The sequence below is a fragment of the Schistocerca americana genome, chromosome 6 (genome assembly GCF_021461395.2).
Source record: "Schistocerca americana isolate TAMUIC-IGC-003095 chromosome 6, iqSchAmer2.1, whole genome shotgun sequence".
In the NCBI taxonomy this organism is placed as follows: Eukaryota; Metazoa; Arthropoda; class Insecta; order Orthoptera; family Acrididae; genus Schistocerca; species Schistocerca americana.
Window position 1 is genome coordinate 31,264,401 of NC_060124.1, and position 72,089 is coordinate 31,336,489.

Sequence of the window (72,089 nt, forward strand, 5' to 3'; positions counted from 1 at the left end):
TTAATTGACTCCCTCCGTTGTTCATCTCTGCTCTCATGAAGCGCTGGCTACAAAGAGAACATTTCGTCACAGACAACGAAAGGCAGGCCAGCGTAGAGAATTGGAGGAAAGCACAGGCTGCTGCTTTCTGTGACGAGGGTACTGGGAAGTTTGTGCAACGCCACGACGAATGTCTATGTCGGAGCGGCGACTATTTAGAGAGGTGCTGGAAAGTGTGGCTAACTGTTGCGAATAAAACATTTTTGATTGTCACTGTGGTTTTCATTTCGCGGCCAGTCGTACCTTACTTTACGAACAGCCCTCGTAGAATTTTATTTGTGCACCTGGTTGCTGATTATTCCAACATATGCTGGTGCTGACAGATGTGAAAATTACCGAACAATCAGTTTAAAAAGTCACGGATGCAAAATACTAACGCGAATTCTTTACAGACGAATGGAAAAACTGATAGAAGCCGACCTCGGGGAAGATCAGTTTGGATTCCGTAGAAATATAGGAACACGTGAGGTAATACTGACCCTACGACTTATCTTAGAAGCTAGATAAAGGAAAGGCAAACCTATGTTTCTAGCATTTGTAGACTTAGAGAAAGCTTTCGACAATGTTGTATGGAATACTCTCTTTCACATTCTGAAGGAGGAAGGGGTAAAATACAGGGAGCGAAAGGCTATTTTCAATTTGCACAGACACCAGGTGGCAGTTATAAGAGTCGAGGGGCATGAAAGGGAAGCAGTGGTTCGGAAGGGAGTGAGACAGGTTTGCAGCCTGTCTCCAATGTTATTCAGTCTGTACATTGAGCAAGCAGTAAAGGAAACAAAAGAAAAATTCGGAGTAGGAATTAAAATCCATGGAGAAGAAATAAAAACTTTGAGGTTCGCCGATGACATTGTAATTCTGTCAGAGACAGCAAAGGGCCTGGAAGAGCAGCTGAACGGAATGGACAGTGTCTTGAACGGAGGATATAAGATGAACATCAACAAAAGCAAAACGATGACAATGGAATGTAGTCGAATTAAATCGGGTGATGCTGCGTGAATTAGATTAGGAAATGAGACGCTTAAAGTAGTAAATGAGTTTTGCTATTTGGGGAGCAAAATAACTGATGATGGTCGAAGTAGAGAGGATTTAAATGTAAACTGGCAATGGAAAGGAAAAAGTTTCTGAAGAAAAGAAATTTGTTAACATCGAGTATGGATTTAAGTGTCAGGAAGTCGTTTTTGGAAGTATTTGTATGGAGTGTAGCCATGTATGGAAGTGAAACGTGGACGATAAACGGTTTAGACAAGAAGAGAATAGAAGCTTTCGAAATGTGGTGCTACAGCAGAATGCTGAAGATTAGATGGTTAGATCACATAACTAATGAGGAGGTACTGAATAGAATTGGAGAGAAGAGAAATTTGTGGCACAACTTGACTAGAAGAAGGGATCGGTTGGTAGGGCATCAAGGATCACCAGTTTAGTATTGGAGGGCAGCGTGGGCGGTAAAAATAATAGAGGGAGACCAAGAGGTTCAGAATGATGCAGATTGCAGTAGGTACTGGGAGATGAAAAAGCTTGCACAGGATAGAGTAGCATGGAGAGCTGCATCAAACCATTCTCTGGACTGAAGACCACAACAACAACAACATGCTATAAGTGTCGTTCTGCGACTTGTGTTCCTATGTTTCTTCCGAATCCAAACTGATCTTCCCCGAGGTCAATTTCCACCACACTTCCTAGTCTTCTGTAAATAATCTGTTTCAGTATTTTGCAACCACGACTCCTTGAATTGATGGTCCGCTTGAAAATAGCAATAAAAGCAAATCTGCAAAGTAAAAAATAAGCCTTTATTTCGCCTAAATGACCAACACAATTATGAATTAATCGTGTTTTTTGACGTTGCGATCATAAATTCTAGCAAGTCTCCCTTTTTTTCTGGACACCATCGAGGCTTGCCTACCCTCTTCGACAGCGACTGGTAAATTACACTGCCAATTCGTTCGGCGACGATGGCAAGGGAAAGGCTCGGAGGGGAGTGAGTGGCGACAGTTGACCTCGGTGAAGGCGTGCGCAACCCGCTAACGATCGGCCCGAAACTCAAAACATCGCGGAACATCCGTCATGCCTTGTCAGCTGCCATCACCGAACAGGTGTCGTCCGAACGAAAATCAACGGCTTCTGCCACCTGTCGCTTACTTTTCGCAGAGAGATCGATACAAACACGCGACACATTCGAAAAATTTGCCGTTTCGTTTTTCTAGTCTTTTACTGATTCGAAGGTAGGTACAGAGAAAATTAGTTTCAGTTGAAAACAGAAGAGTGAGCAGTACGAAATACTGACGTGTTCTATCTGCGAGTATAAAAATACTGTGAACGACCCCTACAGACTGAGCGTGTGGGCCACCCAATCTGGCACCATTTGCAAAGTGATAGCAAAAGCATGTTTTCCCTTCCTTGAAATGTGAAATGTAGCAACAAAATGTAAATCCGAGTTTGTAAATACTTCAAAAACAGACGAGAAATATTAAACATACGTTCTGGATGTTCCACGCTTTAGTAATAACGAAGTTGCCCAATGATGTTTCAGTTGGCTTAAGTAAATTGTATGATAACATAAAAACGGTTGTCCCCAGTTACGCGTCGCGCATCTCTTGCAATATTATCCGTATAAATACTTGTTTCTTGTTTGATTTTCATATTAATTTTGACATGAATGTGTGAACAGTGAACGATGCAGCACCAGAGTAAAATATACAAATTTCTCTCTCTCTCTCTCTCTCTCTCTCTCTCTCTCTCTCTGTGTGTGTGTGTGTGTGTGTGTGTGTGTGTGTGTGTGTGTGTTTTGCACTGAATGAATAGAGACAGTGTTTTATGAGCTACTAAAGACTAAGAAAACTCTTGCAGTATTAAGAATTCCGTTTGCTGGTTGCTGCTGCGTTTCACTAAATATACAGCTACATATTAAACGGCTGTGGACATTTCTCTTATGTATGTGTTATTATCTCGTGGGTGGTTTTAAGAGAGCTCTTCGTAGTCGTTCATACGTCTCGTTCATTATGAAGTGTGCCTCAGTTCTGAGATGTCGTCGCTGCGTGGCACAATCTGAAGTGTTTTTCTGGAAACAAAAATGATGCCTCCTGTTTTAGTAAATTGTGATCCTTCAACTCGCACTGAACGCTTGATGTGACTGAACCCTATCACATTGTGACAGAAATAATTAATAAACGTAACATGATTGCCGAAATACGAATTTTAAACTGTTGTAATATCGTGAACATAAAAAAATACACTTACATTTTATTTGAATATACTCTGGGCAAGTACTTTATTGCGCTTTACTGTATGTACGGTAAAAAAAATTCAATAAAGTTGCACAATGTATCTGGATTAATATTTTCTTCCAAAGTAGTATATTTAGCTCACAATGAATTACATAAAATCACAACCAACAAGGAGTAAGTAACTCGGTCTATCTGGATCAGTTGGACATCAGGGAGTAAATATACATTCGTGTTGCAAAATGGATTCATTTCGGCAAGTATATAATGCGTGCTGAGGTACATAATGAAATTAGAAATGCTAATAAAGTGTACGTTTTGAGGATGGACATGACTGTTATCAATACTCTGAAAGGCTTGAGTGAGGTTATATGAGATGGATGATTACCAGCACCAAACAACAATACAGAGGGGTCCAAAAAAATGTATCCACTCTTTAAAAGTCCATAACTGGCAAACTAATTGATGGAGTTGTCTCAACTTTGTTAGTGTAATAGTTTGTAGTTCAGGAACTCGCCACACAAGCATTGTATTGCGTTGTTTTGTTTTGTCAGTTGACAGTCGCGAGATAGTCAGTGTTTTGTTCTTAGTTGCACCTAGTTACTCGAGTAAACATGGCTGGCGCAAGGCTTACATTCGATGAAAGGAAGTCAGTTTTGAAGTGATATTTTAAGTACGAAAACATTAATGAGGTTCAACGGCAATGGCGAAATGAGTATCAAACAGAGCCACCGACACGTTTAACTATTCGTCGCATTCGAGACAAATTTGAAGCCGAAGGCTGTGTTAAACATGTACACAAACAACGATATAGACGAACTGTAACAGTAACAAGTCCAGCTAACTCCCGTCGCGTGTTACAACAATTCACTCGCTCACCACAGAAGTCTGTGAGACAGTGTGCCAGTGAAACTGGAGTGAGTCGCTCAAGTGTTCGGCGAATTTTGAAGACAGCAAAGTGGAAGTGCTACATCCCACGATTGCTACACGCAATGAACGAGGACGACCCAGATCGTATAATGGAGTATTGCGAGTGGTTTACTAACATGGTGCGCAACGATGAAGAGTTTGCAGAGATGATTGTGCGGTCTGATGAGGCACAGTTCAAACTCAATGGTACAGTAAATCGCCACAATTGCGTCTACTGGGCCGCCGAAAATCCGAACGTCCATGTAGACAAAGCCGTGAATTTGCCAGCAGTAAATGTGTGGTGTAGGTTGTCTTACCGGGGATTGATTGAGCCATTCTTCTTTGACGGCACAGTTACCGGTGAGGTGTACCTTCAGAAGCTTCAGACATCCATTTTACCTGCCATCCGAGATTTGTATGGAGACGGAAGAGTTTACTTTCAACAAGATGATGCCCCAGCCCACTACCAAAATCGTGTTAGGGAGTATCTCGACGAAAATCTACCAGGAAGATGGATAGGCCGTAGAGGTGCTGTGGAGTATCCACCACGTTCCCCAGACCTAACTCTGGACTTTTACTTGTGGAGAACACTAAAGAACGTCGTTTATCGACAAAAGCCACGCACGTTGGATGAACTTCGAGAATCCATCGCACATTCATGTGCAAATAACCAACTGAACACGTTTCAGTCAGTCGTTCGTGCTGCAGTTCGGCGGCATCGTTTGTGTGCGGATGTAAATGGTGACCATTTCGAACACCTACAGTGATATGTTTAAGTTGGACTTTAAGCTACACTTTCACCAAAAATGAGACCACTCCGGCAATTAGTTTGCAAGTTATGGACTTTTAAACAGTGGATACATTTTTTGGACTCCTCTATATAATATCCAGTGATGTTCTGTTCATTTTACCTACAACGCACTATGCTCAAGCACCATCCCGTTCGTGAGCAAGAAAATTAATGCAATTAACTAGATATGCTTAGAGTAGTCTAATAAAATACAAATATTAGTGACTGCAGGTGTCATCTCAGTTCGCTTTGGGAACATATAATACTTGGTACGTAATGACACTTCACAACCGAAGTCACAAATGCACTCCTTTGCAGTGACCACAGTCTCAGACGTCACCGGTTTAAACCCTAGTTGTGCAAGTTTTTTCCGTGCCAGTACTTGGGGCGGCGAAGGGAATGAAAGGTGGTGGAAACCAATTCCAAGTCACCGTGTTTTCCGCCATTGTCCTTGATTAGATTTCAAACCTCTCTGCATGTATAAGTGAGTGAAGGTACATGACACTACTGTTTGTGTTACGTCCGTCGGATGGTCCGTTTACTGGTGGTCCGTTTACTGGTATTCGACAAATGTAGGCTTACATCAAGCCATGAGCCTCAAAACATAAAAAGTAAAACAAGTGCCAATATAAGCTTCGGTAAAACTGCGATTATAGTGGCACTGGCCGAAAACGAAAAAAACGTGCAAAACTCTAAGTACTTGGAAATAAAAACTGTAGGTTTTCTTGATTTTATTTCTCTTTAATAGAGAGAGGGGTAACTGTCAGCTGCATGTATGCACGAATTTCTCGTGTCTTTTTTCGCAAGAACGCGGCAATGTCACTTCCAATACATTGTTTTACTACATATTCGAACTTCTATAACTCCTTCCATTTGAAGAGGTACATTAAGCGTGTTGAATTTTGAAAGTAATGAATTTTAAATTTTATTTTACATAAATATAAACGTGTCTCATAATGTATTAGCGTGTTAGCGACTGTAAATTTAGTGCGGGAGAAGATGGATATTGAGGTTACTTATTCTCAAACATTGTGAGCAGAAGGGACCCCATATGTAACATTCATGAACATTGCACATGAATGTCTCTTAAAGTGGTTATCAATTTCAGAATTCTCTTGCAGTTCGTTAAATATAACTAATATGTACAAGAAGCAGACTAGAAGTAGAAGATATAGTGACTGCAGCGAAGAGAAACTTCATTTGAGATTATAAATTGTGGAATTAGATTATATGTCGCAGAGGTAGTGTTCGTATGATTTGAAAATATGCCGACGTCCCAAAAAATAAAAAAATAAAAAGAGGTGTTTGCCAGAAAACCTGATCATGGAAATATTTTTATTGCGTCTGTGAGCGGAGGGATAAACTGTTCCTCTGGATTTAACAAATATGATGTAGGTTCATGGAAACTGACTTAGACGGTGATAATATCATTTCTAAAGAGCTTATTCGGGTCCTGCCTGTATAAAGTTTTTTCGAAAGACATTCTGAATTTGCCATGGAAAGGTTCACTCCTAGCAGAGACTTGGTATCATAAGCTTCTCATTTAGGCTTGCTGGACTGTAAAAGGTGGACTCGTATGCCGTTTGGGTAACTGGTATTGCTGTCAGAAATCGGTTCTGCACGAAAAACTTAAGACACATTTATGTTTCTGTTGACAGTGGCTGGAACTCCTGTTATGTATGTTATACCAGCAACGTTTTAGAAGTGCTGACCTCTGCAATGTTGTGCAAATTATCATTTTGTTCATGTGGGGCACCACCACCGTACATATGTTAAAGGATATTTTGAAGTATTCCTTTGTGGTGCGTTGTTAAATCATACAATTATAACACGATGACACCAATGGCGCTTGAAAATGGCCTGTAAGGTCGAAATTGGCCAATCATAAAAGGTATAAGAAATTGAATATTTGTGAAAAAGCAGCAGACTTGGAACACTTCAAAATGTCCTTGAGCTGTGCCACTGGTTTTGTAAAAACGTTGGTTGCCTGGATGTGACCAGTTGTAACATCAATTTTAATGCAGCTAACTTCCCTTGCTGTCTGTTGACCATTCTATACAGGAGCCTCCTAGATGTTGTTGTTGTTGTGGTCTTCAGTCCTGAGTCTGGTTTGATGCAGCTCTCCATGCTACTCTATCCTGTGCAACCTTCTTCATCTCCCAGTACTTACTGCAACCTACATCCTTCTGAATCTGTTTAGTGTATTCATCTCTTGGTCTCCCTCTACGATTTTTACCCTCCACGCTGCCCTCCAGTACCAATTTGGTGATCGCTTGACGCGTCAGAACATGTCTTACCAACGGGCCCCTTCTTCTAGTCACGTTCTGCCACAAGCTCCTCTTCTCCCCAATTCTATTCAATACCCCCTAATTAGTTATGTGATCTACCCATCTAATCTACAGCATTCGCCTGTAGCACCACATTTCGAAAGCTGCTATTCTCTTCTTGTCTAAACTATTTATCGTCCATGTTTCACTTCCATACATGGTTACACTCCATACAAATATTTTCAGAAACGACTTCCTGACACTTAAATCAAAACTCGATGTTAACAAATTTCTCTTCTTCGGAAACGCTTTCCTTGCCATTCCCAGGCTACATTTTATATCCTCTCTACTTCGACCATCATCAGTTATTTTGCTCCGCAAATAGCAAAACTCATTTACTACTTTAAGTGTCTCATTTCGTAATCCAATTCCCTCAGCATCACCCGATTTAATTCGACTACATTCCATTATCCTCGTTTTGCTTTTGTTGATGTTCATCTTATACCCTCCTTTCAAGACTCTGTCCATTCCGTTCAACTGCTCTTCCCAAGTCCTTTGCTGTCTCTGACAGAATTACAAATTTTTTATTTCTTCTCCATGGATTTTAATACCTACTCCGAATTTTTCTTTTGTTTCCTTTACTGCTTGCTCAATATACAGATTGAATAGCATCGGGGAGAGGCTACAACTCTGTCTCACTCCCTTCCCAACCACTGCTTCCCTTTCATGTCCCTCGACCCTGGCTTCTGTACAAATTGTAAATAGCCTTTCGCTCCCTGTATTTTACCCCTGCCACCTTCAGAATTTGAAAGAGAGTATTCCAGTCGACATTGTCAAAAGCTTTCTCTAAGTCTACAAATGCTAGAAACGTAGGTTTGCTTTTCCTTAATCTTTCTTCTAAGATAAGTCGTAGGGTCAGTATTGCCTCACGTGTTCCAACATTTCTACGGAATCCAAACTGATCTTCCCCGAGGTCGGCTTCTACCAGTTTTTCCATTCGTCTGTAAAGAATTCGCGTTAGTATTTTGCAGCTGTGACTTATTAAACTGATAGTTCGGCAATTTTCTCATCTGTCAACAACTGCTTTCTTTCGGATTGGAATTACTATATTCTTCTCTAAGTGTGGGGGAATTTCGCCTGTCTCATACATCTTGCTCTCCAGATGGTAGAGTTTTGCTAGACCTGGCTCTCCCAAGGCTGTCAGTAGTTCTAATGGAATGTTGTCTACTCCTGGGGCCTTGTTTCGACATAGGTCTTTCAGTGTTCTGTCAAACTCTTCACGCAGTATTGTATCTCCCATTTCATCTTCATCTACCTCCTCTTCCATTTCCATAATTTTGTCCTCCTAGATATAAGCACATATACTAAGAAAAGAAAGCTGACTAGTCACACAAACAAGTCGTAACACCAATTTTTGTGTGTGTTATTACTGTCATACACAGAAATGGTTTTTCACCATTTGTAGTATTGACGAATAGTTTTATGTGTAGTTTATGTATGAAAATATGTCAATCCTTTTACTGATTCGCCCTAGGGGATCGACGTGTAGAAATACACTTCTGGAAATTGAAATAAGAACACCGTGAATTCATTGTCCCAGGAAGGGGAAACTTTATTGACACATTCCTGCGGTCAGATACATCACATGATCACACTGACAGAACCACAGGCACATAGACACAGGCAACAGAGCACGCACAATGTCGGCACTAGTACAGTGTATATCCACCTTTCGCAGCAATGCAGGCTGCTATTCTCCCATGGAGACGATCGTAGAGATGCTGGATGTAGTCCTGTGGAACGGCTTGCCATGCCATTTCCACCTGGCGCCTCACTTGGACCAGCGTTCGTGCTGGACGTGCAGACCGCGTGAGACGACGCTTCATCCAGTCCCAAACATGCTCAATGTGGGACAGATCCGGAGATCTTGCTGGCCAGGGTAGTTGACGTACACCTTCTAGAGCACGTTGAGTGGCACGGGATACATGCGGACGTGCATTGTCCTGTTGGAACAGCAAGTTCCCTTGCCGGTCTAGGAATGGTAGAATGATGGATTCGATGACGTTTTGGATGTACCGTGCACTATTCAGTGTCCCCTCGACGATCACCAGTGGTGTACGGCCAGTGTAGGAGATCGCTCCCCACACCATGATGCCGGGTGTTGGCCCTGTGTGCCTCGGTCGTATGCAGTCCTGATTGTGGCGCTCACCTGCACGGCGCCAAACACGCATACGACCATCATTGGCACCAAGGCAGAAGCGACTCTCATCGCTGAAGACGACACGTCTCCATTCGTCCCTCCATTCGCGTCTGTCGCGACACCACTGGAGGCGGGCTGCACGATGTTGGGGCGTGAGCGGAAGACGGCGTAACGGTGTGCGGGACCGTAGCCCAGCTTCATGGAGACGGTTGCGAATGGTCCTCGCCGATACCCCAGGAGCAACAGTGTCCCTAATTTGCTGGGAAGTGGCGGTGCGGTCCCCTACGGCACTGCGTAGGATCCTACGGTCTTGGCGTGCATCCGTGCGTCGCTGCGGTCCGGTCCCAGGTCGACGGGCACGTGCACCTTCCGCCGACCACTGGCGACAACATCGATGTACTGTGGAGACCTCACGCCCCACGTGTTGAGCAATTCGGCGGTACGTCCACCCGGCCTCCCGCATGCCCACTATACGCCCTCGCTCAAAGTCCGTCAACTGCACATACGGTTCACGTCCACGCTGTCGCGGCATGCTACCAGTGTTAAAGACTGCGATGGAGCTCCGTATGCCACGGCAAACTGGCTGACACTGACGGCGGCGGTGCACAAATGCTGCGCAGCTAGCGCCATTCGACGGCCAACACCGCGGTTCCTGGTGTGTCCGCTGTGCCGTGCGTGTGATCATTGCTTGTACAGCCCTCTCGCAGTGTCCGGAGCAAGTATGGTGGGTCTGACACACCGGTGTCAATGTGTTCTTTTTTCCATTTCCAGGAGTGTATATTGTTAGGGAAATAAGACCTAGGGTAAATCTCTCTACATGTAAGGGGTGGTTAGCGCACCAAAGTAAAAGGCGCAAGAGCGCATAGAGACGAATGGCATTCAGTCAGTCGCTAGCTTTAGAGCGTCAACACCTAGGACTGGAAGCGAGGCTAAATTATCCGTAATTTTACTGGAAATAGAGCCCCGATGTATGCGTAACCAGCTTACCGCAGCTTGGAACGTTTGTGTAATGCACAATGGTGTTCGGATATGGAAGGAAGAATTATGTTAGAGCAATCTGAACCACGTTTGCACAAAAATAGTCAACGCCATAACAGCCGCAGTTCAACGTATCGTCACCTCCAATAATGTCCCTTTCAATTAGATTTGCTTAAGTGTTTGAATCTTTACCTACTTCACTGTAATTTCCGTGTGTTTCCTAGGGTCTATTATCGCTTGACGGCCCCCTACGCCCCTTTTTGCATCGTCACTTGCACTGGGTCGGTTTTCACTACTTATTGTGGTATGCACTGTATTCAGAACTTACACCTGGACATGTCCGGCACCCCTCTTTGCTTGGCACCCCAAGAGGCGCGTGTGTCGCTTGAGCCACGTATATTACAAAACACTTATTGCCCTTAGTCACGCAGTATGTGCTAGGAATCTATTCCTAATCCCAAAACTTAAGTGAGTGTCAATAATTTTGAATCTGATTATAATAAGACTGTTTGGTTTTCTTAGTAAAAATAACTGAAGCGCTAAAAAATATGAGTAAAGTCACTAGGAAAGATAGAGTACACTTCTTAGATTTCCTTCAATGAACAGGAATTTTGCTTATTGATGAATATAAGTTGCATTTTCCTCCATATCGATCTTAAACCATTCTTAAATAAGTAACTGACAGAAATATTGAACATTTTGTAATGCATTTATACTTTAAAAGTGTTCTAAACCTGGTCGTGTGGTAGCGTTCTCGCTTCCCGCGCCCGGGTTCCCGGGTTCTATTCCCGGCGGGGTCAGGGATTTTCTCTGCCTCGTGATGACTGAGTGTTGTGTGACGTCCTTAGGTTAGTTAGGTTTAAGTAGTTCTAAGTTCTAGGGGACTGATGACCATAGATGTTAAGTCCCATAGTGCTCAGAGCCATTTGAACCATTTTTTTTTTTTGTTCGAAACAAGAATTGCAAAGCCTTGTTGTGTTGAGAAGACACCCTTCTTAGAACATACAGTTTGAACCCAGCCACTGCTTACATTTTGAATAAAAATCAACAGTGGCGGCCGAAGACTTGTGGCGTAAGAAGTGACCCTCGCTCTTCGAACGCCTTTCAAAGAGGGCGGAGGAGCGGACAGAGATTCAGGGTGTTCTCTTCCCCGTGGGGTGGGAATCTTACTACACTGTGTATCTGCCCTATCTGTCTTCGGAATTGTGTTGACGGTGTTTCTCCGAAAGTCTGGTGTTACGTCGCCTATTTCAAAGATTTTAAATATCATCATTTAAAGTCGTGTGGTTGCAATTTACATCAATGGTTTCAGAAATACAGATATAAAGTTATCTATCCCTTCTGCCCTACTTGATCTCAAGCCTTCTACAGATCTTCTAAATTCTGATTCTACCATGCGATCCCCTACGTCTTCCATATCGTCACCAATTTTTCTTCTATCAAGTCGTGAGACAAGTCCGCCCCCTGATAGATATCGCTCTTTCCTCCCGTTTAAGAGTGGAAGTCCCATTGCACTTTTAATGTTACCGCCCTTGCTTTTAATTTCGCCGAAGATTGTTTTGACTTTTCGATATGCTGAGTCAATCCTCCTGATAATCGTATTTTTCCATTTCTTCACATCTTCCCTGCATCTATTTCTTCTTCGCTGTCCTGCACTTCTTATTACCTTCATGCCTAAGGAATTAATATAGTTTTGTTCCTATACTTCCCTGAACATTTTTATACTTCGTTATTTCGATGATCAGTTGAAGTGGTTCTTCTGTTGCCCGTGGTTTGTTCGCATTTGTCTTCCTTGTACTTATGTCTGTCTGTGCAACGTCTATGATTGCCCTTTGTAGAGATGTCCAGTCCCTTTACTCTGGTATCCCTTATTGCAGTATCCATATCCTTAGCAAACTTCAAACGCATCTCACCACTCCTCAGTACTTAAGTATCCTACTTCCTTCCGCTGTGATTCTTTCGGATGGTTCTCTTAAACTTTAATTTACTCTTCATCAACACTAAATTGTGATCTGTATCTATGTCTGCACTGGAGTACCCCTTAAAATCCAATATCTCATTCCGGAATCTCTGTCCGACTATGATCCAGCTAGAATCTTCCCCTGTCTCCTGTTCTCTCCTGTTCTTCTCCAAATATACCTCCTCCTCTTGGGATTCTCGAACAGAATATTCGCTGTTACCATCTGAGATCTATTGCAGAACTTAATTAGCCTTTCTCATTCCTACTGCCAAGTCCATATTCCCCCGTAACCCTTTCTTCTATCCCCGCCCCTATAGCCGCGTACCAACACCCGTTATTATTAGATTTTGTTACCACTTTACATACTGAATTACCCGCTCAATATTTTCTCTATCGCTTCATCTGCTACCTGCGACGCCGACCTATACACTTGAACTACTGTTGTCGGCGTTAGTTGGCTGTTGAATCTGATGAGAACAACCCCATCTCTGAACTGTTCATAGTAGCTCACTCTCTACCCTACTTTCCTATTCATAAAGAATCCTTCTCCTGCTATACCATTTTCTGCTGCCGGTGATATTACCCTATATTCGTCTAACCAGAAATCTTTATCTCCTCTCCATTTGACTTCATTAACCTCAACTACATCTATACTGAGCTTCCGGAACTTCCTTTTCGGATTTTATACCTTTCGTACTACGTTTAAACTTCTGACATTCCCTACTGCGACTCGCAGTATGTTATCTCTTCGTTGGTTATTCCATCTTTCCTCATGGCCATCTTCAGCTTGATAGGCCCTTCCGGCAGATCAGATTGGGAGACTAATCCGGAATCTTTTACTTGTGGAGAGATCACCATGACACTTTTCCGATTACAGGTTACATGTTCTGTGGATAAATGTTATGAGTCTTTAATGCTGTGGTTTCTGTTGCCTTCTCCATTGGCCATGCTGTCGATCATTCTGATTCTTCCCTCTTATGGTATGAATTTTAGAACCGATGTTTACTAGACTTTCTTTTCTTATTTTGTTCCGTACTACCTCCTCTCACAATATGAAAAGCAAAGAGCTTGCAGTAGAAGTAAAGTGTTTCACAATATCGAAGATGAAGAGTGTTGAAAGTCCATTTTTAACTTCGAATGATTGTTTCCGCCACACCCACAAGTATTGACCATTCTGTCTGGGACCTGTATAAGGCAGAGCATTTGTGATCTTCGTTGACTGGAAACGGTCATCAAGGGTGTTAAGATAACAAGCCCGAAGGAGACATTCAAACGATAGTATGCACGTCGCCGCGCGGGATTAGCCGAGCGGTCTAGGGCGCTGTAGTCATGGACTGTGCGGCTGGTCCCGGCGGAGGTTCGAGTTCTCCCTCGGGCATGGGTGTGTGTATTTGTCCTTAGGATAATATAGGTTAAATAGTGTGTAAGCTTAGGGACTGATGACCTTAGCAGTTAAGTCCCATAAGATTCCACACACATCTGAGCATTTTTTGAGCACGCACGTCAGTAATTTATTACTGACAAACTAAATTATATTACGTATAACACACTTTCCTCTATGGTTCTTTTATAAGCGTATTGGAGTTCGTATTAGAAAAACATTGTATCGTGTAATTCTGTCACTGACGAACTCCAAATACTTAGTGTCATGTTTAAGTATTAGTGTTACTGGCCTTTCTTGTTCCGGGTCTTTATTTTTGAAAGCTGTAAAAATCCGAATCATTTGTCATCTGATTGAAAGTAACACCGTTTACTATAGTTTCACAGGTTTTAAGACAACTTGGCAGTTATTAAAAAAATGATTTGAATTTTTTGTGCTGTTGTAGCAATTAATTTTTTTTTGGTTGAAGAGTAGCACTTTGTATCATACGAGCTTAGTTAAAGACATACGTATGTTCTGAAACCTCCAATCGTAGGCCATATTACGGTGAAATCTCCACCGCTTTCAAAATTTCCGTAAGACTTCGTTGTCATCCTTAAGCAGCTTTGAAACGAGCACAAGACTTCCGGTTACATGACGTATAATTTTTTTTGTATTTTTATTAATGGATGCAAGCACCATTTTGCCATACGCTATTACTTAACGCTGCCACTGGGGCCTGCTGAAATTAATGTGTATCAGATTACTATAGGACAATTACAATAGACTTCGCTGAATGATTATGACAGAATTATGTTGTAAATACGGATTTCAGCTGATAACGGCCTCTTGTATGAGCACAGATCTCTCCAGTCGGAGGACAGATGCTGTCAAATTGTGTTCTAAGGAAATGAAAACTTGCACACATGAATCACCTTTTCAGCTAAACATGAGACAAAAGCTTTAAAAGTTATCGTTTCATTCAGCTAACACGAATTGCAGCAGATATTCTGAAATCTGATTCGCGCAAGTTCTTTCCACTTTACGTAATACGGCATCACAAGCACCAACAGTCTGTGCATTGAAACCTGCTACCAGCAAAATATCACTGCAATCCGCAGCTCCGCGTGTTCGTGTCATACAGGGAGGAATTTAACCGTCGAACGCAACACAAATGAACGTCAGGGCTGCTACAGATTCCAGCAACGGGTTAGTATCAGATGGAAATGATTTTGAAATCGAACGTAGGACCAGAGAATCTGTTTGACGAACTACGATGCCATTATGCGCTTTGGCGTTTGACGGATGCTATTAAAATGAATTCGTTGCACCCAGTGATATCTGTGCCCTGTTTACACGACAGCGTGGTATTCATATTGTGAACTGGATAGATTGCATGATTTTCCGCCTTTGCCGTGTAACATGTAACGATGTAATCTCAATAAGCTGCCTGCCGGAGCTACGAAGTCTTTCCTATTAACATTCTGGACTTTTAAAATCGAAGGGTTCTGCAACTGGCAGCGCAAATAGGTCGGCAGCAAGTCATATATTACTCGTATGTTGACAGCGCGGTATGTGAAGCAGACGATTTGCAGAGGCAATTCTATAGCGAGGAAAAAAGTTTGTGTTGATACCGAAATGTGCATTAGCGGAGACAAGTATCACTTGAGGTGTAGCGCCTGACATACAGTATCTTCCATACCATACTATTTCGCCATTAAATTTGACTGACAAAACCTCAGAACTGAGGAAATTATTTGAATGTCTAATGAGTGACCAGAAGTACGTCTATGACTGCAAAATATTGTTGCCTTTCGATTTACCTTTGCAGGAAAAAAAATATCAGCTTTAACTGACTCGCGAAATTTTACTCATTAAATTATTAGGCCACTTTTATCCACAGCGAAATAATGCGATATTGCAGATAAAATAGCAGAAGAAAACAGGTTTACGGTAATTCAGTTTCCGCTTGTGATACCTGGATACGTTTGTAAGCTGTACTAGAAATAAAGAAAGAGAAAGAAAGAGAGATATTGTAGACAGAGCCCTGAGGGGTGGATTCAGCCACCTAATCGGAAAGGACTTTCTTCCTCAATGCTCAATGGCCTCATGCCTTGAGGTGTGTGAGAGTCACGTCACAAACGTAATCTGTTGAGTGTAGGTGATTGTAATAGGTATAGTGTGCCTTATTGTATAATGAGAGAAGAGAGGCTGAAACCCTCTTTCGTTCTACAACAGTCCATATCTCGAGAGGTACTTGAAGATCAATGCGGTTAATATGGTGTCATACGCTCTATTCAAATGATCGCAGAATGTCACTCTCCTTTATCTCATTGTTTCTGTTACAGTTTTTATGTTCATTCGTACTTCTACACCTCTTATCGATTTCCAGGAGTTCAACTTAATGGCGGAAACTATTTTCTGTAACGTGTTTCTTTCCCGTTTAGTTCCATACTAGGCTCTCACATTCGATTTAAGCATTCTGGTTTCACCATGATATCTTAATCTTTAATTTCGTGGTTATTTTTCTAAAAATAATACTATTGCCCTAAACATTCGTGATACCACAGGCTTCTTTCCCATCTGGTATTCTCTTTAGAGCACATTTACCTGAAACACTTTCTTGAATTATTTCTCTAAAGTATTCTTTGCAATTTTTGTATTTGCCAAATTACTGTTACACAACTTTTGGAAAATTATTGTATTTTTGAACGAATTTTAACTCTATAAGTGACATGTTAAATATATATGATGTTTCATTGTCCATGCATCAAACGTGTAGGGGTGATAGATAACCTCTTAGGGAACAACGTTTGTTGGAGACATTATATTCCCTGACACTTCCCGGCAACATTAGCCGCCCTTGTGCATTGGTTATGCCCCTGAGACACGGCAGGGTGTGGGCATTCTACGGCGTGCGTATTCCCTGTGTGTTGCCTGGTTTTTATATAAATTCTAGTGAAATGTGAGTGCAGCGTCATCTGGTGAGGAATGGCTGCTAGTCAGACACACACATTGTGCATCTACACTACTGGACATTAAAGTTGCTACACCACGAAGATGATGTGCTGCAGACGCGAAATTCAACCGACAGGAAGAAGATGCTGTGATATGCAAATGATTAGCTTTTCAGAGCATTCACACAACGTTGGCGCCGGTGGCGAAACCTACAACGTGCTGACATGAGGAAAGTTTCCAACCGATTTCCCATACACAAACAGCAGTTGACCGGCGTTGTCTGCTGAAACGTTGTCGTGATGCCTCGTGTAAGGAGGAGAAATGCGTACCATCACGTTTCCGACTTTAATAAAAGTCAGACTGTAGCCTATCGCGATTGCGGTTTATCGTATCGCGAAATTGCTGCTCACGTTGGTCGAGATCCAATGACTGTTAGCAGAATATGGAATCGATGGGTTCAGGAGGGTAATACGGAACGCTGTGCTGGATCCCGACGGCCTCGTATCACTAGCAGTCGAGATGACAGGCATCTTATCCGCATGGCTATAACGGATCGTGAAGCCACGTCTCGATCCTTGAGTCAACAGATGGGGATGTTTACAAGACAACAACCATCTGCACGAACAGTTCGACAACGTTTGCAGCAGCATGGACTATCAGCTCCGAGACCATGCCTGCGGTTACCCTTGACGCTGCATCATAGACAGGAGCGCCTGCGATGGTGTGCTCAACGACGAACCTGGGTGCACGAACGGCAAAACGTCATTTTTTCGGATGGATCCAGGTTCTGTTTACAGGATCATGATGGTCTCAACCGTGTTTGGCGACATCGCGGTGAACGCACTTTTGAAGCGTGTATTCGTCATCGCCATACTGGCGTATCACCCGGCGTGATGGTATGGGGTGCCATTGGTTACACGTCTCTGTCACCTCTTGTTGGCATTGACGGCACTTTGAACAGTGGACGTTACATTTCAGATGTGTTACGACCCGTGGCTCTACCCTTCATTCGAACCCTGCGAAACCCTACATTTCAGCAGGATATTGCACGACCGCATGTTGCAGGTCCTGTACGGGTCTTTCTGGATACAGAAAATGTTCGAATACTGCCCTGGCCAGCACATTCTCCAGATCTCTCACCAACTGAAAACGTCTGGTCAATGGTGGCCGAGCAACTGGCTCGTCACAATACGCCAGTCACTACTCTTGATGAACTGTGTTATCGTGTTGAAGCTGAATGGGCAGCTGTACCTTTACACGCCATCCAAGCTCTGTTTGACTCAATGCCCAGGCGTATCAAGGCCGTTATGACGGTCAGAGGTGGTTGTTCTGGGTACTGATTTCTCAGGATCTATGCACCCAAATTGCGTGAGAATGTAATCGCATGTCAGTTCTAGTATAATGTAATATAATAAATACCCGTTTATCATCTGCATTTCTTCTTGGTGTAGCAATTTTAATGGCCAGTAGTGTATTATCAGTGAACCTACTGTGCGTGTGTAGAATGCGGAAGGCGCTCGATCTGAGTTTGACTGATGCTCAGATTGTGATGGCTGGAGGCGCGGCACGGGCCTTAAGGAAGCTGCACGATTTGTCGCGAGTTCAAGGAGTGCATCGCGAAACGAAGGTGAAACCACGTCCAGAAGTCGTGGGCTAGGGCGGCCGCCCCTCATTACAGAGTCGGACGCCGTAGGCAGGCCAGACTGGTAATACAGGATAGGCGGAGAACTGCGGTGGAACTAACACCAGTCTTCAATGCTGGCCAGAGTATAAGCGTGTCTGAACTCTCAGTGGAGCGAACACTCTTAACGATGAGCCTGCACAGTCGCCGATTCATGCATGAGCCAATGTGACCACCACGACCTCAGCAACCACCATTAGAATGCGCACTTGACCATCGGCACTGAACGCTGGCACAGTTGGCAGAGCGTTGCATTAGCTAACGAATCCCTATACATACCAATGGGAGGACGCGAATCCGTCATCTTCCAGGGGAACAGCTCCTTGACATCTGTACTGCAAGACGGAGATAAGCTGGCGGCGGCTCCATTATTCTCTTTCGAACACTCTCGTGCGCATCCATGGGTCCAGTGGAACTTGTACAAGGCACCGTGATGACCAAAGACTACCGTACACCAGTTGCGGACGACCCCTCATGACGATCATTTCCCCGGTGACAGTGACATTTTTCACCAAGATAGTGATCCACGTCACAAGTCCAGGAGTGTGACTGAGTGGTTCAAGAAACACAATGGCGAATGCACATTGATGTGCTGCCCCCCCCCCCCCCCCCAACTTTCCAGATCTCAACCCCGTCCAACACATCTGGGATGTAATAGAACGCGGCGTCAGAGCTCATCGCCTCCCCCCCCCCCCCCCCCCCCACACACACACACACACCTCAATGTACTTTAATTAGGTGACGTGTGTATGCAGATATGGTACCAACTCCATCCAGAGATCTACCAAGGCTTCACTGCTTTTCCATGCCAAGACTCGACGCCGCTGTTATTCGTACCAAAGTTGGATACATCGGCTATTAGCTACGTGGTAATAATGTTCTGGCTGATCAGTGTATTAACTGCACAAAACGAAACAGGTATCCTGACGGAAAATGCAATTTAGTAGTTCACTTATAATACGAGTATTTGTAAAAGATTACACAGCACCTGTTTAAACCTTAGAACCAAAACTGAAGAATTTTACCAATATTATTCGAACTGATCTTGTCAGTCGCAGGTGCAATGGTGACTTAATTGCATTCTAATTCTACATCTACATCCATCCCTCCCCAGCCCCCATGAACCATGGGCCTTGCCGTTGGTGGGGAGCCTTGCGTGCCTCAGCGATACAGATGGCCGCACCGTAGGTGCAACCACAACGGAGGGGTATCTGTTGAGAGGCTAGACAAATGTGTGGTTCCTGAAGACGGGCAGCAGCCTTTTCAGTAGTTGCAGGGGCAACAGTCTGGATGATTGACTGATCTGGCCTTGTAACCCTAACCAAAACGGCCTTGCTGTGCTGGTACTGCGAACGGCTGAAAGCAAGGGGAAACTACAGCTGTAATTTTTCCCGAGGACATGCAGCTTTACTGTATGGTTAAATGATGATGGCGTCCTCTTGGGTAAAATATTCCGGAGGTAACATAGTCCCCCATTCGGATCTCCGGGCGGAGACTACTCAAGAGGATGTCGTTATCAGGAGAAAGAAAACTGGCGTTCTACGGATCGGAGCGTGGAATGTCAGATCCCTTAATCGGGCAGGTAGGTTAGAAATCTTAAAAAGGGAAATGGATAGCCTAAAGTTAGATATAGTGGTAATTAGTGAAGTTCGGTGGCAGGAGGAACAAGACTTTTGGTCAGGTGAATACAGGGTTATAAATACAAAATCAAATATGGGTAATGCAGGAGTAGGTTTAATAATGAATAAAAAAATAGGAGTGCGGGTAAGCTACTACCAACAGCATAGTGAACGCATTGTTGTGGCCAAGATAGACGCGAAGCCCATGCCTACTACAGTAGTACAAGTTAATATGCCTACTGGTTCTGCAGATGATGAAGAAATTGATCAAATGTATGATGAGATAAAAGAAATTATTCAGGTAGTGAAGGGAGACGAAAACTTAATAGTCATGGGTGACTGGAATTTGAGAGTAGGAAAAGGGAGAGAAGGAAACATAATAGGTGAATATGGATTGGGGGGAAGAAATGAAAGAGGAAGCCGTCTGGTAGAATTTTGCACAGAGCATAACTTAATCATAGCTAACACTTGGTTCAAGAATCATAAAAGAAGGTTGTACACATGGGAGAATCATGGAAATACTAGAAGGTATCAGATAGATTATATAATGGTAAGACAGAGATTTAGGAACCAGGTATTAAATTGTAAGACATTTCCAGGGACAGGTGTGGACTCTGACCACAATCTATTGCTTATGAGCTGTAGATTAAAACTGAAGAAACTGCAAAAAGGTGGAAATTTAAGGAGATAAAACCGGAGGTTGTACAGAGTTTCAGTGAGAGCATAAGGGAACAATTGCCACAAATGGGGGAAAGAAATACAGTAGAAGAATAATGGGTAGCTCTGAGGGATGAAGTAGTGAAGGCAGCAGAGGATCAAGTAGGTAAAAAGACGAGGGCTAGTAGAAATCCTTGGGTAACAGAACAAAAATTTAATTTAATTGATGAAAGGAGAAAATATAAAAATGCGGTAAATGAAGAAGGCAAAAAGGAATACAAACGTCTCAAAAATGAGATCGACAGGAAGTGCAAAATGGCTAATCAGAGATGGCTAGAGGACAAATGTAAGGATGTAGAGGCCTATCTCACTAGGGGTAAGATAGATACTGCCTACAGGAAAATTAAAGAGACCTTTGGAGAGAAGAGAACCACTTGTATGAATATCAAGAGCTCAGATGGAACCCCAGTTCTAAGCAAAGAAGGGAAAGCAGAAAGGTGGAAGGAGTATATAGGGAGTCCATACAAGGGCGACGTACTTGAGGACAATATTCTGCAAATGAAAGAGAATGTAGATGAAGACGAAATGGATGATACAATACTGCATGAAGAGTTTGACAGAGAACTGAAAGACCTGAGTCAAAACAAGGCCCCCGGAGTAGACAATATTCCATTGGAACTACTGACGGCCGTGGGAGAGCCAGTCCTGACAAAATTCTACCATCTGGTGAGCAAGATGTATGAGACAGGCGAAATACCCTCAGACTTCAAGAAGAATATAATTATTCAAATCCCAAAGAAAGCAGGTGTTGACAGGTGTGAAAATTACGGAACAATCAGTTTAATAAGCCACAGATGCAAAATACTAACGCGAATTCTTTACAGACGAATGGAAAAACTAGTAGAAGCCATCCTTGGGGATGATCAGTTTGGATTCCGTAGAAATATTGGAACAGATGAGGCAATACTGACCTTACAACTTATCTTAGAAGAAAGATTAAGGAAAGGCAAACCTACGTTTCTAGCATTTGTAGACTTAGAGAAAGCTTTTGACAATGTTGACTGGAATACTCTCTTTCAAATTTTGAAGGTGGCAGGGGTAAAATACAGGGAGCGAAAGGCTATTTACAATTTGTACTGAAGCCAGATGGCAGTTATAAGAGTCGAGGGACATGAAAGCGAAGCAGCAGTTGGGAAGGGAGTGAGACAGGGTTGTAACCTATCCCCGTTGTTATTCAATCTGTATATTGAGCAAGCAGTAAAGGAAACAAAAGAAAAATTCGGAGTAGGTATTAAAATTCATGGAGAAGAAATAAAAACTTTGAGGTTCACCGATGACATTGCAATTCTGTCAGAGACAGCAAAGGACTTGGAAGAGCAGTTGAACGGAATGGACAGTGTCTTGAAAGGAGGATATAAGATGAACATCAACAAAAGCAAAACGAGGATCATAGACTGTAGTCAAATTAAGTCGTGTGATGCTGAGCGAATTAGATTACGAAATGAGACACTTAAAGTAGTAAAGGAGTTTTGCTATTTGGGGAGCAAAATAACTGATGATGGTCGAAGTAGAGAGGATATAAAATGTAGACTGGCAACGGCAAGGAAAGCGTTTCTGAAGAAGAGAAATTTGTTAACATCGAGTATAGATTTAAGCGTCAGGAAGTCATTTCTGAAAGTATTCGTATGGAGTGTAGCCATGTATGGAAGTGAAACATGGACGATAAATAGTTTGGACAAGAAGAGAATAGAAGCTTTCGAAATGTGATGCTACAGAAGAATGCTGAAGATTAGATGGGTAGATCACATAACTAATGAGGAGGTCTTGAATAGAATTGGGGAGAAGAGGAGTTTGTGGCACAACTTGACAAGAAGAAGGCACCGGTTGGTAGGACATGTTCTGAGGCATCAAGGGATCACAAATTTAGCATTCGAGGGCAGTGTGGAGGGTAAAAATCATAGAGGGAGACGAAGAGATGAATACACTAAGCAGATTCAGAAGGACGTAGGTTGCAGTAAGTACTGGGAGATGAAGAAGCTTGCACAGGATAGAGTAGCATGGGGAGCTGCATGAAACCAGTCTCAGGACTGAAGACCACAACAACAACAACATCCATACTCTGCAAGCCACCTGATGGTCTGTGGCGGAGGGTACCTTGAGTGCCTCTATCGGTTCTCTCTTCTATTCCAGTCTCTTATTGTTCGTGGTAAGAAAGATTGTCGGTATGCCTCTGTGTAAGCTCTAATCTCTCAGTTCTTATCCTCATGGTCTCTTAGCGAGTTATACGTAGGAGGGAGCAATATACTACTTGACTCCTCGGTGAAGGCATGTTCTCGAAACTTGAACAAAAGCCCGTACCAAGCTACTGAGCGTCTCTCTTGCAGAGTCTTCCACTGGAGTTTATCTATCATCTCCGTAACGCTTTCGCGATTACTAAATGATCCTGTAACGAAGCGCGCTGCTCTCTGTTGGATCTCCTCTATCTCTTCTGTCAACCCTATCTGGTACGGATCCCACACCTGTGAGCAGTATTCAAGCAGTGGGCGAACAAGTAAACTGTAACCTATTTCCTTTGTTTTCGGACTGCATTTTCTTAGGACTTCATTTCCGAGACTACAGAATTCATACAGATTTTGCTGGAACGGTACAAACTATTGTGCTCTAGAGCGTGCTACAATGCACACTTGGCCCTCTGCAATATTCCTACCGCACAGATATTTCTGAGACAATACTCTCACTCTCGACTAGCCACCGCCATCGCTTGAAACGCTTATTAACACAGAGTCATTTCAATCAGTTCATCGTCCACCAACTTCTGGCCGCAATCACCTCCAGCGCGCGTTAGTCTTGGTCTTCAAGAGGAACTATGAGAGTTAGCATAAAACCAATCACCACAATGACAACATTAATCATAAGAATTTTAAACACAAGTACCTCCTTCGATAGGCAAGCGATTGAAGAAAGTTAAATGAGCATACATTATAGATAAATGATCAAAATACGAGAGCTATCCATAAAATAACAGACGTTTTGTTCCATCGCAGCGGTGGGGGAGGCTACAGCCCTCAGCTTGGTGCTGTGACGTTCCTACACTCAGTACGCATCCAGCGGTGGTCGCGTGTGGTCTGTGTCTCTGGTGCTATGCCTTCTGCGACGTGTTAAAATGTTAGCTGCAACAGAAAATTCCGCCACTTGTGATGTCCACTCTGTTATTAGGTTTTTGTTTACAAAAACTGCAAACCAGGTGAAATTTATCGCGACCTTTATGACGTGAACAGAAAAGTAATTACGAGTGAAATCCGAGTGAGACAGTGGGCATTGATTTTAAAATTGGCTGTACCAGTGTTCACGATGAGGTCCGCAGTGGCAGGACGAACTGGTGATGAAAATCTACGACTAAATTCGTGAAAATCGTCGTTTCACAAGGTTCCGTGCATTAAATTGTGGTGGAGGATCTTGGTTACCACAAATTTTGTGCTAGGTGGGTTCCTAAAATTCTAACCGAAGGCCACAAAAAAAACAACAGAGACAAGCTGCAGCACTGAATTTCCTCGAAGATTATGCCAATTGTGAAATAAAATATCAGTCTATGGAGTCGGGACGCACAAATTGTCCCAAGAAACAATGGAAGTGTTAACACACGCTATCAGCAAGAAAGATCATGGTTACTGTGGTTTGGGACTGTAAGGAAGTTATTCTGGATTTCCGTGAACATGGCACAACAATTAACACAGAGAGGTGTTGTCAAACAGTGCAAAGTTATGGCGGGTGATACAAAAAAAGCGTCGGGAAAAACTCAGTACAAAAGTTTTATTTTTTCACGACAACGCACATCCACATACGTCCAGTCGTAACCGAGAGATTATCACGGTTTCACTAGTGCCTTAGTTTGAATACTGATTACGTAGAAAACTTAAGAGTTAACATTTAAATGTGTATAACAAATTTTGTTTTTTTCATATTTTTAATTTTTTATTTCAAAACGTCATTTACTTTGTGGGTAGCCCTTGCATATCTATCACCGTTAATGAACGAAAGTGAGCACAAGATATTTACAGAAGGAAAGACCAAGCCGCCAGATTTACACTGTTGCGGCTCTGTTACACAATGCACATTGTTCACGTACGAATGGAGGTGAAACCTCGGCGTCCCAAGCAATCTGGCACGCACTGCAGAAGCTGATTAGCTTTGTATCAGTCCATATATGTTCTCAAGTTCAACTGGCGCTAAACTTACCGAAAAGAAGAAAATAGCAAAGTTGCTTCAGTATCTCAGTACATAAAAAAGTAATGAGTATTTGACATGCAATGAAATTCTCGTAGCTGGCACCAGACCGTGCATATACAGACACGTTTGCAGAGAACAAAATTCCAAAATCAGATCGTACATACAGTAAGTGTGCTTGGAAAATACTTGCACAGACTCAGTTGTCTGAATACCCTTGAGGCTCACAGACAGGTGAGTCCAAGGTATCGATTATCATAGCTTTGGACCCAGCCACAATTTTCCTCTTCTTTTTTTATTTTAGAATGTTTCTTATCTGTGAGACGTGGATAATGACAAGCAATCAACCATTCAATATTTGGGAAGTACTGCAAATTCTGTTCGGTGAACTGGTGCCATTCCAGTCGCCACTCTGTCAGCGAGTGGTCCAGATTCATTCTGCTTGTATTCTGATCCCAGCGCCTAGGGTATTGTTTTTCTGAGACAGTAATGGGTCAACAGCGCGGCATTTTCTTAGGTAAAACTGTCTCCAACGCAGAGTCTGATTTCAACACCACAGTACTCTGCTAGGTTTGGTACTAATGGAGGTACCTGTAGGATGCCATTGCCTTCTTACGAGCTCTGCCTCACCCAGACAGTGGTAGGCAGAGCTACATTTCCCCCTGGATTCTCAGCCACGGACCACTCGGCATTTTTTACTTTAAGAAACATCAACAGAAGTGAAAGAATTGATGACATAAAATCCTTTGACTGACCTGTACTGAACCTAACCTAAGACCTTTGGATCCGTAGTGTAGCACATTACCACGTACTTCGTTTTCATTTTTTGTGTTCCGCATTCATCTTATTCGAAGGAATCGAAATGCTGTATCTTCTAAGGCTATAATCTGGAAACAGAGCGAACAACTAATAAATGCATTTTTTCCACACGATCTTCTGTTTGTTGTTCCTTCGTCTGTGTACGCTTGCTTCTTTTTTACCTCTAATTAAAACAAGCTCACTAAAATGGGAAAATATTTGCAAAATATTGCATTACATACATCATCGAACATAAATGCCTCTTCGTGTGCAGCATTCTTTTGCTTCAAATGAGAATAAAACTTGCTTCCTCCTAAGTTGCATTAAATAATAACACAGTGTCTTAAAATCCTGTCATACGCTGTAGTTTTCCTCACTGACCTGGTCAGTGATGTAATGATCCTTATGAATGAATAAATCTCAAGAGAGTTTCGTGTTTCCGAATGTACGCTTCTTTCCTGGTCAGGACAAGTGTTGCCGGATTAAGAGTTCTAAATTTTACTTGATGGTTTTACTGAAGAAATTGACAAAAACTTACTTACACTGTTTCCTCCAGTCGATTATGAGTTGCTCTATTATCAGATAACTCAAAAATCCTCCGTTTTCTTACCTTCTGTACTTAGGATGTAGTACACAGTGTGTCCTAGTAACTAGTTAACAAAATATCTTTGGAAAAGCGGTTGTATCAGCGTTGTGGAAATCCATTGGTGTTGCTTTATTCTGCGAACCCTTCTTGATACTTGCCAATTTCTGTGTTATGTAATCCCATACATGTCTTACGATACTGCAGGCGAATCTGTGTTCATCGCTGTCAGTTAGGTTACATATTATGTTCATTGGTGAGTCTGTTAAAAGGATTGCATGAAGTCTGGACTTCATCTGCATTTTTTGTTTACGGCTGCATACCTCAAATCTTTCACGTGTGAAAAGAAGTACGGATTATGAATGTTTTCCAACGTCGTGTGCCCAATGTTGTTTGGAAATTCGTGCTCTATGACATTCCTTGAATTATTTTCCACGATGTTTTTGTACACTTAACCTTCGTCAGTGTGTAACTGTAGTCTCTGAGAAAATATGTGAAGATTTATGGTGTATTCGATATATGATGGACATCAACAGATGGCTAGAGGTTAGCTGCGGTGATATCTACCGTTCAGGAGATGAACAGTCAGACTGTTCAGTTACGTTCAGCACAAAATGTAGTTTTTCTACCGGTAAAAAGCTTGTGTCTTTTTGTACACATCGATGAGATTTAGTCTTACACTTCGTGTCGTGAGAGTCAAAGTGTCAAATTTTACTTCAAAAAAATTTTAATGTATACCAAGACGTGTAAAGCGTCCAAGAGCTGACAGCGTACTCTTCGCTACATTGTGAGACAGAGACAGAAATTGAGCCACAATATTGATTTTTGTAGTGATATAGGTATTTGCCAATTCAACTTTTCCACTATGTAACTGTATGCAAACGCTAATCTTGATGAACAATAACATAATCGACGGTGTTGGTGCGTCGTATTGTGCTGCCGAAATCGACACCTGGATATTTCACCTTTACAATCTCTTGTACTTGAACATTCTGTAGCGCACTTATTCCTTGTCCAGTGCCCGTTACTTCTAATTTCTTCCAATTCTGTTGTGCACCGGATGGCCTTTATTATCCGAAGAACGATTTTATATTTCATTTACATTCATGGACAGCAGCCCAACTTCGTCGGTGTAAGCTCTACACACTTACGAAACTGGTTACTGGAATTGCGCTACCTGGCTAATCGTTTTTTATTACTCTTGATGTACTATTTCGTAATAAATTCTGTATTATGATGATAAATTGCTGTTGAAAACCCGGCGCCTGAATGATTTTAAAAAGGTAAAGGTGGTTCATCCCATCGTAAGCCTTTCTTCAAAATCTGATTGTCTAATATCACATTGTATCTCGCACGTGTCCGCGACAGATACTATACTGAAATTTCTCATGTTGAGAAATGGGAAGGAGAGATCTGTTTTATTTGGTAAAAACTTTCTATAGTCTAGATCGCATAAATACTTACTTATTTTGGACAACCGGTTTCGACAGGCTTTGCTGTCATCTTCTGGTCTTCAAAAATTTTTGTTACAAAACGTGCTCATCGTAAGTTGGAACCTCATGTCAAGTTGTCAGAAATAAAACGGTTACAGCAAAAATCATCTTGTGCATGTGGCCCTGTCCGTATACGTAACGCTCAGATTATTTTTAGGCGTTAATAATAATAATATTAATAAAAATACAATCATCTGTGATCACTACATATACGAACTTGGCCTTGTGCACAGATTTAAAAAAAAAAATCAACTCTGAGCGCTGCAGAATGATAACTTCATTAGTGTTTGTAGATGTACCCCGTGCGGCTTCTTGGCTTTCCTCGGTTATTTTGACTTCACGCCGCTCAGACTGCTTCTGTGCAGAATTCTGTTTCTGTTGACCTGAAATTTCTGATGACTGTGCATTTAGTTTGTCGTTTATTTACTTTGCCTTTTCGGGCATCCGTTACGTACGGCCCCGATATAAGTCATATTTCTACACGCAGTCTGCACATGCCATCTGCTACGATATATTTTAAGTACTTCGTCTATGTAGGTGTTTACGCCAGTAGTCAACGTCCCAAACTTGATTGTCCTCATGAAGGTTTTGTTTATTTACCATTTTATTGTATTTTGATATTTCAGATAGATATTAATTTCATCTTGAAGTTCCTCCTTCTTTTGGAAATGGCCCTATTCTCAAAACCGAAAGGACAGTGACATGATTATACCTGTAAAGAAGCGGACGGTGGCAATGTCTACAAGTGAATCCCAGCAATGAAGAAGCTTGCACAGGATAGAGTGGCATGGAGAGCTGCATCAAACCAGTCTCAGGACTGAAGACCACAACAACAACAACATTCCCGCAGCAGTGCTGCTGTCTTCTCAGACCCATTCTGGGTCAATCTTCCTTTCTTTTTATTCCCGATTTTTGACTGTCGTTGGTATCCAAAATTTCATATTGAAATTTTGGTGACATTGCTCTTTCCACGTTCTCTTTGTTCAAGCAAGTCTGTTCTGTTGACGGAGTCAGATTTTCGTATCACCTAGCTCACTGATGACGAATCCTGTTTCTCGGGGCATCCGTTACGGACGGGCCCGATATAAGTCATATTTTCTACACGCAGTCTGTACATGCCATCTGCTACGATATATTTTAAGTACTTCGTCTATTTAGGTGTTTACGCCAGTAGTCAACGTACCAAACTTGATTGCCCTCATGAAGGTTTTGTTTATTTACCATTTTATTGTATTTTGATATTTCAGATAGATACTAATTTCATCTTGAAGTTCCTCCTTCTTTTGGAAATGCCCCTATTCTCAAAACCGAAAGGACAGTGACATGATTATACCTGTAAAGAAGCGTACGGTGGCAATGTCTACAAGTGAATCCGACAATAACGATGTAGATGATTATGCTGTTGTGAATGATTCGTTTCGTCATGAAGTTTTATTGTTATACAGTTCTTATAAAGATAAATTTACGCACGCACACTTCTTCTCGTGGTATAACGAATTTGTGCGGGATTTGTTTCCTCCACTTTGCTCTCTCCAGTCCGGTTTTCGTCATCTAACACTTTTTATGTGTTCTTCCACATCCCCTATCCCCACTTTCGCGGGCTTCTTCTCTGTCTTCTTCCACTTGGCCCCACTGATCAACCTTTTATGTCGTTCGTCCAGTATCTATCCTAAGAACATCTCCAAGCCAGGCTATTTTCTTACTTTTTATTGATTATACAATTTCTGGTCCTTGTGTAAGGTCTCCCAACTCAACATTTATTCTAGACCTCGGTTGTCCACAATTATCCTGAACCGTCCCAGAAACTTCACTCGGTAATAGCTGAAAAACAGTCTTGGTTGCAATTTTAGTTTTTTTACTTATTAACTACGTGTTTCACCTTATTTAGGCATCTTCAGGCTGATCTACATAGAAAACAGAGAGCAAATACATCCATTTAAGGATCGCGATCGCGTTGTGCTTACTTGGATAACCTAAAAGTATGTATAAACAGATCAAATATTGAAAGTGCAAATACCCTAATTAGGTATTACTTAAGTCGAACCTTGAGACAGTGTAGCTAAACGGCGTCGTCGAGTACATCAGGCCAGCACCGCCTCTGTTAACCTCAGTAAATACTTTCTAGATGGACGTGAGTGACTCCAAGATCTGCATAACGCATTCACGTCCACAGGAGCTTATAATTCCAATGTTTTCAACTAATACTATTAAACACTGGTTTGCTGATTCATACTACAGATGGATTGAAAGAATTTCTTTACTCGGTATACTGCATTTGACTATTCTGAAATGCGGTTAATCAGTACTAGTTGTAGACACGGTTTCCCATCCCAAAGCTAAAACTGTCCTGATCGTCAGTTTAACATGTCTGTTTGATATTCCGGAGGCATCTTTGTGTGACAGAAAGTATGATCGGTACCACATAATTTGCGTGTTTTTATCTCTGAATTTAGATCCTAGACATTCAAAGCTCTACACAAGTTCAAAATTTAAGCCTGCTACCGATCTGTTCAGTTTATTATCATCTGTCGGGCTGAGCGTCACGGCCTTTATTTCATTGATAGGAAGCCTAGAGATTCTCTGCCTTCCTTGACTTCCGTCACGTCACTGTCTTCTTGCGCCACGTGTGGACTCAGGCATGACGACCTGTTGTGGAGGGGGAGGGGGCTCCCCTTTAATGAAAATCTCACTGCTGCTGATAAATGCCAATACATGCGTCATGGCACACGGGTGCGAAGGTTCTAGGTCAGCGCACACACAATTAACGTAACGGAGAATAGTAAATAGTGAAATATATTGCTCGACATTGGTAACGCTGGTACAGCAGTTGCAGAATGCAGGTTTAGCCTATCTGACCAGCGTTGACTACAGTTCCATGAACACAAACTGAAATGTTTTCTGAAGTAAACTCAGAAGAAAACTAATCTTCCGTCTTGATGTACTATTCGAAGAACAGTTCCGAACTGTTGTTGTTGTGGTATTCAGTCCAGAGACTGGTTTGATGCAGCTCTCCATGCTACTCTATCCTGCGCAAGCTTCTTCATCTCCCAGTACCTACAGCAGTCTACATCCTTCTGAATCTGTTTGGTGTATTCATCTCTTGGTCTCCCTCTACGATTTTTACCCTCCACGCTGCGCTCCAACACTAAATCGGTGATCCCTTGATGCCTCAGAAAACTTCCTACCAAGTGATCCCTTCTTCTAGTCAAGTTTGCCACAAATTTCTCTTCTCCCCAATCCTATTCAGTACCTCCTCATTAGTTATGTGATCTACCCATCTAATCTTCAGCATTCTTCTGTAGCACCACATTTAGAAAGCTTCTATTCTCATCTTGTCCAAACTATTTACCGTCCATGTTTCACTTCCATACATCGCTACACCCCATACAAATACTTTCAGAAACGACTTCGTGACACTTAAATCTATACTCGATATTAACAAACTTCTCTTCTTCAGAAACGCTTTCCTTGCCATTGCCAGTCTACATTTTATAACCTCTCTACTTCGACCATTTGCTCCCCAAATAGCAAAACTCATCTACTACTTTAAGTGTCTCATTTCCTAATCTAATTCCCCCAGTATCACCCGATTTCATTCGACTACACTCCATTATCCTCGTTTTGCTTTTGTTGATGTTCATCTTATATCCTCCTTTCAAGACATTGTCCATTCCGTTCAACTGCTCTTCCAAGTCCTTTGCTGTCTCTGACAGAATTGCAATGTCATCGGTGAACCTCAAAGTTTTTATTTCTTCTCCATGAATTTTAATACCTACTCCGAATTTTTCTTTTGTTTCCTTTACTGCTTGCTCAATATACAGAATGAATAACAACGGGGATAGGCTACAACCCTGTCTCACTCCCTTCCCAACTGCTGCTTCCCTTTCATGTCCCTCGACTCTTATAACTGCCATCTGGCATCAGTACAAATTGTAAATAGCCTTTCGCTCCCTGTATTTTACCCCTGCCACCTTCAAAATTTGAAAGAGAGTATTCCAGTCAACATTTTCAAAAGCTTTCTCTAAGTCTACAAATAGTAGAAACGTAGGTTTGCCTTTCCTACATCTATTTTCTAAGATAAGTCGTAGGGTCATTATTGCCTCACGTTTTCCAACATTTCTACGAAATCCGAATCGATCTTCCCCGAGGTCTGCTTCTACCAGTTTTTACATTCGTCTGTAAAGAATTCGTGTTAGTATTTTGCAGCCGTGGCTTATTAAACTGATAGTTTGGTAATTTTCACATTTGTCAACACTTGTTTTCTTTAGGATTGGAATCATTATATTCTTCTTGAAGTCTGAGGGTATTCGCCTGTCTCATACATCTTGCTCACCAGATGGAAGAGTTTTGTCAGGACTGGCTCTCCCAAGGCCGTCAGTAGTTCTAATGGAATGTTGTCTACTCCCGGGGCCTTGTTTCGACTTAGGTCTTTCAGTGCTCTGTCAAACTTTTCAAGCGGTATCATATCTCCCATTTCATCTTCATGTACCTCCTTCCATTTCCGAACTAACTGTTGACATTTAAGTCTCTACACAGCCGTCTCCGTCCACCTTCTGTTTCTGCTGAAGCCTGTCAAGTGCCTATTTACCGACCACTGTTACACGACTTCACGACACGACGAACGCTCTCCAGGAACTTCCTAAGAAGACTCGGACTTGCAGATTACAACTTCTGTTCGTGCACGGATACCAAAGCCCGGGTATGTCTTCCTGGAGGCGCTGCCTCTTCACTGGGTGTGATTCTCGCGGGCAGGGTGATTGGTTTGTGCGCAGCAATGTTCCTTCTGAGGACGGAAGGACGCTATGCTTCTGGTACCAACCGTCGCAAACTTTTATTGTGCGGCATCTCAGTACACCACACAACTTACGATATTTGTCGAAATTTATGGACAACTTACAAAAAATTTACCGTAAGAGAATTGATTCCTTCGAAGCAAAACACTTTTTTTTTATAATGAAGGTACAACAAATCTCATAGCACAATATGAGACGCTATTTCATGTCTAATGGTCTTCAGTTTAAAAATACCGCTATTACTGAACAGTGAAACATCGTTAGCCATGTCGCAATCGTGATTTGAATATTACGAGGACCACTCCAAAAGAAAAGCACACTATTATTGTAAAAATACAGTCTTCATTCTGCATGTGTGAAAGTTTTACAGTGTGTAGATACATCCTTCCCGCTTGTTTTCAAACTTAGTTCAACCTGTTCCCGTGAGTGGCGCCGTCACAGCATGTCTTCAAGATGGTTGCTACACTTGACGTTCGTCAGAAGCAACGTGCTGTCATAGAATTCCTGTACTGCGAAAACGAGACAGTGGGAAAAATCCACAAGAGGTTGAAAAAGGTGTATAGAGATGCTGCTGCCGATCGCAGTACAGTTACTCGGTGGGCAAGCAGGTTATGATGAAAGCGGGCACAGCAATATTGAGGATTGTCCTCGCAGCGGCAGGCCTCGTACTGCACACACTCCAGACAATGTGCAGAGAGTTAACGAATTGGTGGCTGCTGACAGACGCATCACAGTGAACGAATTGTCACGCTACGTTGGGATAGGGGAAGGAAGTGTTTGCACAATACTGAAAGTGCTGGCGTTAAAAAAGGTTTGTGCCAGGTGGATTCCCAGGATGTTGACAGTGGCCCACAAAGAAACAAGAAAAACGGTATGCGGCGAACTTTTGGAACAGTACGAGAATGGTCGAGATGAATTTCTTGGAAGAATTGTGACAGGTGAAGAAACATGGCTCCATCATTTTTCACCACAGACGAAAAGATAATGGAGTGGCATCATGCAAATTCACCCAAGAAAAAAGAAATTCAAAACCACACCTTCTGCTGGAAAAGTTATGGCTACGGTGTTTTTCGATTCCGCAGAACTCTCGCTAGTGGACATCATGCAAAGTGGAACCACCATAAATTCTGATGCATGTTTGACAACACTGAAGAAACTTCAAGCTCGACTGAGTCGTGTTCGACCACATCGGCAAAAGCAGGATGTTTTGCTGTTGCACGACAATGCACGGCCACATGTCAGTCAAAAAGCCATGGACGCGATCACAAAACTCGGATGGACATCACTGAAACACCCGCCTTACAGTCCTGACCTGGCTCCATGTGACTATCGTCTGTGTGGGAAACTAAAAGACTCTCTTCGTGGAACAAGGTTTGAAGATGACGATTCCCTTGTGCAGGCTGCCGAACAGTGGCTGCAACAGGACGGTCCAGAATTTTACCGTGCGGGTATACAGACGCTGGTTCCAAGATGTCGTAAGACAGATGAGAGGGATGGAAATTATGTGGAGAAATGAAAATATTGTTCCTAAAGGAGGTATCTACACACTGTTAAAACTTTCAAACACGTAGAATAAAAGATGGATTTAAAAAAAATAGTGTGCATTTCCTTTGGAGTGACCCTCGTACATGCGTGAAGAGAAGTGTTTGATTATGAACACATTAGTGACGAAAGTTTTTACAGTATGTAGAAGCAATCGGTTTCTATGTGAATGGACTAAAATAGGAGCACTTGATTATTACGTTTATGTTTCACTTAGTTGCAAGGATAACGACTTTTTTTTATATTAGTGCCGATGCCATTGTAATTGTGTCAGAGACAGCAAAGAACTTGGAAGAGCAGTTGAACGGAATGGACAGTGTCTTGAAAGGAGGATATAAGATGAACATCAACAAAAGCAAAACGAGGATCATGGAATGTAGTCAAATTAAGTCGGGTGATGCTGAGGGAATTAGATTAGGAAGTGAGACACTTAAAGTAGTAAAGGAGTTTTGCTATTTGGGGAGCAAAATAACTGATAATGGTCGAAGTAGAGACGATATAAAATGTAGACTGGAGGTGGCAAGGAAAGCGTCTCATAAGAGGAGAAATTTGTTAACATCGAGTATTGATTTAAGTGTGAGGAAGTCGTTTCTGAAAGTATTTGTATGGAGTGTAGCCATGTATGGAAGTGAAACATGGACGATAAATAGTTTGGACAAGAAGAGAATAGAAGCTTTCGAAATGTGGTGCTACAGAGGAATGCTGAAGATTAGATGGGTAGATCACATAACTAATGAGGAGGTGTTGAATAGAATTGGGGAGGAGTTTGTGGCACAACTTGACAAGAAGAAAGGACCGGTTGGTAGGACATGTTCTGAGGCATCAAGGGATCACCAATTTAGCATTGGAGAGCAGCGTGGAGGGTAAAAATCGTAGAAGGAGACCAAGAGATGAATAGACTAAGCAGATTCAGAAGGATGTAGGTTGCAGTAAGAACTGGGAGATGAAGAAGCTTGCACAGTATAGAGTAGCATGGAGAGCTGCATCAAACCAATCTCAGGACTGAAGACAACAGCAGCAGCAGTGCATGTCACAAATAAAAATAAAATACCGTGTATTTTGTGAACCCTTTGATGACTCTTCTCTTTTTCTGTAGTGGACGCTTCTTATACCACAACCACTCTTGTCGAACATGCAGTTGGCTCAGATTCATTCCAATATCGGCAATATGACGAACGAAGTAGTGGTGTATAGAGGCAATTCTGCAGCGCGGTCGGACGCCGGTCCTGTTGAAGGCGTGAGTAATATCGCGCGTCAATAAAGGGAGGTAATTGTAAGAGCGATCGCGCGGCCCGTTCCCTGTGAGGGAGTGCAGGCGGTCATCGCAGGCGTTTGACAAGCGCCCCGTGACGAGCGGCCGCAGGCAGCGGCCGGAAACGCCGCTAAACGCGCCCACGCCATTGAGCCGGCCGCGGCCGCCCACTCACAGCCGGTAAGCGGCCGCGCTGCAGCAGGAATTTACATGGACGCTGCGACTCCCGTGTTTCACAAGGACGCGGCCGCCTCGCAATAGGCGCGAATTACTGATCGGCTGCGCTGCAAGTTATAGAAGCCAGTCGGGATAATCGGACAAGCCGTGTGCACGACATACGTTTGAAATATTGTGATCGCACACAGTGGTCGTACAGCAAAGCCATCCACGTCCATTAATCGATAGGCTACTGACTGCTGTTGTCAACTGCTTGCTAACGGTTCGGCATCTGGTTTACGCTTTCATTTAGAGACCTCGCATTTAAAACTCCAACACCGGGAGCATACAGCTAACGCCAAATTGGTATGAAGGGTACCATATGCTTGGATATAGAAATCGTAAGCCATCTACGCCGTCATAAACTTAATCTTAGTACAGAACTCATATGTCATCAGCAATATTGCCCAGAAATATTTCCTTTCTATAAAAATTATGAGCGCTGAATGTGCTCCAACTAGAGTTAGTAGCAAACAAGTAATTAATTTAATCGTCATGCGGGAATTCTTCCCAGATATTATATAATTTATATACCACGTATGGATGAAATCGGTTCAGTGGTACATGAAGGAGATGTGGAGCATACGTAAGTACATAATAAACACAGAGAAATATTTTCATAATACTTGGATTTTCTCCAGTGCACAGTAAAATTAGTTATACAGAATGTCCCACGAGCCGGCCGGGGTGGCCGAGAGGTTCTAGGCGCTACAGTCTAGAACCGCGCGGCCGCTACGGTCGCAGGTTCGAATCCTGCCTCCTATAGTTCTCAGAGCCAGTTGAGCCAAGTATCCCAGGATGATTGGTCAATATTCAGAAGTATGGTTCAAATGGCTCTGAGCACTATGGGACTTAACATCTGAGGTCATCAGTCCCCTAGAACTTAGAACTACTTAAAGCTAACTAACCTAAGGACATCATACACATCCATGCCCGAGGCAGGATTCGAACCTGCGACCGTAGTAGTCGCACGGTTCCGGACTGAAGCGCCTAGAACCGCTCGGCCACCGCAGCCGGCTATTCAGGAGTATGATAGGAACGATCATTGGAAGCAAAAATGCCTGGTAGACAAAGGTTACAAACGTATACCTTAGCATGTATTCAGAAGAAGTGTTCCACAATAGTGAAGATGAACAAGTGCTCATACCTCTCCCTTTTTTGGGGGGAGGGTGGGGGGGGGGACATCAGTCTTCTGACTCCTTTCATGTGACCTGCCACGAGTTCCTCTCTTGTGCCAATCTTATCATCTCAGAGTAGCATTTGCAACCTACGTCCCCAATTATTTGCTGGATGTATTCCAATCTCCTTCTTCCTCTACAGATATTACCCTCTACTCTCTGATGTCTCAACACATGTCCTACCAGTGTTTCCGTATATTCCTTTTCTTGACAAATTATGCAGAGAACCTCCTCATTCTTTATCTTATCAGTCCGCCCAATTTTCAACTTTCTTCTGTAACACCACATCTCAAATGCTTCAGTTCTCTTCTCTTCCGGTTTTCCCACAGTCAGTGTTTCACTATCGTGCAATCCTGTGCTTCAAACGTACATTCTCAGAAGTTTCACCTGGCTGAAAATGACTTACAACTTCGTGGCGCCCTCCGTCGTTAATGTTGGAATTCAAAATGGTGTTGGCCCACCCTTAGCCTTGATGACCGCTTCCACTCTCGCAGGCATGCGTTCAGTAGGTGCTAGAAGGTTTCTTGAGGAATGGCGGCCCATTCTTCACGGAGAACTGCACTGAGGAGAGGTATCGCTGTAGGTCGGCGAGGCCTGGCTCGACGTCGGTGTTCCAAAACATCCCAAACGTGTTCCATTGGATTCAGGTCAGGACTCTGAGCAGGCCAGTCCATTACAGTGATGTTATTGTCGTGGAACCACTCCGCCGCAGGCCGTGCATTATGAACAGGTGCTCGATCGTGTTAAAAGATGCAGTCGCCATCCCCGAATTGCTCTTCAGCAGTGGGAAGCAAGACAGTGGTTAAACATCAATTTACGCCTGTGCTGTGATAGTGCTACGCAAAACGACAGAGGGTGCAAGGCACCTCCGTGAAAAACACGACCACCCCATAACACCACCGCCTCCGAATTTCACTGTTGGCACTACACACGCTAGCGGATGACGTTCACAGGGCATTCACCATACCCACACCCTGCATGGGATCGCTGCATTGTGTACCGTGATTCGTCACTCTACACAACGTTTTTCCAATGTTCAATCGTCCAATGTTTAAGCTCCTTACACCAAGAGAGTCGTTGTTTGGCATTTACCGGAGTGATGTGTGGCTTATGAGCAGTCGCTTGACCATGAAATCCATGTTTTCTCACCTCCCGCGTAACTGTCATAGTACTTTCTGTGGATACTGATGCAGTTTGGAATTCCTGTATGTTTGTCTGGATAGATGTCTGCCTATTACACCTTACGACCCTCTTCAACTGTCGGCGGTATCTGTCAGTCAACAGACTAGTTCGGCCTGTGTGCTTTTGTGTTGTACGTGTCCCTTCACGTTTCCACTTCACTATCACATCGGAAACAGTGGACCTATGGATGTTTAGGAGTGTGGAAATCTCGCGTACAGACGTATGACACAAGTGATTCCCAATCACCTGAACACGTTCGAAGACTGTGAGTTCCGCGGAGCGCTCCATTCTGCTCTCTCACCATGTCTAGGTCGCTTATATATGAAGTACCTGGCAGTAGGTAGCAGCACAGTGCACCTAATATGAAAAACGTAGGTTTTTGGGGGTGTCAAAATGGCTCTGAGCACTATGGGACTTAGCTTCTCAGGTCATCAGTCCCCTAGAACTACTTAAACCTAACTAACCTAAGGACATCACACACATCCAGGCCCGAGGCAGGATTCGAACCTGCGACCGTAGCGGTCGCGCGGTTCCATACTGTAGCGCCTAGAACCGCTCGGCCACTCCGGCCGGCTTGAGGGTGTCCGGATACTTTTGATCACATAGTGTATCTGTATCTGTGATACCAGTCCAGTATACATCTCTTGACGAGGAATGCCCTTTCTCGCCACTGCTATTCTGCTTTTGATATCCTCGTTGCTGTCTAGGCAACAGCAGTTGGCAGTTCTCATGTCTGCTGCTTGTCATTACTTTTGTCTTTTTTCGATTCACCCTCAACCCATATTCTGTACTCCTCATTCTTTTCGTTATCAAGCTGCCAAATTCATTCCACTCGACAACTCCTGTAACTCTTCTTCATTTTCACTGAGGATAGCAACGTCATCAGCGAATCCTAAGATTGATATTCATTCACCGTGAATTTTAGTATGACTATTGAACTTTTCTTTTTTGGTTCTCCGATATATAAATTGAGCAGTAGCGGCGAAAGACTACATCCCTCTCCCACACTCTTTTTAATCCGATCACTTCATTCTTCGCCTTTCAGTGTTATTATTGCCTCTTGTTTCTTGTACATCTTGTGCATTACCCGTCTTTCCCTACAGCTTACCTGTATCTTCTCAGACTTTCTACCATCTTGCACCATTTTACATTATCTATCGCGTTTCCGGGTCGAGATATTCCGTGAACGTGCCTTGTTTTTTGTTTAGTCTTGCTTCCATTATAGAGGCCTTCAGTGTACTCTTTCCAGCTATCCGCTCTCTCCTCTGTATTTAACAGTGGAATCCCGTTGCACTCTCAATGTTTACTACCCTTGTTTTTAATTTCACTGAAGGTTGTTTTCACTTTATACACTCCTGGAAATTGAAATAAGAACACCGTGAATTCATTGTCCCAGGAAGGGGAAACTTTATTGACACATTCCTGGGGTCAGATACATCACATGATCACAGTGACAGAACCACAGGCACATAGACACAGGCAACAGAGCATGCACAATGTCGGCACTAGTACAGTGTATATCCACCTTTCGCAGCAATGCAGGCTGCTATTCTCCCATGGAGACGATCGTAGAGATGCTGGATGTAGTCCTGTGGAACGGCTTGCCATGCCATTTCCACCTGGCGCCTCAGTTGAACCAGCGTTCGTGCTGGACGTGCAGACCGCATGAGACGACGCTTTATCCAGTCCCAAACATGCTCAATGGGGGACAGATCCGGAGATCTTGCTGGCCAGGGTAGTTGACTTACACCTTCTAGAGCACGTTGGGTGGCACGGGATACATGCGGACGTGCATTGTCCTGTTCGAACAGCAAGTTCCCTTGCCGGTCTAGGAATGGTAGAACGATGGGTTCGATGACGGTTTGGATGTACCGTGCACTATTCAGTGTCCCCTCGACGATCACCAGTGGTGTACGGCCAGTGTAGGAGATCGCTCCCCACACCATGATGCCGGGTGTTGGCCCTGTGTGCCTCGGTCGTATGCAGTCCAGATTGTGGCGCTCACCTGCACGGCGCCAAACACGCATACGACCATCATTGGCACCAAGGCAGAAGCGACTCTCATCGCTGAAAACGACACGTCTCCATTCGTCCCTCCATTCACGCCTGTCGCGACACCACTGGAGGCGGGCTGCACGATGTTGGGGCGTGAGCGGAAGACGGCCTAACGGTGTGCGGGACCGTAGCCCAGCTTCATGGAGACGGTTGCGAATGGTCCTCGCCGATACACCAGGAGCAACAGTGTCCCTAATTTGCTGGGAAGTGGCGGTGCGGTCCCGTACGGCACTGCGTAGGATCCTACGGTCTTGGCGTGCATCCGTGCGTTGCTGCGGTCCGGTCCCAGGTCGACGGGCACGTGCACCTTCCGCCGACCACTGGCGACAACATCGATGTACTGTGGAGACCTCACGCCCCACGTGTTGAGCAATTCGGCGGTACGTCCACCCGGCCTCCCGCATGCCCACTATACGCCCTCGCTCAAAGTCCGTCAACTGCACATACGGTTCACGTCCACGCTGTCGCGGCATGCTACCAGTGTTAAAGACTGCGATGGAGCTCCGTATGCCACGGCAAACTGGCTGACACTGACGGCGGCGGTGCACAAATGCTGCGCAGCTAGCGCCATTCGACGGCCAACACCGCGGTTCCTGGTGTGTCCGCTGTGCCGTGCGTGTGATCATTGCTTGTACAGCCCTCTCGCAGTGTCCGGAGCAAGTATGGTGGGTCTGACACACCGGTGTCAATGTGTTCTTTTTTCCATTTCCAGGAGTGTAGTATGTCAGTCCTTCTGACAATCATTTCTTTTTTGATTTACTTACATTTTTCATACAGCCGTTTCGCCTTAGCTTCTCTGCACTTCCTATTCCTTTCGTTCCTAAGTGACTTGTATTTCTGTATTTCTGAATGTCCGAAAATTTTTACTTGCTTCTTTTGTCGGTCAACAGAAGTATTCCTTATTTTATCATGGTTTCTTTGCAGTTAACTTCTTTGCAAGTAAATTTTTCTTTGGAATTTCTGTGATTGCCCTTGTTGGAGACATCCATTCCTCTTCAACTGAACTGCCTGCTGAGCTGTTCATTGTCACAATATGTATCGTCTTAGAGAACTTCAAGCGTATCTCTCACTCCTTAGCAATTTCGTATCCCTTTTTTTGCGCATTGGTTCTCCATGATCAGTCTCTAAAGCTTTAGCCTGTTCTGCATCATTTCTAAATTGCTATCTGAGTCTGTGCCTGCTACTGGGTACACCCTACAATCCAGTATACGATTTCGGAACCTCTGCCTGAGCATGATGTAATCTAACTGAAATCTTCCTAAGTCTCCCGGACTTTTCCTAGTATACCCCCTCCTATTACTAATTGGTTTTTAATGCATAACTCAGTCTTTCGCGTGTCTTCTCTCTACGGCCATGCCCACATTCTCCCACAACCTTTTTTTCTACTGCCTCCCCTACAACCGTATTTGAATCCCCCATGACTATTAGATTTTTCCCCTCCCTTTATGTACTGAATTAAACCGTTCAATATCTTCATATATTTTCTCTGTCTCTTCGTCCCCTGCTAGCGACATCGGCATGTATGTCTAAACTACTGTTGTCGGTGTTGGTTTGCTGTCGATCTTAAGGTGAGCATCGTAGATCCAACGTTTACCAGATGTTTTTGCGTCGAATACTCGTTCCTGGCATATACCTGAATACTGATGATTCCCCCTGGGACATCTGGTATATTCTTTTTTGCAGTACAGAACAAGCACAGTCAATCAAAGCTCATACACTGCTGGCCAACGTAAATGCAACACCCTGAAGGAAGCATCCGAATCAAGTGAAATTTACACCATGGGTTTGCAGCGATGAGATATGCAACTGATTAGAATTTCAGCGCAGACGCACATCACACGCGCCTGTGGCGCCACCTCATAGCGCCATTTAAGGCTTGGCGATTTTGACGAGTGTACGTTCGGCACTTGTGTTTACCTTGTGGTTGTTTCACAAGACGATCAGTTGTGCCTCGTAGACAACAGCGAACATCGTTTGATCAAGTATCCGAGTTCGACAGAGGAAGGATAGGGGCTTACCGAGATTGTGGATTATCATACAGAGAAATCGCTAGTCGTGTTGGACGAAACCAAACAACTGTAATGCGGATATGTGACCGTTGGATGCAGGAGGGTACGACAGCCCGACGTGGTCGATCGCATTCACCTCGGTGCACCACTGCACGTGCTGATAGGCAAATTGTGCGCATGGCAGTGACGGATCGCTCAGTGACATCCCGAACCATCGCACAGCACACTGCGTCTGTAACGCATCATCCAGTGTCTGCGCGTACCATTCGACGCCGTTTACAGCAGAGTGGTCTGTCCGCAAGACGTCCATTGCTTCGTCTACCATTGACGCAGAACCACAGACGTCTCCGTCGCCAATGGTATGATGACAGACGGATGTGGGCGGCAGAATGGAATGACGTTGTCTTTACTGACGAGGCACGCTTCTGTCTGCAGCACGACTATGGTCGGATTCGAGTGTGGAGACACCGTGGAGAGAGGATGCTGGACAGCTGCATTATGCACTGCCACACTGGTCTTGCACCGGGTATTACGGTATGGGGCGGTATTGGAAATTACTCTCGCACGCCTCTAGTACGCATTGCCGGTACTTTAAATAGCCGGCGCTACATATCCGAGGTGCTGGAGCCAGTTGTCCTTCCTTACCTTCAGGGCTCGGCCACAGCCATATTTCAACAGGATAATGCTCGACCACACGTGGCACGCATTGTCCAAAGGTTCTTCGTCAATAACCAGATTGAATTGGTTCCCTGGCCGGCTCGCTCTCCGGATCTTTCGCCGATAGAAAACATGTGGTCCATGGTTGCTCAACGAGTGACCCAGATTACATCCCCAGCTGCCACACCAGATGATCTTTGGCAACGTGTGGAAGCTGCTTGGGCTGCTGTACCCCAGGAACATATCCAACGTCTCTTTGACTCAATGCCGAGACGTGTGGCAGCGGTGATCTCCAACAATGGCGGCTACTCTGGCTACTGATTCTGGCAGGAACCACATGTCACAGACGTCTGTAAACGTAATCATTTGATACTTGGTCAACATGTTATCTACAAAATAAATTTTGTTGTGCTACCTCTTGTCTTTCTTGGTGTTGCATTTACGGTGGCCAGCAGTGTAGTTACGCTTTCTCTAGCTGGGACCCGAGACTGAAAAATGTTTCTGTGTGCGCTGTTCGGGGCCGTGCCGTAGACTTTTCGTGAAAACGTCGAGATAAAAACATAATTGTGTCGTACTAATATGTAATTTAATCATCAGTCTCTTCAATGCAGAGGTTACACAAAGTAGTATAACGGTTACAGAACAGATAAATCACGAGTTCTGACTGTGGTTGGTCGCTGCATGCCCGATAGGCTAGCTGTGTATTCGCTTTGCGCCGTTTCTTCACTTTCCTTTCAACGCTGCCGTAGCGCTCGCATTCTCACGACACTGGACTTTCAGATTATTTTGACGTAAGCTTTCCTCTGGCCAGCATCATCTATCATTCCGAGCATATTTACGTGTCATATGAGACTTTTCTTATTTTTATTTTCTTGTAACCAGGTGACCGATACGAAACATTCTCATTTCTACAGTTATACGTAATAACAGTGTTGGAGTAAGCCTAGTCGTTCGGGTGAGGCTAATTATGGGTATGAAGAGAAACATCTTTAAAAATGAACCGAATGACGTGAAATAATAATCATAAATTTATTATACATCCTTGTATATACATTTCCATGTGTCGAAAATATGTGTTTTTCATTGGGAATGTTTGCCCCGGCTTTTGCTACGGGCAGAGAACAGGAACTGTCAGTAGCGCAACATAACCTATAACTTTAACTCGGCGTTTCCAGTTACAGTAAGCACATTAGGCAATACCTAAATCACAATTCAAGGCGACAATGATAAATATGTTTATCGTTTCTGAAAGTATGTTCGTTTAGAAAGCTCAGCTAGTACGATAGGCAGGGATAATGGGCTACAGCAGAGGTCACGGTTATTACCTGTGACAATGCTGTAAACAAATTACCCAGGTTAATATGTACTTAAAAACAAATAAAATTACTTTGCAATAAGGTGACAAGAACAGGCAGTCTCTTATTAGTGATTAACAAGTTAGCTTCGTAAAATATAAGTACCGTATGTATCTGGGAATCTATGATATTATTTTGCCTATAATAGTTAAAAATCTCTGTTACGTTAAAACTTTCCACACACATTAAGTTTTAGCGAAAAATCAGTGTGCAGTGTCAGAACTTGTTAAAAAATCATTCTAACGGTACCTCAGTCATCCCTGTGCGAATACTATGTGTTGAGAAAAATTAGTGCGACTGCGAAATAAATATATGGTTTTCAATTTAATACCGATTTTCATTTATATTCCGGCGGATATTTACAGTGTCTCATTTTGGGTCCGAGTAGCGCTCCGCAAGCTCTTCATGATGACACCCGAATCAATGTCGTAGCTAAATGCGTTTGCACGCTACACCTATTTGTAACTTTACACAAAGCTAATTCGTAACCATCACGCTCGTGCACAGGCACTGTTACGGTGGCGTCACAGACAAAACAAATACTGCACATCAAACGTGTATAGACATGATAAATCCGTTGTGGGCTCAACGAATGTTTACTCGTTATCAGTCTCGTAGTTATTAACGATTCAAACCTAAAGGTATTTTATCACGCACTAAATCCGACCGGCGAACGTAAAGACCATTTCACGTCAAAAAACTATGATGGAACTATTGACATATAGTTAAGTACGCATTCAGTACTGTTTATTAATGACGACCACTTTCAGCAATAAGATTGGTGTCTTCTGATCTTCAAAAACTGCTTGTTACACGTCCTATTCCATTATCACTGTGTCTCATATGCAATGTTGATATTATAGGGGATAGCATGTAGCACATTCCTCACAGCTTTGTTAAAAATAAAAACATGTTGGCTCGCACTACTGGCGTAAGGCTGCCTGGGGCAGGAAGGACCGGTCCAAATAAGGTTGAACGTCATTCGTAAGAAGATTTTAACCAGCACATGCCAGCAAAATGATTTTATTAATTAGGCCAACAGGACTTTGATATATTGAAACAAAACTGTTAAATTAAATTAAATTACTTTAATACTGTTACTGGTAATCGATCAACAGCTTACCAAATATTTCAGTGGACAATAACAAAAGGTTATAGTGCTGATTCAAGTACTTGCTCTTAACTCTCTAAAAGCCATTCAAGGTAACACGAAGTAAGAAAATTTAAATTTTCAACAAAGGTTACTCTCTTTACAATTATATACAGATTATGTGTGCCACTGGTTACTATTTACAGCAAATTTTAATAAGAGAACCAAAATAATATATCGCCAGTTGAAGTTACATAACAATCTCTTCAAAGGTTCTGAGAAAACCGTCTTCAAATACGTAGTCCACCAACATTTCTTGAATGTGTTTGACTGCAATACAAGAAATAATTTATGTTTACCTAAAACGAGCTCACTGAAAGCAAACAAAAAACAAAGCTGCTCCGTATGAAACCACCACATGTCGGCCAATGTGGTCCGGACGAACGGCCCCGAAATTACACAGAGCGGGCCCGATACGTTGCTGACCAAGCTCCTCCTTGCCTAAGCAACCAGTGGGAGCGCGCCCAAAGGCACAAACATATAATGGTAGCCTAATGGACAGAGCAGCAATTTTTAAGTAAAACGAGTAAGACTTAACTCATCAGATTACATACTAACAGCGTAGACAAACTTTTGTGAAAAATCGCTAACAGATATTAAAGTCACTGGCCAAGGCTACCATTCCCCCCCCCCCCCACCCCCCCACCCACCCCCCACCCAGTTACGCATGATAGTAAAGACGTTCAGCGGCCAACCGAGTTTCAGCTTCACGAGGCGGAAAAGATGAATACTTAACCGTCTCACAGGACGGAGAAGGTAGGTTGAAGAAAGACGGGAACTGTTGGCTGAGCCTCACGTACGTAAACACAAGCTTGACTTGGAAGTGTATCCCACCAAAATACAAGCAACGAGATTTGCGCCGATGAGGTGTATAAGTTTGCGGGCTCCAAATAACTAAAGAAAACGACTTGGCGGCTTAGTACACAAGGTACTAGGCAATAAAATCATTTTGGACGTCGAAATGCCGGCCGCGGTGGTCTAGCGGTTCAGGCGCTCAGTCCGGAACCGCGCGACTACTACGGTCGCAGGTTCGAATCCTGCCTCGGGCATGGATGTGTGTGATGTCCTTAGGTTAGTTAGGTTTAAGTAGTTCTAAGTTCTAGGGGACTGATGACCACAGATGTTAAGTCCCATAGTGCTCAGAGCCATTTGAACGTAATAATTTAATAAACACTGTCAAATTATATCTCTATGACAGTTACCATATGGAAGCTATTATGTTTTGATACGAGCGACAGCCTCTTCAAATAGCCTGACAAGGCACAGAAACCGGGAACAACCACAACAACAACAACAGGAAACTGAACCGAGTCCAGTACAGGAACTGCACGAGATAAACACCGGCAAGAAGCGAACAAGTCACAATTAGCACTCTCAAAGCTGGTAGGGAGGTCAGTCTTTACGAATGCCGGGTGGTCTCGGCACCGAACCAACGAACTAAAAGCAGCTCACCGAGCATAAAAAGCCGCTGTGGGATGATAAACAGTGGAAATCTCGGAGCCGCCAGAATACGTCTGGATGACGACGACCCGCCGCCCGCCTCCAGACATGGTCGGTCAACGGGATAACGTGTTCACTCCCGTCTCCTGTGCAGGCCCCTCTTGTCCGGGAGAAGCTCAGCCAGCGAACTTGTAAGTCACACGGGAGGCAGAACGAACAGCCGACCCGTTGCTCCGCGGACCTGCGCTGCCCGTCCCGGTTTCCACGGCACTCGCGGCAGACATGCCACGCCCCCTTCACGCCAAACATTGCGTTCAAAGTACGTGACATGAGCTACCGATCGGGCAACAGTTCACAACTATATCACAAATAAAAACAATACAGTTCAAATGATCCTTGCGTAACTAGGGATGTCCACACGTAATACATCATCGATGCTTATTAGCTGATGAACTGCGTAATATCACATTCACGCGCATGTTTATGTTAAATGCACTACTGGCATTTAAAATTGCTACACCACGAAGATAACGTGCTACAGACGCGAAATTTAACTGGCAGGAAGAAGATGCTGTGATATGCAAATGATTAGCGTTTAAGAGCATTCACACAAGGTTGGCGCTGGTGGCGACACCGACAACGTGCTGACGTGAGGAAAGTTTCCAACTGATTTCTCGTACGCAAACAGCAGTTGACCGGCGTTGCCTGGTGAAACACTGTTGTGATGCCTCGTGTAAGGAGGAGAAATGCGTACCATCACGTTTCCGACTTTGACAAAGGTCGGATTGTAGCCTATCGCGATTGCGGTTTATCGTATCGCGACATTGCTGCTCGCGTTGGTCGAGATCCAACGGTGGGTTCAGGAGGGTAATGCGGAACGCCGTGCTGGATCCCAACGACCTCGTATCACTAGCAGTCGAGATGACATGCATCTTATCCCCATGGCTGCAACAGATCATGCAGCAACGACACGATCCCTGAGTCAACAGATGGGGACGTTTGCAAGACGACAACTATCTGCACGAACAGTTCGAAGACGTTTGCAGCAACATTGACAATCAGCTCGGAGAGCATGGCTGCGGTTATCCTTGACGCTGCATCACAGACAGGAGGGCCCGCGATGGTGTACTCATCGACGAACCTGGGTGCACGAATGGCAAAACGTCATTTTTTCGGATGAATCCAGGTTCTGTTAACAGCATCATGATGGTCGTATCCGTGTTTCGCGACAACGCGGTGAACGCACATTGGAAGCGTGTATTCGTCGTCGCCATACTGGCGTATCACCGGGTGTGATGGTATGGGGTGCTATTGATTGCACGTCTCGGTCACCTCTCGTTCGCATTGAAGGCACTTTGAACAATGGACATTACATTTCAGATGTGTTACGACCCATGGCTCTACCCTTCATTCGATCCCTGCGAAACCCTACATTTCAGCAGGATAATGCACGACCGTATGTTTCTGGTCCTGTACGGGCCTTTCTGGATACAAAAAATGGTTCAAATGGCTCTGAGCACTATGCGACTTAACTTCTGAGGTCATCAGTCGCCTAGAACTTAGAACTAATTAAAGCTAACTAACCTAAGGACATCAAATACATCCATGCCGAAGGCAGGATTCGAACCTGCGACCGTAGCGGTCGCTCGGCTTAAGACTGTAGCGCCTAGAATCGTACGGCCACTCCCGCCGGCTTTCTGGATACAGAAAATGTTCGACTGCTGCTCTGGCCAGCGCATTCTCCCGATGTCTCACCAATTGAAAACGTCTGGTCAATGGTGGCCGAGCAACTGTCTCGTAACAATACGCCAGTCACTACTCTTGGTGAACTGTACTATCGTGTTGAAGCTGCATGGGGAGCTGTACTTGTACATGCCATCCAAGTTCTATTTGACTCAATGCCCAGGCGTGTCAAGGCCATTATTACGGCCAGAGGTGGTTGTTCTTGGTACTGATTTCTCAGGATCTATGCACCCAAATTGAGTGAAAATGTAATCACATTTCAGTTCTAGTATAATACATATGTCCAATGAATACCCGTTTATCATCTGCATTTCTTCTTGGTGTAGCAATTTTAATGGCCAGTAGTGTGTATCATGGATCCACATTCCTTGACGTACACGCTTAACTGTTGAAATTTGAGATCAGTAATAAATGATATCTTGGCTATTAAAAGTTTCTTCAAAATAGATATCGCTCCTTCAATTCTCCAGTTATGAGGAGTTTCAGTCAAAAACCTTTATAACAGTTCAGCTAGAAGACTGTCAGTGTGCTTCCGTTAGGCAGTATACATGGTCCGCGTGTTAAAAAAGACCATCGAGTTATCCGACTGGTGGGATCGGTGAGTGACGGCGCACAGCAAGTGGCGGCCGCAGGTGTCCCGGCTCGGCGCAGTGGCCGATTGCGGTCCGCAGTTGGGCCGCGCCGCGCCGCGCCGCTGGCTGATAGATGAGCGCTCGCGCAGACTTTACGCGCGTCCTCCGCCAGAGATACGGCCGCGCGCCGCGCGCACGAATATTAAACGCGCCGCCGCCGCGAGGAGGCAAGTGCGCCGCGCAGAGTTAGGGCCGCGTAAAAAAGTAGCGCCGTCCCGCTGCCAGCCTCACAATAGGGCAAACTTGTCGCGCCGCGCGAGCTGCCACCGGGGGTCACCGGCACTACTCCTATATCTTCTGCTTCCCGGGCTGCACGCTATGAAACTAGCTGCCCTACCACTCCTGGAACACTTCTTTGTAGACGATACCGCAAACCAGTAACCCTGAATTTTTTAAGAATCAGCGAGCGAGGTGGCGCATTGTTTAGCACACTGGACTCCCATTCGGGAGGACGCCGGTTCAAATTCTCGTCCGGCCATCTACATTAAGGTTTAGTGTGATTTTCCTAAATCGCTCCAGGCGAACGCCGGTACAGTGCCCTTGGAAAGGCACGGCCGATTTTCTTCCCCATCCTCCTGTAATCCGAAATTGTACTCTAAATAATGACTTCATGAACTCGTCGACGGGACCTTACTCCAAAATTCCTTACTTTTTTTAAAGAATCACCTACGCATAAAACAATTTCAAAGCTCAGTGTGTCAAATATTTTATGTTAGACGTGTAAGCGACTAAAAGTTTAGAAAAAGTTTCCTATTATGTTTATTACAATGAAATGAATACCCCTAGCTACATACAGGCGTTGATATAAGTCAACTGGGACAGTTGAAAATGTGTGCCCCGACCGGGACTCGAGCCCGTCTAATTTTGTTCCACACTGTTCGTTGAATTTGTTCGTGACGGACGTCCGATGACACCCGTTCATGTTGTTCGTTGATCCGTTCGCTCAGTTTTTTTTTATTACAGAGGGTAGCGAAACCCTCTGTCCGCACACGCTGATTTACGGTGCCGCCTCCATCTGAGCTACCGAGGACACAGAGTGTAGTGCGACTGCAGGGACTTACCTCTGGCACGACTCCCGTGAGACCCACATTCCCAACTTATTGTCTCGCACTATATTCACAGTGCCCCTGCCCATTATACTCATTACTCGCGGCTTTTGCTGAATCCCGTAAGAGTTCGGGCACTGTTCGTGCATCCGCACAGAAGAAGATGGTGAAATGGCCGGTGAGCGTCTGTTAAGAACAAATGCCACTGTATATAATATATTATGTTTATAATTTGTTGGATGTCACTAAGCGCTCTCATTATCAAACAAAGTATGAGTGTCTGGTTTTCGATTCCTTTTAAGCTAGGCAGTGTAATTTGCGCTCCTTTTTAAGTAAAAGGTAGTATTTACATGCAATTCAATTCTTATGACGTAAAATCTCCTGAATCATGTGTCGTAAACGAGATACTTTCGCAATTAAATTCAATGGCGTGTGCCGGCCGAAGTGGCCGTGCGGTTAAAGGCGCTGCAGTCTGGAACCGCAAGACCGCTACGGTCGCAGGTTCGAATCCTGCCTCGGGCATGAATGTTTGCGATGTCCTTAGGTTAGTTAGGTTTAACTACACTCCTGGAAATGGAAAAAAGAACACATTGACACCGGTGTGTCAGACCCACCATACTTGCTCCGGACACTGCGAGAGGGCTGTACAAGCAATGATCACACGCACGGCACAGCGGACACACCAGGAACCGCGGTGTTGGCCGTCGAATGGCGCTAGCAGCGCAGCATTTGTGCACCGCCGCCGTCAGTGTCAGCCAGTTTGCCGTGGCATACGGAGCTCCATCGCAGTCTTTAACACTGGTAGCATGCCGCGACAGCGTGGACGTGAACCGTATGTGCAGTTGACGGACTTTGAGCGAGGGCGTATAGTGGGCATGCGGGAGGCCGGGTGGACGTACCGCCGAATTGCTCAACACGTGGGGAGTGAGGTCTCCACAGTACATCGATGTTGTCGTCAGTGGTCGGCGGAAGGTGCACGTGCCCGTCGACCTGGGACCGGACCGCAGCGACGCACGGATGCACGCCAAGACCGTAGGTTCCTACGCAGTGCCGTAGGGGACCGCACCGCCACTTCCCAGCAAATTAGGGACACTGTTGCTCCTGGGGTATCGGCGAGGACCATTTGCAACCGTCTCCATGAAGCTGGGCTACGGTCCCGCACACCGTTAGGCCGTCTTCCGCTCACGCCCCAACATCGTGCAGCCCGCCTCCAGTGGTGTCGCGACAGGCGTGAATGGAGGGACGAATGGAGACGTGTCGTCTTCAGCGATGAGAGTCGTTTCTGCCTTGGTGCCAATGATGGTCGTATGCGTGTTTGGCGCCGTGCAGGTGAGCGCCACAATCAGGACTGCATACGACCGAGGCACACAGGGCCAACACCCGGCATCATGGTGTGGGGAGCGATCTCCTACACTGGCCGTACACCACTGGTGATCGTCGAGGGGACACTGAATAGTACACGGTACATCCAAACCGTCATCGAACCCATCGTTCTACCATTCCTACACCGGCAAGGGAACTTGCTGTTCCAAAAGGACAATGCACGTCCGCATGTATCCCGTGCCACCCAACGTTCTCTAGAAGGTGTAAGTCAACTACCCTGGCCAGCAAGATCTCCGGATCTGTCCCCCATTGAGCATGTTTGGGACTGGATGAAGCGTCGTCTCACGCGGTCTGCACGTCCAGCACGAACGCTGGTCCAACTGAGGCGCCAGGTGGAAATGGCATGGCAAGCCGTTCCACAGGACTACATCCAGCATCTCTACGATCGTCTCCATGGGAGAATAGCAGCCTGCATTGCTGCGAAAGGTGGATATACACTGTACTAGTGCCGACATTGTGCATGCTCTGTTGCCTGTGTCTATGTGCCTGTGGTTCTGTCAGTGTGATCATGTGATGTATCTGACCCCAGGAATGTGTCAATAAAGTTTCCCCTTCCTGGGACAATGAATTCACGGTGTTCTTATTTCAGTTTCCAGGAGTGTAGTTCTAAGTTCTAGGGGTCTAATGACCTCAGCAGTTGAGTCCCATAGTGCTCAGAGCCATTTTTTCAATGGCGTGTGTTTACTGTCATCAAAATGTGTTGCGCAAAGAGTTGGTAGTAAAGAAGTAATACATTAAAACGTCGTGCCTGATTCTGAAGTCTTACTGCATGAAGAGGGAAAAAGTACGAGTAGCAGGCGATAAACTTTCTCTCGTCATTATATTCTGGGGGTTATCAGAGAGAAAAATTTTCTTAAAGGTTTGAAATTACGTGTAAAGTTTGTTGGAAGCCGATTAGTGTTCTCATTCAGCGTGGCTAATCTGCGCCCCATGAGTTACACTGCCTCAAGAAATCGACACTGTTTGGGACTCTAATATTTTTCTCAATATGTTACAACTTTAACATAATATTGTAGCTCAATATGAATAGGTTATGACAGCATTTTGAGTTTTTTTTAATTCGATTAATAATTATATAGAGTATTGAAAATTAATCTCTTGTTGCCACTGGAAGCTGATAGAAAAACAACCTGCAACCTGAGTCATTTTGTAATATAGATTACTCGGAGTGTGAAGAACGACATTTTTCCGACAGGCTTCATACAAAATTTCTTATTCTCCACACTACCGGTTTCGAGTATTACCCATTCTCAAGTCTGTCTGGAAACATAGCTACACACCGCAGCAAAACACAGCTAAACACAAATCATGTAACTACATTGGACGTACCATTACGCAAACATAATATTTACCTCTGGTAAAATGTGTGGCTATATAGTCGTCATTAATTTAATCGTCATTAATTTAAAGTAAATTAATGACGCATATGTTACTAGAGGTAAACATTATGTTTGTGTATGGTACGTCCAATACAGTTCTATGGTTTTTGTTTAGCTGTTTTTTGCTATGGTCTGTATCTGTGTACGAGAAGGCGCAATGCCTAAAATCGGTAGTGTGAATAATAAAAAAATTATACACAGGCTGATGGAAGAAAATGATACACGGAAAGTGGGGAAGTTTATACCCACAAACTTCCTTATGAGGTTTCAATGGCCATTAAACCAACTTTTAGAGCGCTGGCTTCACCAGAACTGTTAGAAAAATGTCTGCATGGGAAAACACAGAACCCAAATGAAAGTTTCAGTGCTCTTATTTGGAAAAGATGTCCAAAGAGTGTATTTGTTTCCAATTTGGTGGTGAAGATTTCTGCTTTGGAAGCTGCAGCAGTGTTTAATGATGGGAATGTGGCAAGACTTCACATCCTCAGTAGGTTGGGCTTCACACCTGGAGTCTTCACTGAGCAGATACTGCAGATCATCGACATGCAAAGAATTGCGAAGGCGGAGACTTCAGTCCAGAACATACAAAAAATTGCTAGGCAAAGAAGCAGAGAAGCTAAAAGAGCTGTAGAGGATGATGAGGAAGAAATGGAATGTGGATATGGGCAGTTTTAGCTAAGACATGATAGATTCTTCTTTTTTTTTTTTCATCCAAACTTTAAAATAATTTTTCTGCAACTTAAGGTTTTCTGCTTTCAGGAACACATATGTCAGAAACTACTGGAAGGATTGCAATGAAATTTGACACAGCTATTCTTTCACTTTGAAGCAATATTTAGATGGAACCAAATTTTAATCGAGATATTATACAGTTTTTAGGTTGATAATACAGGGTGATTCAAAAAGAATACCACAACTTTAGAAATTTAAAACTCTGCAACGACAAAAGGCAGAGCTAAGCACTATCTGTCGGCGAATTAAGGGAGCTATAAAGTTTCATTTAGTTGTACATTTGTTCGCCATTTCAGCCAATAAAGTTTTTGGTCCCTTTTTCTTCGAAGGTGCTACTGTAACTGGACTACAGTATCTGGAGATGTTAGAGAATTGGCTGTTCCCTCAGCTCGAACAAGAAGCACAACAATTCATATTTCAGCAGGATGGAGCGCCACCACATTGGCATTTATCTGTCCGTAACTACCTGAACGTCAACTACCCGAGGCGATGGATCGGCCGCCAGGCAGCCCGTGACAGAGCACTTCATCACTGGCCTCCAAGAAGCCCTTATCTTACCCCCTGGGATTTTTTCTTATGGGGGTATGTTAAGGATATGGTGTTTCGGCCACCTCTCCCAGCCACCTTTGATGATTTGAAACGAGAAATAACAGCAGCTATCCAAACTGTTGCGCCTGATATGCTACAGAAAGTGTGGAACGAGTTGGAGTATCGGGTTGATATTGCTCGTGTGTCTGGAGGGGGCCATATTGAACATCTCTGAACTTGCTTTTGAGTGAAAAAAAAAACTTTTTAAATACTCTTTGTAATGATGTACAACAGAAGGTTATATTATGTTTCTTTCATTAAATACACATTTTTAAAGTTGTGGTATTCTTTTTGAATCAACCTGTATATTGAAAAGTCTGGTTGAAAAAGTGTTTGAATCCAAAATATCACAGAAAATAATAGCATTAATTTACCAAAAAGTTACTGTACTTAATTGTACACCTATTAGTGTAGATTATTTTATCATTAAGAGAATTTGCCAAATTTGCCTCGAAATTATGAAAAAATTGTACCTTAAAATAATAATGCAATAAAAAATTATCTCACTGCATTAGATTGCTATTAAAAATTCTGAATTTCTTTTTAAAATCATATTAGATCTCTACACATAAGTGTGCAAAATTTCAATGAGATTGAACAAAAAATGGCAAAGTTATGGATTTTCAAAAATATCAGTGCAAGACTGCCACCGTCGCCCCTTAAAATAGGCAGGGCAGAAAAGCTGGGTCCGGCCTTTCTGTTTTTGATCCTGTCAGTCCCAACCCTGCCTGTCTCAGCCGTCCGCTTGTGTTTCAGTGCCGCTGCGAACCCCGCTGCTGGTGTTGTGCGCCGCGGCCGCCGCCGTGGGTTTCGCCGCCCGCAGCTAGCCGGCGCGTCTGGACCGCACACCTCACCCCACGTTCACTCCATAGCAGCACGAGCAGACCTCAGCCACCGGTTCTCAGCAGACCTGACACCTCCCCGTTCACGATTTTTGCCCCTGCTGTTAGCTCCCGTATAGTCCACCCGAGAAGTTGTAACGTAGAGTCACGTCTCTCATCAATTGTAACCCAATCGTCATTACTAGCATACAGCTCTGTAACGAACATTTTCTAATCAGAATCAATGTTATTGGACCGTGCCAAACCCGTATGGAAACTTCCTGTAGGGTTGTGTTTAGCTCTGGAGGTATTTATTTAGACAAGTTATTGTTAATAATTATAGCATGATACCTTTCTTCCTACAGAATACCTGTTGTTTACATGGATATAATAGCATTTGAAGCGTAGAACGACGGTAATATCAAGAATCAGGCTTAGAGCTTCAGTTTAATATTCTTGGCCAGAATTACATGTTGTGTGATGCCTGAAGTATTTGCTCAATTTTCTTTTCAAAAAGTCATATCCTCTGTCATAATGTAAACTACAAAATATACGTGTGTTTTAAGAAACAGTTAAATTTATTTTTATGTCTAAATAAACAATCTATTCAAACAGCTGTCACACATTTATTTTTTACCCCTTTCAATAGGTTTAGCTTCCATTGAATGTCTACTCCTATCCTTCAAAAAAACTTATTAGCAACTACAACTATAAAATGAATCAAGAAATTATTCATACCCACTGGAAAAATCCTGTATGGATTAGTTATTCAATTTACATTACTTTCTATTAACGTATCGGGTACGTGCTAACACAACGCTTGTTGGTGGTGAACGATGTCACAGGACCAGCCAGTTTTCTCAGAGGAAACACAAAGCGCAATTAAACCTGTATCGTGTCATAAGGAAACAAGCAAAATACTTTCATTTGGCATCAAAGGCATCTCATTTGTCGGCAAAATCATATGTACGGTAATGTTTTTAAGGCTGCTGTAAATAGTCAGTTACGGTTTCCTTTAGGGTCAAGGGAGGCACATGTATTTGGATGTGTATCGAAATGTGATGCAGACAGTTGTGGGCAGCTATCCACGATGGTTCATCTTATTACTTTATACGTTTCTAAGAGAAGATTTCAAAAATTAAGTTACTCATTCTGGCAGGCCAAGTAACTTGTACTGAATCCTGCACTACATTTCAAAGTGACACAGATACATGACAACACTATTTTCCAACATAGTCACCAGGTCTCTGAAAACAAAAATCTGAACGTTCTACCAATCGTCCAGTTCCTTGATGACAGAAATTCGCTCATTGGTCACGAAGCCATCCGGAAGCCACTTTCAAAAAATGGTTCAAATGGCTCTGAGCGCCGTGGGATTTAACATCTGAGGCCATCAGTCCCCTAGAACTTAGAACTACTTAAAGCTAACTAACCTAAGGACATCATACACATCCATGCCCGAGGCAGGATTCGAACCTGCGACCGTAACGGTCACGCGCTTCCAAACTGAAGCACCTAGAACGGCACGGCCACACCGGCCGGCACGGAAGCCACTTTGTGAACGTCCTAATCGTCTGAAAATTTTCTGAACAAAAACAGTGTCGATTACGAAATTATTTAATGCCAATGACCTGTTTCACGCTTTTGGGGCATCATTAAGTTCTCTACAAAATCAGGGAGCCAATCAATTATATGCAAATGGAGGAAAAGTGCATGGTCCTACCTTGCACGGTTAAGCAGACAACGTGAACTAAAAATACTAAAAACTTACGTAAAACTAGCTAGATATGTGACCCATCAGTTATAAGCTCACATGTAATGGAAAACAGGCACCAAGATAACCGCGTATATAATCCGTCCGTCATGAAACATCTAAACCATGAAGCGGGTCGCGCGGGGTAGCCGCGTGGTCTCTGGCGCCTTGGCACGGGCCGCGCAGCTCCCCCCGTAAGTTAGCGTAAGTTAGTTTAAGTTAGATTAAATAGTGTGTAAGCTTATGGACCAATGACCTCAGCAGTTTGATCCCATAAGACCATACCACAAATTTCCACTTTCCTTTTTCCATGAAGCGGACCTAATGAAATGAGAGTAACAGCCATAAAGTACAAATAAATGGCGGAAAATTGTCCACAGATTTCGTATCTTACCTTGAGCAGCCGGTTCCGCGGTGGCAGTACAAGATAGGCTATGCTTACAGAACCGCAGTACCAGCCCCACACCGTACAATGTCTGTATCGGCGAGCACACAAACATTACCGTGACAACACTACTGTGATAAATTCACGCCGTCCCATCGGCCACTGCGCCAACGTCCAGTGCCAATGGTCAAGTTTCCATTTCAGTCGTAGCTACCGATGTCGTGGCGTTAACATTGGCATACAGGGTGGTCCATTGATCGTGACAAGCCCAAATATCTCACGAAATAAGCATCACATGAAAAAATTACAAACAAGGAAACTTGTCTAGCTTGAGGGGGGAAACCAGACGGCGCTATGGATGGCCTGCTAGATGACGCTGCCATAGGTCAAACGGATATCAACTGCGTTTTTTATTACATATTCGTGTAGTACGTAAAGAAATATAAATGTTTTAGTTGGACCACTTTCTTCGTTTTGTGATAGATGGCGCTGTAATAGTCACAAACATATGGCTCACAATTTTAGACAAACGGTTGGTAACAGGTAGGTTTTTTAAATTAAAATACAGAACTTAGGTACGTTTGAACGTTTTATTACGGTTGTTCCAGTGTGATACATGTACCTGTGTGAACTTTCTGAGAACGCATACTGTTACACCGTGATTACCTGTAAATACCACATTAATGCAATAAATGCTCAAAATGATGTCCGTCAACCTCAATGCATTTGGCAATACGTGTAACAACATTCCTCTCAACAGCGAGTAGTTCGCCTTCGGTTATGTTAGCATATGCATTAACAATGCGCTGACGCATGTTGTCAGGCGTTGTTGGTTGATTCACGATAGCAAATATCCTTCAGATTCCACACAGAAAGAAATCCGGGGACGTCAGATCCGGTGAACGCGCGGGTCATGGTATGGTGCTTCGACGACCGATCCACCTATCATGAAATATGCTATTCAATACCGCTTCAACCGCACGCGAGCTATGTGCCGGACATCCATCATGTTGGAAGTACATCGTCATTCTGTCATGCAGTGAAACATCTTGTAGTAACATCCGTAGAACATTACGTAGGAAATCAGCATGCATTGCACCATTTAGATTGCCATCGATAAAATGGGGGCCAATTATCCTTCCTCCGATAATGCCGCACCATACATTAACCCGCCAAGGTCGGTGATTTTACACCTGTCGCAGCCATCGTGGACTATCCGTTGCCCAATAGTGCATATTATACCGGTTTACGTTGGTGAATGACGCTTCGTCGTTAAATAGAACGAGTGCAAAAAGTCTGTCATCGTCCCGTAATTTCGCTTGTGCCCAGAGGCAGAACTGTTCACGACGTTCAAAGTCGTCGCCATGAAATTCCTGGTGCATAGAAATACGGTACGGGTGCAGTCGATGTTGATGTAGCACCCTCAACACCGACGTGTTTGAGATTCCCGATTCTCGCGCAATTTGTCTGCTACTGATGTTCGGATTAACCGCGACAGTAGCTAAAACACCTACTTGGGCATCATCACTTGTTGCAGGTCGTGGTTGACGTTTCACATGTGGCTGAACACTTCCTGTCCCCTTAAATAACGTAACTATCCGGCGAACGATCAGGACACTTCGATGATGTCGTCCAGGATACCGAGCAGCATACATAGCACACGCCCGTTGGGCTTTTTCATCACAATAGCCATACATCAACGCGATATCGACCTTTTCCGCAATTGGTAAACGGTCCATTTTAACACGGGTAATGTATCACGAAGCAAATACCGTAAGCACTGGCGGAATGTCACGTGATACCACGTAGTTACACATTTGTGACTATTTCAGCGCCATCTATCACAAAGCGAAAAAAGTGGTCCAATTGAAACATTCATATATCTTTATGTACTACACGAATATGTAATAAAAATGGGGGTTCCTATTTTTAAAAAAGCAGTTGATATCCGTTTGACCTATGGCAGCGCCATCTAGCGGGACAATCATACCGCCATCTGGTTTCCCTCTTCAAGCTAGACGAGTTCCGTTCTTTGTAGTTTTTACGTTTGATGCTTATTTCGTGAGATATTTAGCCCGGTCACTATCAATGGACCACCCTGTATACATGCATGCATGGGACGTTCGCCGGCCGCGGTGGTCTAGCGGTTCTAGGCGCTCAGTCCGGTACCGCGGGACTGCTACGGTCGCAGGTTCGAATCCTGCCTCGGGTATGGATGTGTGTGATGTCCTTAGGTTAGTTAGGTTTAAGTAGTTCTAAGTTCTAGGGGACTGATGACCACAGATGTTAAGTCCCATAGTGCTCAGAGCCATTTGAACCATGGATCGTTCGTTTCGTAGGCCCATTGTTAGGAGTGTTGAGACGCGCTTGTACTCTGCCCAGCGTTAAAGTCTGAAATCCCCTTGCATAAGATAGGAAAGGAAAGGAGAAAATGGAAGGGCATACCCATAGTTTTTCCTTTGGCAGTTCACATTTATTTGCAGAAGACATTATATTAACAAATCGAATACAATATTAACCACGTGAAAGAATGAGCATGATCAAAGGCCCCTAGCTACAAGCGAGAAAACAGTAATAATTGCAAAATTAGCAGATAATAAGGAAAGGTACTTCTTAATTAAAGCAATTTGGCATTAGAATTATTAAAAGAATTGCTCTACCAAAATTATAAGAACAAATCGCGACTTACAACCATTAAAAGAGATTTTTTAATTTAAATTAATTTCAGTATTAATCAGACTATACTTTGGAAGGAACGCCTGCAGCTGCCATTACTAATTAACAAATCACAAGTCCAGACATCCAGTTTTCAGAACAGACCAACGATGAAAGTTAACTACCAACAGTTACGATCCACAATGATTTTCTTTAATATACATGGGATGAATACAATACGAAATTGATGGCAAAACAATTAGAAAAACATCTCAAACATTGACCACTAAAGTTTCCAGGTATTAGCACAATAAGTGCAGGCTAAAATAGTCCGATTTATAAATTCTGAAAGTTAATGAGAAATCGGATAATTTAGCCATTTCAGGAGATACGTAAAATATGTAGCGAAAAATATTATCATAAGAGCTTGTAAATAAGAGCATAGGCTAAGCAAACTGCCGGCCGGGGTGGCCGAGCGGTTCTAGGCGCTACAGTCTGGAACCGCGCGATCACTACGGTCGCATGTTCGAATCCTGCCTCGGGCATGGATGTGTGTGATGTCCTTAGGTTAGTTAGGTTTAAGTAATTCTAAGATCTATGAACTGATGACCGCAGAAGTTAAGTCCCACAGTGCTCAGAGCCATTTTTTTGCTAAGAAAACTCAACTGAAGAAATATACTGCCAGCACGAACAGCTCCACTAAGGTAATGTAGAGCAGCCACAAACACTCGCATAAACACCCCGCAGTTCATAACAGCAAGAGGTCCCCACGGCCGAGCGCCGCCCCAAACAGTGGACCCACAACGCGTAAAACTAAGAGCTGGTAACAAGCACGACTCAGGTGAAACATGAGCTAAAAGATACAAGTTAAGAAAATGTAAATCGCCCACGCCTTAAGAACTTAATGGCATAAAACTTTCAGATCTGCTATAATAGTCAAACAGTAACGTTACTCGAAACTGCACAAAGCAAAAACCGCTTAATAACATAAGACAGTTAAATGATGCCGTAATAAACGTCTCCCCCAGAACAACTTAGCTGAATAGGGTGAAATCATTAATCTCATAAAGTTATTTGAAATAGAAAAGAGTCAATAAGTCAACTAGGCTAGACAGCCAGAGATTTTTTGGGCCAAACTGAAATTTCTATGGCCTCGCGGAGTGGCCGCGCGGTTACAGAAGAAATGTCACTCAAAAATGGTTAAAATGCCTCTGAGCACTATGGGACTTAACTTCTGTGGTCATCAGTCCCCTAGAACTTAGAACTACTTAAACCCAACTAACCTAAGGACATCACACACATCCATGCCCGAGGCAGGATTCGAACCTGCGACCGTAGTAGTCCCGCGGTTCCGGACTGCGCGCCTAGAACCACTAGACCACCGCGGCCGGCGCCATGTCACTAATAGCGTGATTCCTCCCGCCGGAGGTTCGAGGCCTCCTTCGAGCATGGGTGTGTGTGTTGTTCTTAACGTAAGTTAGATTGAGCTAGTTTAAGTAGTGTGTAAGTCTAGGGACCGATGACCTCAGCAGTTTGGTCCCTTAGGAATTCACACACATTTGAACATTTGAAATTTCTATGAGAAACAAAAGCTTAGCTCTAGGCGGTAGTACTTAATCGCTAGCATTTATAGGTAAGGCTCTCTTCCATGGCACGTAGTTTTGAGAACGACCTAAAACACAATTTCAGCAGCATAGATTAGTTCGACAAATTTCCTTAAAATAATTAAAAGATTAAATAATAAATCCAAGAAAATACCCCAAGGCTTTAAAGACAACCACTTAATTAACCGGATTTACCTCAGAGCATATAAGCAATGTAAGAATAAGTTGAAAGATGTAGAAGTGAGACAGCGCTATCAAGAAAAAATTGCAGAACATCTCACAATAACAGAGAACCCTACCAGTGTGGAGAACGCATGGATGCTGCTGAGGAATGCAGTGTTAGAAAGTGCAAATGAAGAACTAGTTTGCGATGCAAAACGAAGAAGTAAACCTTGGTTCGATGAACAATGTCGAGAATCTGTTGAGATTAGATCAGCGAAGAGGATAAAATGGCTACAGCAACTCTCGGAAGAAGCAAGGGTAGCTTACTACGAAGCGAGGCGTAACACGGACCAACTCATGAGAAAGAAGAAACGGGACCACCACAAAAGTCTGTTGATTGCAGTCGAAGAAGCAAAGTCGTCACGCTCGTTTTTCCAGGCCTCAAGATTCGCCAGAGGCGCATACAGACAACGTACATTGGTCCTAACGAATGAGACGGGTGAAGTTGTACCGCCAGAAGAGCAAGCAACCCTATTTAAAAAACATTTTGAAAACCTATTGAATCCCGACAACCCACCAGTAGGGACAACACAGACGGATGCCCGTTTTGACAGAGTTGAAGTCCCTGAACCATCTGAGGAAGAAATCAGTGTTGCCCTAAAAGCACTCAAGAACAACAAGGCTCCAGGAGGTAGTGGTATCACAGCTGAGATGCTTCGCTTGGGAGGGGAAACACTGGTGGGTGCTTTGAAACGATTAATTTCTACCATCTGGGAAGCAGAAGTTATTCCTGAGGAATGGAAGGGAGCAATCATATGTCCCATATTCAAGAAGGGAGATGCTACTCATGTATCCAACTACCGAGGGATTTCGTTACTTGAAATTGGCTACAAAGTTTTTACAACACTGCTACTAAACCGCATGAAACCACTGGCTGAAGGAATTGTAGGGACCTATCAATGTGGGTTCGTTGCTGGACGATCGACAATTGATCACATATTTACTCTGAGGCAGTTGATAGAAAAATTCTACGAATTCAATAAGGATCTACACCTCATCTTCATCGATTTTCGACAAGCTTATGACAGCATTGACCGCGCCACGTTATGGGAAACGTTAGAGGAACTTGGCATCCCATCAAAATACATCCGCTTAATTGCTGCTTGCTACTCCCAGTCTACGGCCCAAGTGCGGTTTGGTAATCAACTATCACCATCATTCAGTATACAAAATGGATTGAGACAAGGAGATCCATTGGCGCCAATATTATTCAATTTGGCCCTGGAAAAAGTAAGCCGTGACACTTGTCGAACCAGAGAGATGGAGATGGTGGGAGCAGACACAATCTTGGCATTTGCTGATGATGTTGTGATCCTTGGCGACACTCTAGAGCAAGTACGCAGGGATACTTCCCGATTCCTCCACAATGCAGAGAAAATTGGGCTGGTGGTGAACGAGGAAAAAACTAAATATCTTGTTGTATCACGCCGCCGAGATCTCCCTCCTTCCATTGATGTCGACAGGCATACCTTCGAACGAGTTGAAGAGTTCAAGTACCTGGGCTCCATACTAACAAATAGAAGTGAAGTAACGAAAGAAGTACAGCAACGTATAACAAATGCTAATCGCATGTTCTTTAGCCTGAACAATCTTTTCAGATCTCGGCTGATATCGCAGAAGAACAAGATCCACCTATACACGACACTGGTGAGACCAGTACTTTTATACGGCTGTGAAACTTGGGCAACATCAGCAACAGCAGAAGAAGCAATATGTGCATTTGAAAGGAAGGTACTTCGGAAGATATATGGACCCATCTACAATGCCATGGAAGGTAAATGGGAACGAAGAAAAAAAGAAGATTTATACCAGCGGTATGGAAAGCCACACATTGGACGAATATTGGCGCAGAAGAGACTCCAATGGTTTGGCCACATCCTACGGGCAGACGGATCCCTTCCAAACAGAGTCCTCCACTCTCAACCCACAGGAAAACGCCCTAGAGGACGCCCAAGAACTCGATGGAAGGATAGGATAACAACGATCCTGAAAGAAGTGGAACCAGCAGCCGTGGAGGAGGACGCCAACGACCGGATGAGATGGACTGCCATCTGCAACAGCTCCCTCCTCTCGTGTAATTGACAGACACTGCGTGTGTGTTTTTTTTTTGTTTTTTTTGTTTCTGTAATGTATCCCTCTTGCCTTTTAAACCTTTGATTGAATGCCCTGTTTATTTTTTCGTTTTTCTTTAAGCTGTAATGTACATATGTAACTTTTACTACTGTATAGAGTACTTTTGTAAGTCTTTTTGTCTTTACTTTTCCTTTTGTTCTTCTTGCTGTAGGCCTTAAAGGCCCGATAAGGCAATAAATGATGATGATGATGATGATGATGAAGAGCACTAAATACCCAATTTCATTACACACTGCCGGCCATGGTGTCCGAGCGGATCTAGGCGCTTCAGTCCGGAACCGCGCGACTGCTACGGTCGCAGGTTCTAATCCTGCCTCGGGAATGGATGTGTGTGATGTCCTTAGGTTAGTTAGGTTTAAGTGGTTCGAAGTTCTAGGGGACTGATGACCTCAGATGTTAAGTCCCATAGTGCTCAGAGCCATTTTAACCATTACACACTAGGGTAACAACAAATGACCTGACGGCTCAAAGAAAAATAACTGATTTGAAAGCCACCAGATTTAAAGTAGCAGACAGCTTGTGGTGCAAACAAGTAACAGTAAGACAAAACTTCACGTAGCACGTAATTGGCAAGCATCCGCCGTTACACAAGTCGTGCAGTTTCCGAAATGCTCGTGCTGAGCCACCGGGCCAGCACAATCTGCTCTTGGTCCAACTCAGATCGCGTGCCTTCTTCCCCATTCTGCACACGGACAGCACTCTCTCCGTTAGTACACGCATCGTGCGTGTGTCTGACTAGCAGTCATTTCTCACCAGATGACGCTGCTATCGCATGGACGGCTTTTTATCGATTGCAGGTCGGTGCTCATAATGATCTTGCTTATGAGCTTTGCACACGAAAACTCAGTTTTAAATTCAAATATAAATTCTTAATTAGCGATCTTTTACACACAGCTTGACTTTTTCCAACAAGGGAACCTCCCCATCGCACCCCCCTCAGATTTAGTTATAAGTTGGCACAGTGGCTAGGCCTTGAAAAACTGAACACAGGTCAATCGAGAAAACAGGAAGAAGTTGTGTGGAACTATGAAAAAAATAAGCAAAATGTACAAACTGAGTAGTGCATGGTCAAGATATCTAACATTAAGGATAGTACTATCTCAGTAGCGCCGTGGTCCTGTCGTTAGCGTGAGCAGCTGTGGAACCAGAGGTCATTGTTTCGAATCTTCCCCCTTCTGAAAATTTTAATTTTGTATTTTCAGACAATTATCAAAGTTCAGGCACACACACACACACACACACACACACACACACACACACACACACACACAATCAAATTCGTTCTCCAAAATTCCAGGACATGTTCAGATTTGCTTGGACATATGCAGGATTTGGCGGTCTACACACGGAAAAATTTGAAAACGATAAAAACATATGTTTTGACTGAGCACAAGGAAAACTGTGCGACTGTTGCAGTCATTTGTTGCAGTTTATGTGACAAACTCTTACGTTTTCATCACTTTTCTGAGAGTGATTATCACATCCACATGAAAACCTAAATCGGGCAAGGTAGAGGAATCTTTTTACCTATTCGCCAAGTGTACAAGTTAGGTGGGTCGACAACATATTCCTGTCATGTGACGCACATGCCGTCACCAGTGTCGTATAGAATATATCAGACGTGTTTTCCTGTGGCGGAATCGGTGGACTTATGATCTTGCGATCAAATGTTTTCGGTTCCCATTGGAGAGGCACGTCCTTTCGTCTACTAATCACACGGTTTTGCGGTGCGGTCGCAAAACACAGACACTAAACTTATTACAGTGAACAAAGACGTCAATGAACGAACGGACAAATCATAACTGCGAAAATAAAGAAATTAAATTTTTCACTTGAGGGAGGACTTGGACCAAGGATCTCTCGATCCACTTCTGCTCACGCTAACCACGGGACCACGGTGTTCCTGATCTCAGACTCTCCGTGAAGTTGCATATGTTGCACATAGACTACTCAGCTTGTATATTTTGCTTATTTTTTTCATAGTTCCACACAACTTCTTCCTGGTTTCTTGATTGATCTGTGTTCAGTTCTTCAAGGCGTATCCACTGTGCCAACTTGCAACTAAATCTGAGGGGGATGCGATGGGGAGGTTCCCTTGTAAGTAACAACTGACGCTCGCTAAGGAATAAGTGCCAATTACTACGAAACAAAGAGAATTCCTACGGAACTCCCTAATAGTAAAAGGAAATGTAGAGTGTACGGAACATATTAACTGCAGCTTGTATACGAACGCTGTGTATGCATTCGACAGTTCATGCAGTACGGTTGTTGTGGAAATGATTAGTGCGACATTCCATGTGGTACAGAAACATGTCTGCAAGACATAATTTGAGTGCCTACGATCGTGGACGAGCAGTTGGACGGTTCGAAGTTGATCAAAGTGTGACTACTGTGGCTACAGTAATACGTACATCTAAAGGTGCCATCTCGCGAATAAAAAAGGCCGCTTAGGACGGAAATGCTATGCAAAAGAATTCCGGCGGTCGTAGGCGGACGAGCACACTGCAAAAGCATCGTTGCGTGACCATAGTGGCGAAGAAGAACAGACAGCTCACTCCCAGCAAGATCGCTCCGGAGCCTGCAATCGATTCCGGTACACGTGTCTCTGCCAGATTCATTTCACGACGATTAATCAGGCTGGTTTGTATACAGGGAAGCCTGTTAAATGCATCCCATTTCAACCACCACGGAGAGAGAGAGTTCGTTGGTGTAGGTAGCATTTTGGTTGGGGTAAGCAACAGGGTTTAGAGTGATCTTACCCGTCGAATCTCTCTTCACTGTGATAAGTTAGTGTGTAGGGAGAGGGGTACACATTCCATACCACTGAGCGTTCATGAACGTCATCGGTATTGCCGAGGCGTTTTGGTATGGGCACTCATTGTTCACAATGGTCGAACATCACTGCATATTTTCGCACGAGATACCGTTACAACACAGCGATATTTGAGGGAGATTATTCTGGATCATGGCTGTTTGTTTGTGGGTGCGATAAGACCCAAAATTCTGTTTATGACGGCCGAGCCCAATGGCCTGCATTCTCCCGGGGCCTAATTAATGGAGAACATGCCTGGGATGCTCTTCACAGACATGTTCCTCAACGAACCGTCAAGAACAGAAAACCAACCGCCTTGAGAGAGGAGCAGACCAGTATCACTCAAGGACTCCTCAACAGTCTGGTAGCCAGCATGAATAACAGGAGCAAAATGTACATTAGTGCCCGAGGAGGGCATGTTCCTTACTGACAATACGATATCGAAGTTCATGTTGGGAGGCTGACCTGTGACAAACATGAACGCTACTTTTACCCGTCATGCTATTTTCCCATCTTGTCACATCTGTACCATTTTTCGTTATAAGCGCACCATTCCGCCTCTATTACGTATGTACTGTGTTTCATGTCGTCGATCATTGTCTGTGATTATTCCTGTCCAATAATATCTCTGTTCCTTAGCAATTGTCAAACAACGTGAAAGATTGTTTAAATTAAAAAACATTAAAAATTAAATTTCTTTCATCCTTATGTACTCTACGCGTCAATGAAGCATTCATGACACATGAACCTTTATTTTATGCCATCGACGAGATCGGCGATCATTCTACCACAAAGTCACACAGCCCATCGGAAAAGAATTATATCGAACGGTTTCGGCAGTTTGAAATTTGACTTCTGAACCTCACGTAGAATAGACACTCATTATAGTTTACAGACAAGTAGGAGCCACGTGTCACATATCAATTATGCGTTTGTTCTGCTATCATATAATCATACGATAAAGGATCCTTCTTTTTATGTGCTCGCAATATATTCCATTTGTCTATGTTAAGGGTCAGTTGCCACTCCCTGCACCTAGTGCCTATCCGCTGCACATCTTCCTGCATTTCGCTGCTATTTTCTAATGCTACAACTTCTCTGTATACTAAAAAAAAACGTTTTTGTGAACGAGTAGCGCATAACCGGACACGACAGCAAAAAATGGGTAAGCACACAGGTATAGAATTACTACTGTGTGGCTGCCGATTCTACCAAAGTTACCACACTAAAATACCAGTAATTCACTAAATGCCGCCTATGTTAGCAATAAACGTCGTCTATTGACTAGATTAAGGGTAAAGATACCCTGTTGTACTTGACATAGAATAGACACTCATTATAGTTTACAGACAAGTAGGAGCCACGTGTCACATATCAATTAAATACCTGACACTTTTCATTAACATTTACTTACAGAGATCAGTAGAAATATTTGTGATTCAGGCCGCTAACACACTCGTTTCTAATCGTCAGTTTCTCAGAAATCAGTCTAAATCGCCGGTTTTGTTACAATACTTGTCTGACGTAAGCCTTATGGATAATCGATCCGACCATGGTGCGTTAATGTTTCCTTTCTCTCCAGAAAAAACGTTTTAACCAGTTACAAAGAAAGATTAGCACGACACCTCATAATCCCCACACATAAACCGACATCGCCTGTATGTCCATTAACGATTTTCGCCAATTGCAGGAAAAGAAAACTTTATGTTTAAGCCTTGTCCTATTACGCTACTACAAAAGACTACAAATCTATTAACTTTGCGTGATAGATGCAGATAAATGTGCTTCACTTTTGACTTGTCCACGCTGTGTGATGCTTCTCGATCCCCTTTCCCATGTACCTGCGCAAACAGATATTTTCAGTTTGCTCAGTTATGGATTCATTCAATGTAATTTTTTGACTTACCTTGTCTAAAGACTTATTAACGCAGGAGACGTAAGATGCAAGGTGATTTACTCTGCCCAGTGGTAGCATCCATCCCATTTTGTCTCTTATGAAAACGATCTTCTCGAGAAAGAGAGCAAACGTTCTCACTTACGAAAGACATAACTCTGAGTCGTAATTCAAATAGCAGAAACACAGTGGTTTTACCACAAACATTGTATGCCGCAGTACAAGTGCCGCACCAAGAGAGCTGCAACGTCGTAGCGAAGATCTGCAAACGGCTGATTCCCGGTCACAGCAGGAGATCCTTCAGGTAACTGAAGTCAACACACAGTTAATGTACTCAGTAACTTCAAACGCAGATAAGTGAAGCGAAACGTATTTAGAGAAAAACGCTACTATAAATTCAGACAGCTCAAAGTAATTTTTCCTTAGCTGTTTAGCCCCCTTAAACATCCCCAACAACAACAAAGTAATTTTTCATTGCTGTGGATCTGTGGATCAGTGATAGGAAGAACAAGACAGTTCCTGACTAAACGCACAAATTTTTGAGGTTTATGTAGGCTGATTCAGCTGCCTCTACCCATCATTTATATGCAGCCCACAATGGTTTCAAATACCACGTGCAAGATTTCATATGTTCTCGCTCTCTATGCATAGTTATTAGTCTTACAGCAAAAAATTAACAGAACCTTTTGTAAGAAATTTAATGTAGTTAAATTTTGCACTGGCTTATGTTTTCGCTAGAGGCCGTGTTTTTCAAGTTATTCAAGAAGGTACTTTTGTATTATTTTCTTGAATAATTCGAAAACAACAGTCTATAAGAGAAAAGCATCCCAGTACAGAGATCAAATACATTAAATTTGCTACAGAATGACAATGTTAATTTATTTCTATAGCACTAATAGTTTGTGCCTAGAGAGGTTCAAATGGTTCAAATGGCTCTGAGCACTATGGGACTTAACATCTGAGGTCATCAGTCCCCTAAAACGTAGAACTACTTAAACGTAACTAACCTAAGGACAGCACATACGTCCATGCCCCAGGCAGGATTCAAACCTGCGACCGTAGCGGTCACGCGGTTCCAGACTGAAGCGCCTAGAACCGCTCGGCCACTCCGGCCGGCGCCTAGAGAGAGAGAGAATATAAAAATTTTGTTTTTTGATAGCATTTTGGGTTACGTAAAATCTAACAGTAGGTCCAGCTGAATCACCTTTTATATGCTACACGCAGCCAATAGGTTGCTACACAGTAGACATTTGGTTGTCTGAATTAACACAACTGAACGAACGAAACAGTGGTGCGAGATAGTACAAAGTACACAGTGACTGCCTTCACTCTGTAGACCGTCACATCATGGTAGGTAATATACATGTTCTCGAATGAAAGTAAAAAATAAATCTTCTGTAAAAGGAGATATAAAAATAAATAAGGAATGTTTTGGATACAATAATGTTTTCATTATCTGTAGGCATATACAAGACAAATATATGACACAATCAGTTGACGTGAACTAATTGTATTAATACATAAATCTTCTGTCATTGAGAGGTATACAAAACTGCAATACAGACACTTGGGGTTTTAGCTTGTTTGGTTCAAATGGCTCTGAGCACTATGCGACTCAACTTCTGAGGTCATCAGTCGCCTAGAACTTAGAACTAATTAAACCTAACTAACCTAAGGACATCACACACATCCATGCTCGAGGCAGGATTAGAACCTGCGGCCGTAGCGGTCACGCGGTTCCAGACTGAAGCGCCTTTAACCGCACGGCCACACCGGCCGGCCTTTTAGCTTGTTTAATTTTCTTGAAAATGTAATAAGATGGCTAAATAAGCGCAGTGAGTCAAACCGTCATCAGCTATACCGTCGTATGAGCAGTTAAACTGTTTTCTAAAGCCTATCCAGTGCAGTTTGCTGGTATACTGGAAGTCCATTAGACACACAAGCTTAGATTTACATCGGTTCCCATAAATCACTTCGTTGATAGTTTCTTTCGTTATAACAAGGCCGGATTTGATGTCTTTTTCAACTCTACCTTGGTCTATGCTCTGTTGAAAGAGGGTTTCGAATCCATAACAGTTTTCTGTGAACAATCTGATGATGCATCCAACTTACCGGAGGTTTCCTGAACGATGTAAACAATTTTCAATTGACATTTCTGGCGATAGTGCTTCATGACATATTTGTTTGACAGATATACCGTTCGATGTTTCGCAGGTCATTGCGCGTTAGCTGCTGCATATTTAACGAAGGACTACTTGTAATACGCTAAGAACAATGTTTTCCAATTATCTTTCAAAAGGCCAGCAAACTGACAGCTCTGCGCTTCTCACGAGAGGACAGTTTCAGGCTAAACGTGTTGAAACGTATCCAGCGTTGCATTACGAAAAACAGGATCTCGTTTTGATGAAAAGGGGTGTGAGACTTCACGTTTGTGAAAATTTAAACTTGTTTGCCTCGCCTGTACCACAAGAACACAGCACATTTTCCTTCTACTGCCCTTGTATACTTGCGAAATTTCTATGGGCCTGTATTCTCCAACACACAACTCTTAAGAAACCAGTTCTCTATTTTGTTTACTGATGAGAGGTGCAGAAATATTTCCACCCGAAGGGTACTGAAAGTGCTTAATGAGGATAAGGGCATTTTGACGGATAATTTTAAACTGCTCTCTCTTACTCTGTCCATTTCCTCTGCTACAGCATCTATGGAACGAAGTTTTCTTGCCTGAGGCGTATAAAACCATACCTGAGGAGAGCAATTTCAGAAGAGAAACTTTCTTCTTTAGCGAACATTTCAGTTCAGGAAGAACTTCTGTCGCAGTTAATAAATACACAGCCATTCTGTGAGGACGTCACCGAAGAGTTTACGGCAGCAAGAGAGATTAATCTGATGTACGAGAAATAGGTAAGCGTAATTATTAAGACAAACTTGTGTAAATATAGGTATATTTATCTTTCCTGGTAGCTCTTCATTTAGCTTCCCTGCCACGAGCCACCTGATAGAGAAGAAAATGGCTTCAAGCTTTTCATGTTCGATAAATATTTCGTGTAGTTAACTTGCCGGCCACGGTGGTCTAGCGGTTCTAGGCGCTCAGTCCGGAACCGCGCAACTGCTACGGTCGCAGGTTCGAATCCTGCCTCAGGCATGGATGTGTGTGCTGTCCTTAGGTTAGTTAGGTTTAAGTAGTTCTAAGTTCTAGGGGACTGATGACCATAGATGTTAAGTCCCTTAGTTCTCAGAGCCATTTGAACCATTTTTTGTAGTTAACTTCATTTGCCCGATCAGAAACCATTCTTGTGCCGGTACTATTGTTTGCTAATATACTGTGTGACAAAAAGAGTCAGGCACCAGTAAGTGCAGGAAAAAACAAAACGTTACTTCACAAGAAGTGAGGATGTGCGAGTGTGCGAAGATACACTCCTAGAAATTGAAATAAGAACACCATGAATTCATTGTCCCAGGAAGGGGAAACTTTATTGACACAGTCCTGGGGTCAGATACATCACATGATCACACTGGCAGAACCACAGGCACATAGACACAGGCAACAGAGCATGCACAATGTCGGCACTAGTACAGTGTATATCCACCTTTCGCAGCAATGCAGGCTGCTATTCTCCCATGGAGACGATCGTACAGATGCTGGATGTAGTCCTGTGGAACGGCTTGCCATGCCATTTCCACCTGGCGCCTCAGTTGGACCAGCGTTCGTGCTGGACGTGCAGACCGCGTGAGACGACGCTT